We start from the raw sequence: 61,278 nt of genomic DNA on the forward strand, positions 1-61,278 counted from the left end.
CGCCACTTGGGAGCAAATCTGTAGAATAAGATAATAATCTGTGGAAGATAGCCTACTTCAGACTGACCTCTCGTGGACAGATCTGGTACCGTAGGATCTGTCAGGACTAAACTGGGTGCGTAGGATAATGAGCAGCAGTAGTTCCGGTGGGGGTTATTTGGACAAATCACCATTTCTCAGTTGTGAGCATCTTTCGAATTTCGGAAGGGGAGGGGACATTTGGCCCTCAACTTGCAACCTTGTTACGGTTCTGCTCCTTGTTCTAGCATTTCTTGCTCTCTTAATTAACATGCATGGAACCCTAACTTAATCGAGCAGCTGACCAATTATGCTAGACTTTACTTCTGGGTTAACTGAGATTAACTTCCGACCAACATGGCTGCTGCTTGCTTGGCTAGATGTGAATGAAATTACATTCAAAGAGCTATCACAAAATGTACCCACAGGGACACAATGTTGCATTCTAATCTAATATTTCAAATATATTTAGTAATATAATCACTTTAATTATTAAATAGTTTATCCGGACTTTCCAATTGCATAGTGTGCACCATTAAAATGTTACAAATATGTCTGTAATGCAAAGGTACTTGAATAGACTTTCCCCAGAATTAAATGTGCATGATAGAAGAAGGCAGAGTTTAGTAACTTGTTCAATATTACCATCAACAAAGAAGAAATATGATAACAGTCTGGTCTCAATTTCAACAATGTGGAGGAAACATATATTACAAAGCAACGGAAACTGGCATTGACACCAAAATGTGTAATGAAAAAGTTGCATATATTGTTTTGGGATCTGCATTTACAGTGGTGAGAGAAAGTTAGTGAACTCTAGGATTTTCTGAATTTCAGAATACATGTGACCTAAAATGTGATCAGATCTTCATCTGAGTTCTAGTAATAGATCAAATTAACCCGATTAAACAAATATCAAATCAAATCAATGTTTTATTTTTCCAAATAACACAAAAACAATTGTACTTTTCATTTCTTTATTGAGCAAATAGATCCAACATTCAATTTCTTTGTCGGAAACAGTACGTGAACATCTAGATTAATCTAAAGTAGACCAAACGTTTAATATTCGTATTCCTTGTACTCAATGACTACTGATCAATTTTTTAAATAAAACTTATGCAGAAGTACAGAAAATCTTAAAGGGTTCACAAACTTTATCTCACCACTTTATCTCACCACTGTAATTTTGAAGATTTGGGGAAGTTAGAGCCATTCTGTTCATGTAGGCTAATGCATAACGTTTCTCTGTGCCATGGGCCACTAGATCCAGATGGCAATCTGTATAGAAGTCACTGTAAGCCAAATGAATAAATATTTTTGTCTTGTAAATGCCATAGAAAGGAATAAACATTGCGATCTGAGTAATCTGAGTCTGATCGTGTTAAGATTTGAGAAAGCTTGACTTTGCATCCATCTGGGTCTAATTGCATTATGGCCAACGATGTACAGTTGGGTCCGAAATGATTGACACCCTTGAGCAAAAATGTATGTTTAAAAAAATAATACTGAGCTACTGTATATTGTATGCAAACAAATTGGGTAAATTATATTATTTTAAACTAACACAATTGCACAATTTTGTTTAACAAGTAATAAAAACAATTCTCAAAATGATATGGGTCAAAATTATTGACACCCCTGTTTCAATTCCTTTCAATACCCCACCTTGCAAGGATAACGACACTGGTCATTCCAGATCCAAAAATATCCTTCATCTGCGCTTATGGTCTGCCCTCTTCAATTCAAACTACAGGTTTTCAATGGGTTTCAAGTCCGGAGACTGAGATTGCAAAATTTGGATTTTGTGCCCAATTCACAATTTTTTGATGTGTTGATCTGATACAATGGTTCATTGTATCAGTCTAAAACGTTGCACATACACTGCTGCCATCTAGTGGCCAAAATCTAAATTGTGCCTGGGCTAGAATAATTCTTTATAATACTTCAAGATAATACTTCAAAGATGATGGTAAAAAAAATTGCATGTTTTTTCTTTGTATTATCCTTTACCAGATCTAATGTGTTATATTCTCCTACATTAATTTCACATTTCCACAAACTTCAAAGTATTTCAAATGGTATCAAGAATATGCATATCCTTGCCTCAGGTCCTAAGCCACAGGCAGTTAGATGTGGGTATGTCATTTAAGGTGAAAATTTAAAAAAAAGGGTTGGATCCTTATCTACTGTATGTAGATAAGGTATTTCTGTTTGTTTTTTTTTATATATATATATTTGCTATAATTAATTTAATTGATTTTTTTACGTTTTTTTTTTCCTTATCGTTATCGGGTATTGTGTGTATATTGATGAGGTGGGGAAAAAACAATATACAAAATTTTAGAATAAAGCTGTAACATAACAAAATGTGGAAAGGGGTCTGAATACTTTCCGAATGCACTGTAGGTAAACATTCTTTGTATGAGCTCTGGTCCAAAGGTGTGCGTCATGCTTCACCATTCCTGGTGGACAAGGATGACACACTTTTCCCTCCAGGGATGCCATGTATGTGCCGTTTAAATTAGTCCATTACATTTTAGACAATGAAATTAAATGTTTGTGACTGATTGAATTGTAAATTAAACCTAAAATGATATATTGCCACTTATGTTACCTTTATTTTACTAGGCAAGTCAGTTAAGAACAAATTCTTATTTTCAATGATGGCCTAGGAACAGTGGGTTAACTGCCTGTTCAGGGGCAGAACAACAGATTTTGTAACTTGTCAGCTCTGGGATTTGAGCTTGCAACCTTTCGGTTACTAGTCCAATGCTCTAATCACTAGGCTACACTGCCACCCCACATTCATAAGAGCTCTGATTCAGCTGCCACCCTTAACACACAGAGAGAGGCACACATTACTGGCTTCTGATATAGACAGTTAAACCTGACTACCACTTTCTCCTCTGGGGCCATGTCACCAATGATTGCGTCCACTGAAGCAGACTTGCCCATCAACCTAATAAACTCCTTAGCCAGATCCCTACACTCCCTCTTCACACTTTGTGCTAAACATTGTTGGTCTTCTGACTCTTCGCCTCTTTCACCCCTCCCTCACCTGTTTTATATCACAAAGATCATTTGAAAGGCCCGTTGAAAAGAATTGGCATAACAAATGTAACATTAAATAATATCAATCAAAGAGTAGGCAAAACTGTGTTAGTGAAAATGGCAATTGATATGAGCACTGTATGGTAACAAAACGACTCCTAATAACATACCCTCAGGTAGTTACTGAGGGCTGAGGCTCACATGTTTTCTGGCCCATCAGTATGTATCTTTATCTCCTCCGAATTGATGCTGTACATCATTTCCCCCCTGCGTAATTCCCAGAACCCTGATCACTTGAATGGCTTCAAAAGAGAAGTAAAAGTGTTTCAATCCACAGTAACTGTGCTGCTGTCTGACATATAGCCTACATTATTAGCCCGTACTATCTGTATGAAGGAATATACGCTGACGCTCTGGACATTATCTAGAATAATGACGATCTGGTAGGGACGACGCGCCATATGTTTAAAGTATTCAAGGCCCTGCAACAGACTGGTGTCCTGTCCAGGGGGTGTACTTGTACATCAAGCTGCCTCATGCAGGTAGTGCAGGTACTGCAATATACATGGGACTACTGCACTCCTCTCTGCATCTTCTGCCAGCTGGATCATCTCCTGCTCTTCAAGGCTTATGTTCTCTGCAATTAAACACATTCCTTGTTCACCAGTAAATCAAGGTTTCATATTAATCCAGGTTTCGGGGGGATGTGTGAACATTTGTTCCAGCCAAGCAGTTACACCTGACTAAGTTTGTCCGGTGTGGCAGTGATCAGCTAGAATTAAAATGCAGCCCCCTCTCTCCACACACTCACCCTTTCTTTTCCCCACTTTCACTTTGGTAATGAAAATTTGGGCAAGATTTATGACTACACTGGTGAGAAATTCCATATTTTATATTAGCACCATAGGATATAATTTCTTGAACGCTCAATACCTGGTTGCGCAAGTCTTTTAACAAAATACCGCTTGTTCTCGCAACAGCCCGCTCTGAATGTGCCCCCCTCCCAACTCATTGAACAGTTCCTGTCTTCATGCTACTTTTCCATCATGAGAAAGGCCCATGGCCTTGAAACTTTTAACAATGTTTCAAGTCAGCTATGTTGCATAACACATACATACATCCACACAAGTCAACAGCAGATAATATTCAATCATATATATGGTAATGGCTATAGTGTAAAACACAGAAACCTCATAGTTTTTGCCAGATAAAGTCATGCTAGGATATATCAGGTATCACATAAGAGCTTTTGTTTCAAACCCACTATGGTGTTTCAGGTACTAAGCTTATGGTAATATTGCAGCCGTATGTAGGAGGGAGATTTGGAAGTGTGAGAGGTGTACAGGAGGGCATGGGACAAAGGAGTGTGCAGTTTTGGTGGGAAAAGTGGTGTGTTTCTATTCTGGGGTTGCCCATGTTGCTTGGGATCAGACATGTCCTGTGCGAGTGAGACAGGTTGAGGTTACCAGGGTTAGAGCAATGCAGAAAGTGTCATATGCTGAGGCAGATCTTACCACATAGGTCTAGGACCTGAAAAACAATTTGCATTTCTCCCAGGGAGCACTTGATGTGATGAAAACAGGACAGCAGCAAGATGGCAACTAACTGTAAGTCCACGAGAAATTACATCTATGTTAACAATGACAGGGAAACAGGGTTATCTAGAAGGCTAATCAAGGTAAAATAACATTATTGTGGATAAAATCCCAGAGTCGCCACATGAGACCTGGACGGAGTCTGTTATTTTCTTGATTTGTTCTTTTTTCTTCTTCTCAATATTATGTTCTCTCTGATAAGCTACCCAGTAAAGGGATAAAGATAGCCCATATGAATATATAGCCTTAGAAATAAGGTTAGTGAAATCAATAACTGGCTTACATCAGATAATATTTATATATTGACTATCTCTGAGATTCACTTAGATAATTCCTTTGATAATAGAGTAGTAGCAATACAGGGATATAACATCTATAGAGACAGGAATACTTGTGGGGGAGGTGTTGGTATATATATTCAGAGCCATATTCCTGTCAAGAGACGATCCCATGTCAAATGTTTTTGAAGTGCTGCGGTCGAAGGTTCACCTGCCTCATCTCAAGCCTATTCTTGTGGGGTGTTGCTATAAACCACCAAGTGCTAGCAGGCTGTATCTGGATAATATGTGTGAAATGCTTGATATGTGATGTTAACGGAGAGGTCTATTTTCTTGGTGACCTGAATATAGATTGGTCTTGAGCGGACAGCTTGATGAAAACAAGGCTTCTTACTGAACCAGTGCCTGTAATCTGGTTGAGGTTATTAATCAACCAACCAGAGTGTTTACAAACACTACAGGAAATATATAATCCACATGTATTGATCACATTTTTACTAATGCTGTAGAATGCTTTGTTCTAATGCTTTGTTCTAAAACTGTATCCACACACATCGGACATAGTGACCATACTATACTGTAGTGGGCTATATCCAGAAACGCCAAAGTTCCAAAGGCTGGGCCTAAAATAGTGTATAGGAAATCATACAAAATGTTTTGTAGTGATTTCTAAGTTGAAGATGTAAAAAAGATTTGTTGGTCTGATGTGTGTAATGAGGGGCATCCAGACTGTAATAGGTCTGGGTGTAGCTGGTGCAGAGGAGTCAGGCGCAAGATAACAGAGATGAGTAATACACGTAAATTTACTCAAGACTTTCAAATACAAGTCGATAATACCGAGCCCACAATACGAACCGTAAATACAATAAACAAACACGCACAAAAACCATGGGGAAAACAGAGGGTTAAACAATGAACATGTAATTGGGGAATTGAAACCAGGTGTGTAAAACAAAGACAACACAAATGGAAAATGAAAGTGGATCGGCGATGGCTAGAAGGCCGGTGACGTTGACCGCCACCCGAACAAGGAGAGGGACCGACTTCGGCGGAAGTCGTGACACAGTATAACGTTTTTTTTCCATTGAAGGAGAGGACCAAAATGCAGCGTGGTTAGTGTTCAACATGTTTAATAAGGACAATAAACTTGACCGTTACAAAATACAAAAAAAACAAATGTGAAAAAACCAAAACAGTCCTATCTCATGCATAATCACAAAGACAGAAGACAACCACCCACAACACCCAAAACAAAACAGGCTACCTAAATATGGTTCCCAATCAGAGACAATGACAAACACCTGCCTCTGATTGAGAACCATATCAGGCCAAACAACAAACCCAACATAGAAACACAAAACATAGAATGCCCACTCAGCTCACGTCCTGACCAGCACAAAAACAAAGAAAACACAAAAGAACTATGGTCAGAACGTGACACACAGACACAGCACTTGATGCATTTATGACATTGTTTCTTCCAGCTATTGATACGTATGCACCTGTAAAGAAACTGACTGTTAGAACTGTTAATGCTCCGTGGATTGATGAGGAATTGAAAAACTGTGTGGTTGAGAGAGATTAAGCAAAATGAGTAGGCTAATAAGTCTGGCTGCACATCTGATTGGCAAACTTACTGTAAATTGAGAAATTATGTGACTAAGCTGAAACAAAAAGAAAAAGAAAATTAATCATGAAACTAAGATAAATATTATAAAGTATGAAGGAAAAAAGGTTTTAAAGTACTTTAAATGAAATAATGGACAGAAAGACATTCAACTCCATATATCATTGAATCAGAAGGCTCATTCATCACAAAACCTTTTGATATTGCCAATTATGTTAATGACTATTTCATAGGCAAAGTGGGCAAACTCAGGCATGAAATACATAAAAGACTTAATAATGAAAGGAAAGCGTTGTCATTTTTTATTCTGTCAAGTTAGTGTGAAAATGTATTGTTGTCCATCAATAATGAGAAACCACCTGGTATTGACAATTTAGATGGAAAGCTACTGAGGATGGTAGCGAACTATATTGCCACTCCTGTTTGTCATACAGTGCATTCTGAAAGTATTCAGTAACACAGTGGCCTCCATCATTCTTAAATGGATGAAGTTTGGAACCACCAAGACTCTTCTGATAGCTGGCCGTCCGGCCTGACTGACTGAGCAATCGGGGTAGAAGAGCCTTGGTCAGGGATGTGATGGTGATGGTCACTCTGAAAGTTCTCCAGAGTTCCTCTGTGGAGATGGGAGAACGTTCAAGAAGGACAACCATCTCTGTAGCACCAAACCACCAATCAAGCCTTTATGGAAGAGTGGCCAGACGGAAGCCACTCCTCAGTAAAAGGCACATGACAGCCCTCTTGGAGTTTGCCAAAAGGCACCTAAAGACTCTCAGACCATGAGAAACAAGATTATCTGGTCTGAAGAAACCAAGATTGAACTCTTTGTCCTGAATGCCAAGCGTCACATCTGGAGGAAACCTGGCACCACCCCTACGGTGAAGCATGGTGGTGGCAGCATCATGGTGTGGGGATGTTTTTAGCGACAGGGACTGGAAGACTAGTCAGGATCGAGGCAAAGATGAACGGAGCAAAGTACAGAGAAATCCTTAGTGAAAACCTGCTCCAGAGCGCTCAGGACTTCAGACTGGGGCGAAGGTTCACATTTCAACAGGACAATGACCCTAAGAACACAGCCAAGACAACTTAAGAGTGGCTTTGGGACAAGTGTCTGAATGTCCTTGAGTGGCCCAGCCAAAGACTGGACTTGAACCCGATCGAACATCTCTGGAGAGACATGAAAATCGCTTTGCAGCGACGCTCCCCATCCAACCTGTCAGAGCTTGAGAGGATCTGCAGAGAAGAATGGGAGAAACTCCCCAAATGCAGGTGTGCCAAGCTTGTAGCGTCATACCCAAGAAGACTCAAGGATGTAATCCCTGCCTAAAGTGCTTCAACAAAGTACTGAGTAAAGCATCTGAATACTTACGTAAATGTCATATTTACGTTTTGTTTTAAGCAATGCAAAAATGTCTAAAAACCTGTTTTTGCTTTGTCATTATAGGGTATTATGTTTAGATTGATGAGGGGGAAAAAACAATTTAATCAATTTTAGAATAAGGCTGTAACGTAACAGAATGTTGAAAAGGTCAAGGGGTCTGAATAATTTCTGTATATGTACTGATGTGTGAGTAACTGTCAGTAATGTGTGTAACTGTCAGTCTGACCTTTTTTTTGTTCTATTGCTCTTATTTTAAATGTGTGTAGTTCAGTCCTTGAGCTGTTCTTGTCTATTGATGTTCTGTATTATGTAATGTTTTGTCTAGACCCCAGGAAGAGTAGCTGCCTCTTCAGCAACAGCTAATGGGGATCCTAATAAAATACCATAACAAAAAACAGTGAGGAAAGTAGAGGATGGTGAGAAAGGGTGAGGGAGCCTGAGAGGATCACTGTGAATATTGGGACAGTATAGAGTAAACCAAACAGTTTGTGCTATAGTAAGGTTGACTTCTTTGCATTTATTGCTATGGTCATTACTGTACAGATGGAAAGGAAATCCCAGAAGACTGATTTGGTGGTAGAAGCAGCAGAGACATTTTGGATGTCGAGATTTTAGCGCAGAAGAACTACAGTGGGATTTGAGAGAAGGGGTTCCAGCCTCCCAGGGTGATGGTCTGGTGTAGGATGTTAGGGCCAAAGTAGTGTGAAGGGTGGTGGGTTTGTTGGGGATAGTGGTGTATATCTAGGGGTAGATGGTGGGGCAATATATATTTTTTTAACAAAATGTGCAATTCACACTCCGACCTGTGAAAGGCAGCAATATGCCACAAAGCTTACAGTCTGCCGGAAAACAACTCTTTACGGTACTTTTCCACTTCCTTTTTCTACGGCGCTTTTAGAAGAAAATTGTGACTCGGCTGATTTGCCGAATAAAAGCTGCCGTTTGGTCGTCACAATCTCAAAGGTGAGATTCGAATAAGACATATAAAGATGTATGAACATGTCATGGTTAAAATGACGTTTAGGGTAAACATAATGTGAGATGTACTCGAGTGGATGTTACTGCCACCGCCGTTAGCTTAGCAGATGCCTATCTGCCACCTGGCAAACGATCTGGCAAGCATGCTGGTTAGCTTGCCATAGTGTCCATATGGAAACAGAACGTAGTTGCGCTCACTTGTTGATGTCCCCGATTAATGTCCCCTTACTAGATTTGGGTGTTGTGACATTTTTGGTAAGCTAAGTTATCTAACTTGGTCGCCCGTTAATATAATGCTAGCTGGCTAACGTTAGCAAGCTTAGGCTAGGGTATTGTAGATAACGACGTTAGCTATAACTTGTACATTGCATAAGAACTCATCATGCAGAGAATCCAATATTCAAATAGTCTATCGTTGGCAGTTTCTTACTAATCCAATAGTTATGTGTCCTGGGTCCGTGATGACTAGGCCACTGCGCAAACTGAAATGCCTATCTAATGTTAGTGCATTGCTGAGTGAAAACAGTGCTGTTCATTGTCTGAGACCCCGCAGCCTAGGTTACTAATCTTATCATCCACTTGCGTATATACATCAAATGTCTATATAATATACATAGTATAAGGTAACTAGATATTGTTCAAATTTGCGTTTCATTTTAAATGTTTACAACATCTGCCCTAACCTCAGACCATGGCAAAGTTCCATGCCCCTGAGATCCAGGACAATCCCTCTGGGTGGGGTCCCTGTGCTGTCCCTGAGAAGTTTAAGGACATGCCCTACCAGCCCTTTAGTAAAGGAGACCGTCTGGGAAAGGTTGGTCTTCCTCTGCTGCCTCTCACCTTTAATTATAAACAGCAGTTTGCCCTGCTTCAAGAGGAGGAACTTAGGCTGACTGATTTACTTTTCTGTCCATCTGTCCAGGTGGCTGATTGGACAGGAGCAACCTACCAGGACAAGAGATACACAAGTGTGTTAAATTGTATTGTAGGATTCACGATAATAACATGATATAGTGTAAACATAATCCAGAATATATTGCCTATTCTAAATGTCTATATTCAATATTGATTTTGAGGTATTTCAGACCATGGGATGCCACCATTTGACATTTGGTTGAATGTTTTGACAGACAAGTATTCATCTCAGTTTGGGGGTGGTAGTCAGTATGCCTACTTCCATGAGGAGGACGAGACGAGCTTCCAGCTGGTGGACACTGCCAAGACGCAGAAGACGGCCTACCAGAGGAACCGCATGAGGTTTGCACAGGTACAAGACTAACCTGCTCGACCACATACACACACAGTACCCCAAAAAGGCTTTTCTGTGTCACCTTTTCTATGACAGGATGTTTTGTTCTGTTTTTCCAGAGGAATCTGCGCAGGGACAAGGACCGCAGGAACATGACCCAGTTCAATATGCAGACCCTCCCGAAGAGTGCCAAGCAGAAGGAGAGGTGAGCTGCCTGCAGTTGTTTAGCCAATCCACTGCTAATGTGGCTTTCTAAAACACATGTTGTTCTCTGGTTCTCTCTATAACTCTGTCTAATCTCACGTGGCTCTGTCCAGGGATCGCATGCGCCTACAGAAAAAGTTCCAGAAGCAGTTTGGTGTCCGTCAGAAGTGGGACCAGAAATCCCAGGTATGGGAAGATCAACAACATCAGTGCACCTCCGGACATCTGTACCGTATTATGATACTCCTCAGATAACATCTGATGTAGTCGTATGAAGTTTCTGGCAACTGTCTTCCCAAACACCTGCTAACGCTACCATACGTGCCTGTCTCTCCTCCCTCCCCTTTCCCTTTCCCCCCTCATACCTTTCATTTCAAGGCCCAGTTGAAACCCCGGGACTCGTCGGTGGAGGTCCGGAGTGACTGGGAGGTGAAGGAGGAGATGGACTTCCCCAGGCTGATGAAGATGAGATACATGGAGGTGGAGGACCCCACTGACATGTGAGTGACTAATCAACACTGCATCTGTGCTCAATCCAGGGGAGAATGAGTGCCCCCTCGCATTGAGTTCAAGTTGATGAACAACCACGGTACTTTACTGCATGCATTGTTTCCAGAAAACAGGATCTCCCATCATAGGGGAAGGGGAAATGGTGCTCTTTGTGGTCAGTATTCGTGGATGTATATAAACAAAATATTCAAATGCAATCATGGTATCAATAATGGCTTCTATTTCACCAGATGTATGTCCTTGAACCGATTACTTTAAAATCACAGACAAAGTTATAAGAATAATCTAGATGCTAATGGCAGCCTGCAGTCCTCTAACAGCCTTCAACTTGAGATACTCCATGAGAGGGAGCAGCACTGAGCTAGCCTTCAATGTCACTTCATAGAGTAGGTTTTCAACAACTCCTCTGTATAAAAGGATGGTGACGTGCTGAGATGACACTTCCTTATCATGAAATGCGCCACTGAGCATTCTCATAGGAAACAATGGGGTGATGTCATCGATGGCTTTGTCCATATTTTTTACAGTCTGTCTCACAGTTCAGAACAAAACCCACAGTCTAAATAACATGATGTTCAAGCTGCTTTTCACCTGCAATAAGTCTGGTCTGTTTTTTCCCTTTATGTTTCTACTGGAAGACAATATCATATCCACGTAAAGTCAGTTGATTTTCTTTCTCCCTCAGTGAGTGCTGTGGTGCGTTGGAGTACTACGACAAGGCCTTCGACCGCGTCACCACTCGCAACGAGAAGCCTCTCAAGAGCATCAAGAGGATCTTTCACACAGTCACCACCACCGACGACCCTGTCATCCGCAAGGTACACCCTCTCAATTCCACACTTACAGCACTGTGCCAGGTGCAATAAGCCACAGCAACATATTATTAATTCAGTCCTTTTGTTGTTTTGTCTGAACATTCTTGTCCAGAACTAATGGTTTCACACATTTCAGAAACAAAAACATGATTATTACAATGTCTACTGCCCTGTAGAGTGTGTTCTCTGCTCTGATGTAAATCGTTACCTATACCTTCCTCTCTGCAGTTGGCTAAGACCCAGGGCAATGTGTTTGCCACCGATGCCATCCTGGCCACCCTGATGTGCTGCACGCGCTCAGTCAACTCCTGGGACATTATCGTGCAGAGAGTGGGCAACAAGCTCTTCTTTGACAAGAGAGACAACTCTGATTTTGGTGAGGCTTTCTCAAGTTAATCTATTCAGCTGTTGGTCCAACTCTGACTGGTCAAGGAAGTTTTGTTTACTAGTGAATCAGTAGTTTACCTTATATAAAACTCTCTAATATTTAAGTCTTCTTGTCATAATGCCAATGTTTAGGGGTGCGTTTGGTTTTTGTGCATTCGGCATCTAATCATCTGTAACTGTACATATCAGATCTGTTGACGGTGAGTGAGACTGCCAACGAGCCACCACAGGATGAGGGCAACTCCTTCAACTCGCCCCGTAACCTGGCCATGGAGGCTACCTACATCAACCATAACTTCAGCCAGCAGTGTCTGCGCATGGTAAGACCACTACGATTATACACCAATGTCTAGTGACATTCCTTCAATCTAAGTGTGATGTGGGAAAAGTCCAAGCATTTATGCCATTGTAAAGAATACATTTAAATTGGATGTTAATTCTTTCAGTTCTAATAGGATGCTGTGTCTTTGTTTCCCCTCAGGGCGGGGAGAGGCACAAGTTCCCTAACCCCAACCCATTTGTAGAGGAGGACATAGACAAGAGTGAGGTGGCCTCTGTTGCCTACAGGTGGGTACTGACCCGTGCTGCTCTCACTACTGCAGACCATCTAATCAGTCAGACCATCTAATCACAGTTAGTTAATTCACATCTGTAAGAAGTCTTTTACATTTGTTTGGGGACTCCTGTTTTTAAAATGATCCATGATATGTGTCCTGCTGGACTCTGGGTTAGTGTTGAGGGGTGTAGATGTGTAGCCCTGTGAACTCACCTGTTTCTGTCTCAGGTACCGCCGCTGGAAGCTGGGGGAGGACATTGACCTGATTGTACGCTGTGAGCACGATGGAGTGATGACCGGGGCCAACGGAGAGGTGTCCTTCATCAACGTCAAGACCCTCAACGAGTGGGACTCCCGGGTAAGAGGAGGAACGAGTGATGACAGAAAATACAGTATCAAATATCTAGTACTATCTCTGGGGATGAAATGCAGTGTTAACTTCCCCTCTAATGCTTAATGTTGTTGAATGTTTTGTTCTTGTCTTAAGCACTGTAATGGAGTGGACTGGCGTCAGAAGCTGGACTCTCAGAGAGGAGCTGTTCTGGCCACCGAGCTGAAGAACAACAGCTACAAACTGGCCCGCTGGACCTGCTGTGCCATGCTGGCTGGCTCAGAGTACCTCAAGCTAGGGTCAGTGCCCCCCTCCCCCCAAAAAAACACACACAGGTCAAGTGCGACTATACTGTTCACAGCAACCATTTTCCCCCTTCAAATTGTCCATAAATTCACCTGGTTATGACCTCCATCAGTTAAATCCCCTGCCCTCCCCTGTCTCTAGGTACGTGTCTCGTTATCACGCGAAGGACTCTGCGCGCCATGTGGTCCTGGGCACCCAGCAGTTCCAGCCCACTGAGTTTGCCAGCCAGATCAACTTGAGCATGGAAAACGCCTGGGGCATCCTACGCTGCGTCATCGACATCTGCCGCAAGCTGGAGGAGGGCAAGTACCTTATCCTCAAGGACCCCAACAAGGTGAGCCCGGGACTGCTGACCATGGAGCAGAGCATGCCCTTGACTGTTTCTGTAGAGCGCTGCCAATGAATTGAAAGACTAGTACTTGTCTCTGCAACTTGTAGTAGTTGATTTCCCCCATTGTCTGACAGTGTCTGCACACAGAGCCCTAGAAATGTTAGTGTTCCTTACAGAGAGTCAATATCATCATTGTGTGCTTTTGCCAACAGCAAGTGATTCGCGTGTATAGCTTGCCTGACGGAACCTTCAGCTCAGATGAAGATGAGGAAGAAGATGATGATGATGATGAAGAGGATGAGGAGGAGGAAGGTGAGGACTGCCACCATTGCACTATGCGGTACCTGTACTATGTTCACAGGGTATTTGGAAAGTATTCAGACCACTTGACTTTTTCCACATTTTGTTACGTTACAGCCTTATTCTAAAATGAACTGTTTTCCCTTCATCAATCTACACACAATACCCCATAATGACAAATCAAAATCAGGTTTTTTAGAATTATTTGCAAAAAAACAAAGCAATACCTTTTTAGGTATTCAGAGCCTTTGGTACGAGACTTGAAATTGAGCTTAGGTGCATTCTGCTTCCATTGGGGGAAAAATGAGCAGCAGGAAATAACAATAGCGGGGCTATATACAGGGAGTACTGGTGCAGGGGCACCGGTATTGAGGTAATATATACATGTAGGTAGAGTTATTACAGTGACTATGTATAGATAGTAACAGAGAGTAGAGGGGGGGGGGGGCAGCAATGCAAATAGTCTGGGTAGCCATTTGATTAACTGTTCAGGAGTCTTATGGCTTGGAGGTAGTAGCTGTTTAGAAGCCTCTTGGACCTAGACTTGGCGCTCCGGTACCGCTTGCCGTGCGGTCTCAGAGAGAACCGTCTATGAATTTTTTTTTAGGGCCTTTCTCTGACACCGCCTGGTATAGAGGTCCTGGATGGCAAGAAGCTTGACCCCAGTGATGTACTGTGCCGTACGCACTACCCTCTGTAGTGTCTTGCGGTCGGAGGCCGAGCAGTTGCCGTACCATGCAACCCATGCCACATCTTTTCAGTCTCCTGAGGGGGAATAGGTTTTGTCGTGCCTTCTTCACAACTGTCTTGGTGTGCTTGGACCATGTTAGTTTGTTGGTGATGTGAACGCCAAGGAACTTGACGCTCTCAACCTGCTCCACTACAACCCCGTCGATGAGAATGGTGGTGTGCTCGGTAGAGGTCGAGTTTGCCAAAAGGCACCTAAAGACTCTCAGACCATATAAAACAAGATTCTCTGGTCTGATTTAACTATTTAGCCTGAATGCCAAGCGTCACGTCTGGAGGAAACCAGGCACCGCTCATCAACTGGCCAGTACCATCCCTACAGTGAAGCATGGTGGTAGCAGCATCATGCTGTGGGGATGTTTTTCAGGGCAGGGACTGGGAGACTAGTCAGGATCGAGGGAAAGATGAACAGAGCAAAGTACAGAACCTGCTCCAGAGCGCTCAGACTGGGAAAAAGGTTCACCTTCCAACAGGACAGCAACTCTAAGCACACAGCCAAGACAACGCAGGAGTGACTTCGGGACAACTCTCTGAATGTCCTTGAGTGGCGCAGCCAGAGCCCGGACTTGAAGCAGATCGAAAGTCCAGAGACCTGAAAATAGCTGTGTAGTGACGCTCCCCATCCAACCTGACAGAGCTTGAGAGGATCTGCAGAGAAATGGGAGAAACTCACCAAATGCAGGTGTGCCAAGCTTGTAGCATCATACCCAAGGCTGTAATCGCTGCCAAAGGTGCTTCAACAAAGTACTGAGTAAAGGGTCACAATACTTATGTACATGTGAAATTCCAGTTTTACATTTTTTATAAATTTGCAGAAAGGTCTAAACCTGTTTTTATTTGTCATTAAGGGGTATTGTTTGTAGATTGAGAGGGGGAAATGATGTTACAGGCTTATTCTAAAATGGATTACAATGTGGAAAAGTGAAGGGGTCTGAATACTTTCCGAAAGCCCTGTATATACATTACAATGTGTGGGCAGTGGTTTCTGAACACTTTAAATTATTTATGTGATTGTATTCTAATGGTTTGTAAGTAATGTGATTAATAGTTGAGTTTTTGTACAATACATTACATTAATCTGAATTACTTATGTTTACTGGTTTTAAAGTCCTTTTCTCTCCCCCTTATTTCTCTCTACTCCCTGTCCTCTTTTTCTAGATGAACAAGAACCCTAAGGTGTGGCAATTGCACTAGTTACCAGGTGGCCTGCATCACACAGAAAATACTTCCTTGTTACATTCGAATAAAGATCTGAGAAACTGGCTCATGTTTCCATTTATTTTGTATTTTCTCCTACTGAAAGGAGAGAGATTATTTTCTTACTGAAAAATATTCACTAAGCAGGCATGAGTCATCAACATGAGTCATAATGAGGATTCCTATTCTGCTCATCTGTGAAGTGTATATATTGTTGATAGCAATTGAATATTCTGGTATATTTAGATACTTGACCTTTCTGTATAACGGTTGAGTGAATGGTTACTGGGTAGGTCAAATTTAATTATATAGCCCTTCGTACATCAGCTAATATCTTAAAGGACTGTACAGAAACCCAGCCTAAAACCCCAAACAGCAAGCAATGCAGGTGTTGAAGCACGTTGGCTAGGAAAAACTCCCTAGAAAGGCCAAAACCTAGGAAGAAACCTAGAGGAACCAGGCTATGAGGGGTGGCCAGTCCTCTTCTGGCTGTGCCGGGTGGAGATTATAACAGAACATGGCCAAGATGTTCAAATGTTTATAAATGACCAGCATGGTCAAATAATAGGTCTGGGACAGGTAGCACGTCCGGTGAACAGGTCAGGATTCCATAGCCGCAGGCAGAACAGTTGAAACGAGCAGCAGCACGGTCAGGTGGATTGGGGACAGCAAGGAGTCATCATGCCAGGTAGTCCTGAGGCATGATCATCCGAGAAAGGGAGAATTAGAGAGCGCATACTTAAATTCACACAGGACACCGGATAAAACAGAAGTACTCCAGATATAACAAACTGACCCGAGCCCCCCGACACTAACTACTGCAGCATAAATACTGGAGGCTGAGACAGGCGGGGTCAGGAGACACTGTGGCCCCATCCGATGATACCCCCGGACAGGGCCAAACAGGAAGGATATAACCCCACCCACTTCGCCAAAGCACAGCCCCCACACCACGAGTTGGTGGGCAGAGCTACATAAATCTGCCTGCTGATCTATGTCCCAGATGACTTCTGAAGGGGGTTAAACCAAGGCTTCATACCTTTTAAAGGGTTAATACATTGTGTTATGATAAACTGTAAGGTCTCCTCTTTAGGAGACCTCTGTGTGTGTGTGTGTTAACACTTGTTTTGAGTGTTGTGCCCTTCAGAAACTATCAGAAGGCGGAAACCGCCTACGCTCAGACTCCTGTCTGGACCATGGCTGATGCTCTGAGAACACAAGGCTGTCGCAGGCCTGATGAAAACAGCCACCTGTCAGAAGATGCTTAGACTCGTTCATCTTGTTATGACCCTGTACTTATGATGAAATATCAAGTTTTGGTCAAACCCACTTCTGAGCTTTTAATTGCTGACAAGATGGTTGCTGCTGTCGGGGAGGATAGATTTATTAAAACGTTGACAGGGAAAGTCACGCAAGGAGGACTGGGGAGGCTATATGAGTTACAGGATGTCTTACATAGTTTGCAGAACCTAGGAAGAGCTATTATATACTGTACTCTACCAACTTCTGCCTACAATTGTATTACTAAAGGAGAATTTAAAAAATGTTTCCTTTTTACTACCAATATACAGTTGAAGTCAGAAGTTTACATACACCTTAGCCAAATATATTTAAACTCAGTTTTTCACAATTCCCGACATTTAATCCTAGTAAAAATTCCCTGTTTTAGGTCAGTTCGGATCACCACTTTATTTTAAGAATGTGAAATGTCAGAATAATAGTAGAGATAATTATTTATTTCAGTTTTTATTTCTTTCATCACATTCCCAGTGGGTCAGAAGTTTACATACACTCAATTAGTATTTGGTAGCATTGGGTCTTGAGTCAAACATTTCGGGTAGCCTTCCCACAATAAGTTGGGTGAATTTTATCCCATTCCTCCTTACATAGCTGGTGTAACTGAGTCAGGTTTGTAGGCCTCCTTGCTCACACACACTTTTTCAATTCTGCCCACAAATTTTCTATAGGTTTGAGGTCAGGGCTTTGTGATGGCCACTCCAATACCTTGACTTTGTTGTCCTTCAGCCAATTCGCCACAACTTGTGGAAGTATGCTTGGGGTCATTGTCCATTTGGAAGCCCTATTTGCAACCAAGCTTTAACTTCCTGACTGATGTCTTGAGATGTTGCTTCAATATATCCACATAGTTTTCCATCCTCATGATGCCATCTATTTTGTGAAGTGCACCAATCCCTCCTGCAGCAAAGCACCCCCACAACATGATGTTGCCACCCCCGTGATTCACGTTTGGGAGGGTGTTCTCCGGCTTGCAAGCCCCCTCCTTTTCCCTCCAAACATAATGATGGACATTATGGCCAAACAGTTCTATTTTTGTTTCATCAGACCAGAGGACATTTCTCCAAAAAGTACGATCTTTGTCCCCATGTGCAGTTGCAAACCGTAGTCTGGCTTTTTTATGGCGGTTTTGGAGCAGTGGCTTCTTCCTTGCTGAGCGGCCTTTCAGGTTATGTCGATATAGGACTTGTTTTACTATGGATATAGATACTTTTGTACCTGTTTCCTCCAGCATCTTCACAAGGTCCTTTGCTGTTGTTCTGGGATTGATTTGCACTTTTCTCACCAAAGTACGTTCATCTCTAGGAGACAGAACGCATCTCCTTCCCGAGTGGTATGATGGCTGCGTGGTCCCATGGTGTTTATACTTGCATACCATTGTTTGTACAGATGAACGTGGTACCTTCAGGCATTTGGAAATTGCTCCCAATGATGAACCAGACTTGTGGTCTATCATTTCTTTTCTGAGGTCTTGACTGATTTCTTTTGATTTTCCCATGATGTCAAGCAAAGAGGCACTGAGTTTGAAGGTAGGCCTTGAAATACATCCACAGGTACACGTCCAATTGACTCAAATGATGTCAATTAGCCAATAAGAAGCTTCTAAAGCCATGACATAATTTTTTGGAATTTCCAAGCTGTTTTAAAGCACAGTCAACTTTGTGTTTGTCAACTTCTGACCCACTGGAACTGTGATGCAGTGAAATAATCTGTAAACAATTGTTGGAAAAATTACTTGTGTCTTGCACAAAGTAGATGTCCTAACTGATTTGCCAAGACTATAGTTTGTTAACAAGAAGTTTGTGGAGTGGTTGAAAAGCAAGTTTTATTGACTCCAACCTAACTGTATGTAAACTTCTGACTTCAACTGTATATATATCACTTGACCAACACTTCCAAGGCATGTCACCTGTCTGCTCCTCAAACACCTGGTCAAAGCTGAGCCACTGTAAAGGGGTTCTTCCAGTCGATGCATTTATCTGCCAAATAATGAATATGTAGCTGTTTGAGATGGACCTTCAACAATCAAACATAACATGACCTTCATTCTTTACTCATCTTGTTTGCCAGAGATGTGTTACTACTGATAAGTGAGTCTGTTTCGTTATTGCCAGGGCCCTGTCCAGAAACAACCCCTGTCCAAAAGTTGAGTCTTCAGGCACAATAAAGAGGCTGTTCCCATGCAGTCACAGACAGACTGTTATTTCCTGCCATGGTAGTGTTGTCAAGCTGGATGAACATTCAAGCAGTCCCACTGTGAACTTTGGATCGCTTGGATTAGTAGGGTATGGCTATAGACCGTAAGCCATTCAGACAAGACATCCCAAGATGGGAGGGGAGAGGAATGACTGGGGAAAACTGCTACTGTGTACATTCAGTTCTGATGAAAGTGGAGTATTTTTGAAGGCACTGGTTGTGTGTTGCCATATCACACAAGTATGATAAACAGTGGATTCAGATGAGGTCATGGTGGAAATGGAAGACACTGGAAGATCAGATTCTCAACCAGGTCAGTTTTTGATCAATCCTGGCAAAACTTGGGGCGGCAGGGTAGCCTAGTGGTTAGAGCGTTGGACTAGTAACCGGAAGGTTGTGAGTTCAATCCCCCGAGCTGACAAGGTACAAATCTGTCTGTCTCCCCCTGAACAGGCAGTTAACCCACTGTTCCCAGGCTGTCATTGAAAATAAGAATTTGTTCATAACTGACTTGCCTGGTAAAAAAAAAAAAAAAAAAAGGAAGTGAAAACACACACTGCAGTCAGATAAACAGTCTCTCAATACAATGATTGTAATGATCTCATGAGTGATTTTCATTCAAATCAAATTTATTTATATAGCCCTTCGTACATCAGCTAATATCTCAAAGTGCTGTACAGATACCCAGCCTAAAACCCCAAACAGCAAGCAATGCAGGTGTAGAAGCACGGTGGCTAGGAAAAACTCCCTAGAAAGGCCAAAACCTAGTAAGAAACCTAGAGAAGATCCAGGCTATGTGGGGTGGCCAGTCCTCTTCTGGCTGTGCCGGGTGGAGATTATAACAGAACATGGCCAAAATGTTAAAATGTTCATAAATGACCAGGATGGTCGAATAATAATAATGCAGAACAGTTGAAACTGGAGCAGCAGCACAGCCAGGTGGACTGGGGACAGCAAGGAGTCATCATGTCAGGTAGTCCTGGGGCATGGTCCTAGGGCTCAGGTCCTCCGAGAGAGAGAAAGAAAGAGAGAAGGAGAGAATTAGAGAACGCACACTTAGATTCACAGCTATAATACTGTGAGAAAAGGTTGGTTAGGGATATGCAATAAAATATAATTGTTATTCTCTTTGTTCATTTGGCCAAGCATTCCCTCTCTCTGTGGTCTCAGGGTTGTGAATAATCCTTATCTGAGAGAGGCGGGGAAGAGTGCTGTGGGCAACACCATCCTGGGCAGAGGGGGTGTTTGACACGGTGTGGGTAAGGACCAGGAAGGCGGTGGGAAGGGTAAGGTTGCCAAGAGGCAGGTGAACATGCCTGGTTGGGAGGTGTTCCCCTCCAAGGGCTTCTCTCTCGGGGTCTGGAGGGAGATTGTCCGCAGCAATCCTGGAGGAGGTCAGGGAGAAGTAGGAGGAAAGGAGGCACCAGGAGGAGGACAGGGACAGAGAGGAGGGGCTGAGGAGGGTCAGCTGGAGATGGAGGAGACAGGGGAGGGAGAGAAGGCCACAGAGGAGTCCATGAGATGGCAGAAAGGGAGATACACAGATGAGAAATCAGACAGTGAGTAAAACACTATACTATACCTAAAGTACTCACTGAATAAGTTGTTTTATGTGATGCCTAAATATGCCCATCAGTTGTCAAATGAGATAAACAATATATACTGTATGTCTGCCAGTATTTCCTCAATGTGTGAACATTATAAAGAATGGAATGTAAAAATACATTGTACTTACACATCTTGTGGTTCAACAGCAGGTGTGGAAAGCAGACCTTGCTGACTTCCTGATTACCTTTATACCTACTACAGTCCAAAAGACATTCATATTTTCCACTATTTATTTTTAATATGGACTGCCAATATAATTGTCCATGTCCATCAGGGCCACATCCAGGCATAAGTCTCTTAGGGTGCCCCCGACCCAAAAATTGTGCTGAGAGTTAGAATAGAAGAATACACTAGATGCAATTTTGAAATTTGGTTGTGCATCAGCTGCGGTTTTCATATGTCAGTCACTATCAATCAAATTAGCCATGTCAGCGAACAATTTTTAGATTGGTAAGTTAGGCTAGCTAGCTGTCTAAACTTGTGGTAATCATGGCTGAATACCAACCGGGCATGCAATGCATGTGCCCAGGGGCCCTGACCTCCTTGATTTAGTTAATCACGCTCATTCAGATATCATTAACATGGCATAAATCTTGGCATAATGTGTAGAATTACAGGAGATTAGCTTTCAAATGGAAAACATTTCTCTCCACCCCATGGATAATTGGATAGAATTGAAGGAAAGTTGCTGTAAAACTTCACATTTGTTCTCTCTGCCCCATGGCAAAATTTGTAGAATTGCATGAAATTTGTTATAAAATTGCTAAACTTCTCTTCGCCCCATGGCAAAATGTTTAGAATTGCATAAAGCTTGCATTAAAAATGCAATAATGAATTTACTTTAAAACTTACCTTTTTCCCCCAGCCGCAAGAGGGGGACCACTAAAATGTTTCTGCGAGGTGGGGGGTGGGGCCCAACAAAATCTTAAGGCCCCCAAAAGGGCCGGTCCCGATGTCCATGGACAAATACTGTATCATCAGTTTTAGGTATCTCTGAACTGAACTGGATGGAAATGTATCATTACTGGCTTGTTACTGTTTGATAGAACCTTGTTACTGTTTGATAGAACTTATCTGCATGAATACAACACAGTATTCACATGATTTGTTTTTAATGTATGATCAATTTGCATGATTTTCTGTTATTAATGTGAAAATAATCATTATAGCCGCAATCCCTACTACTTCTGAAAATAGCTGATTATCACAAGGTACAGTGTGTGTGTGTGTGTGTGTGTATATATATAGCTGCCATTGATTACCACACTTGACTGTTGCCAAGGCTACACTGGGGCAAAACACTGGCTGTTAAAAGCTATTGCTTCTCAGGCTGTCCTGTGTGTGTCCTCCTGCTTTTGTTTCCTTGTATGCAACATTTTGAAAAGTGATTCCTTTTCCAGGACAAAGTCCAGAGATGAATGACATGGTCAAGGGATTTAACACTTTCTGTATATATAGGATTACAGACAGGGAACTCATGTTTTAGGATTATTTATGATCACCATTACAATAAGTTGTGTGGAAGCAGAACATATCAGGTGAAACATATGGAGTGTTGTTATTGTGTTCTGTTGTACAACATAATGCCCTTGTCTTGCTGTACACATGACTACAGACTGCTTCACTCTGACATCCCGTATTAAAATGTTATGATGAAAATGAGAAAAGACCAATTAAAAAAGGATTTATTAAATAATTGTTTTACAAAGGTATTTCAGAACACCAGAAACTAGGCCTATTATTATTGACACAAATAAGGCCAGACATAATCAGTCCCTTTCCAATTCATAAAGTCTCATATAATCATTTTCACAAGTCAACATCAGAATAAATTGCATGAACATGTTTCATTGCCTATTAGCAAGACGTCTTCAACTACTGGTGAAGAGAGGAAGATAAGTCTTCTGTGCATGTACATGTCAGCAGCACAATCATACAAACATTACATTTAATAAATACGGAGAATCAAGTAAAATGCATAATCAAAATGACTGACAGATAGGCAATGTACAGTATGTTTGACAGTCCCTAACTTCAAACTGGTCATTGATGTTGTCCTACATCAATTTTTTCTCTTTCAGATTCCCCTCCAGGAGGGTAAAAAGGCTGTGCCAGGATTCTCTGGCACTTCCTGAACTTCCAAATTCCTCTACACAGCGAGTCGTAGATCCTCTGCCAGGAGTCTAGCTCTGTGCGCCACAATGCCGCTCTGGCACGGATGAGCTGGGAGAACTCACTCTTGCTGCCTTTGGCCAGGCACACACTGTCTTTACAGATGAAGAAAACATCCAGGCCAATGAAGAGGACGTTGAGAGTGATAAAACCAGCCCGCGCCGAGCTGGAGAGGGCTAGCGGGGTGCCTTTGGCCACCTGTCCAATATCTGGGATGTCCCCTGCTAGCTTGGGTAGGTTTCGTGCTGCTTTGCCTTCCTGGAGCGCCAACTTACCAGCGCTTACAATCAAATCTTCCTTAGCAAGGGCCTTAACACTCAGAGCCGAGGCACAGTCCACTATGGAGTCGATGCCTTTTCCAATGGCCCCGGCTGTGGCAATCACCTTCCCTGCCCCCAGCACGCCGTCCACCCTGCTCTGCCCCAGGATGGGCTCCATATTAGTGGCCACATTCTCCAGAGACTCCTGGAGACTCTCCACATCCTCCATGAAACTCTGGAAGACTTTACTGGCTTTCTTCTCATGGATGCTATTAACCTTCATCTCTGTGATACCAGTGGCTAAACTGTTGACCCCACTGGTGACCCCCAGGCTGACCCCTGTAATGGTGAGAGCCAGTGACACCCCAGCAGTGACAGGGGATAGAGCTAAGCCCACGATGGATAGGATCCCTCCAGCTACCCCCACTGAGCTGCCTGCCACACTGGAGATCTTAGCCCCCAGCTTCATCCTGTCCAGCTGCACAGCATTCTCCTCCAGATCGGTCAGAAACTGCTCCATTCTGGGTCGGCGCTGGCTGAACCGGCCAATGAAGCGCTGAGCAGCCTCTTGGAACAGGAATGTTAGTCTGAGGTGCTGGTCCATCCTGACAGAGGGGAGACAGATTCAACATCTATTTACTGTCTACCAATAAAATACAAATATCAACAGAAGTTTAAAGACAACAACCAAACTAACCTTACCTGATATCATTCAGCTGATTCAAATGGTCCATCATCTTTTCTATGGACTTTTCACTCACATCACCAAGGTTGACCACAGGGATGTCATTCTTCTTTTTCCAAAACAGCATTTGACTGATGGAGCTACTGTAACAATGCATATTAATTTCAACATTACATTATATTCATTACATTTATATGTGGATTTTGAATCACATAAGTCAAAGAACCTTGTCAAATGACATCTGAGAAGGACAAAAATGAAGGAAAATAGTACAACTATGCTAATATAAATTATGATATTAAAACAGTGTTTTAAGATTACTCCCAAGCTGTTGTCTGATCTGTAATCTAGAAGGAAAAAAATGGACATCAAGTGTTTGTAAAATGGCAATAAAGAACATTACATAAGTTAATGTTGAAGCAATTGTGATGGTAGCTCCACTTACACTATGTCCATCCTCTTACAGAGCTGCTGGCTGATTTGTATGTATCTGTCCAGCTGGAGGGTCAGTACCTCTACATTGTGGAGGCTGGGCATAAAGAAGGCCTTAGCATCCCTCTTAAAGTAGATGAGGAGAGGGCAGGATATTCTGGCAGCAGTGATGACAGCCTGAACACTGGCAGGGCTCATCCCCTGAGGCAGACAGAGGAATCTGTTCTCCTCAAACACCAACAGACAGGTGACCGCCAGACACTCCACAGTATTCAGGAAGTAATCCAGCTTCTCCAGGCCTCCCAGAGTGTCCTTTAGTACAGCCCCCAGCTCCTTCTCCAGCTCCTCACGCCTACTGTCTGCAGTCCCCTGGGTCAGACCGCTCCATACGAACTCCCCAAACGCCTTGGCCTTGGTCTCGGAGTTACGGACATGGTCGAACTTAAGGTCAATTCTGTCTGTCCTCTGCTTGATGTCCCTCATCATTTCCAGTTCTGTCTCCCTCTGAAGGACCCATTTGGAATGCCTGTCACAGAACTCCCTCACTGTGTGAATGTTGCTGAGGGTGTCAGAGATGTACTGGCCCAAGAGCTCCCTTGTTAACTCTGATCTGGAAGAAAAGTAGGCTTCAGTCAGGATCTTCACTATTGAATTCAGGATAATCAGTATATAAAATTACAAAGTTGTAGATACAGAGTGCCTATCCACCAACTTTACCCTTTTATTGAACTACCTTTATTGAATACCTTGGATTCTTTGTCAACATTGCCCATTGCTGTCAATTTAAAGTAGCCCAGCAACACTCTCCTTTCTGCCCCAGTTATTAAATATCTTAGATGTAAGGTCCCCTGTTTAGGTTCTAGTTCTGGTACTGGTTCTGACCGACAATTTTGCTTATAAATCGATCTGTGGACACTGTAGATTGAAATGGCTTGCATTGAGCAACAGCCCTGGTTCCCACGGACACAGTAGTATTTCTTCTGAGCCTGTGTGATGTAGGATGAGAAAACTGAAACCACTTGAAGCTAGGATGTCCCTCCTACCATTTCATTCGCTCTTCCGACTGTCCATCAACCCCTAAACCCTACATCACAGCCACTGACAAAGCACATGCCTGCAATAGTTAAATCGTAGTGAAGCAAGAGAGAGTTGTTTCATCATGGTAGCACATTCAGAGATCAAATAATAGCCGTAAATCTAAAATAATGTATAGATTAAAAATAAAATAAAAACTTTAAAATAACACGTTCTGTTTGTCTTAGAGGGCCAGGATTGATATGATATGAAAGGGGAATTCCTAACAAGTTCAGGAAGCCAAGCTACAGCAGACAGTTTGATCAAGAGAGACCTTGGAAAAATATGCATTTTCTCTAACACTAAACATACAAATATGTAATTTACAGTTATAAGGAAGGTGAAATCTTATAGTTAGTCATTTTTTAATATGATTATGCTATATTTAGAGAGCATATGTAACTTCAAGCCATATTCATACGATTTTGTTGAACAGGAAATACATCATAAAAATATGAAATATTTGTACTGTGAACTTGAGCTTGTGTCCTGAAAATGCAGCATTACTAGTTATTTTTTTTATGGCCCTCATAATACATAATTACATTTGGGGATAAAGTTGACGTTTTCGATTACATTTCGTTACAATGAACTGGTTAATAGTCTCACCGTGACATGACGCTCTCCCTGTGTTTGGACATTTCCTGGTTTGGTTGATATCGTTACTGACCAGTGTTGCCTTGTCCCCAAGGCATGTCCAATGGAGCTGTGGATAATTCAAAAGAAAAATCACAGCCATTACATTTCTATGCTGATATACATTTAGAAACAGGATTCACATACATCACATAGCTACATGGGCAAACACAGTGATTAATTTGTACATCGGGAGGTCCCGCGAACACAGTGAGCGCGAGAGCCTAACTTTTTGCATGTTGTACAGCCCAAATTTGAATTATGCACGACAAGCCAGGTGTTATACGTTTGCTTGTTCTTGCACTGCAAATTGCACCTGCTCCGAGCACTTCTATGGTGGATTTATAAAGTAACGATAACCTTATGTACCCATTATCTCTTGAAGAATATAACTTACTGCCTCATTAGCTTAGTTCAACTCTTGTACCCCATCAAAACCCAAAATATAAGCTTGTTTTACTCTAATGTTTACAAACAAAGTAAACGTAAACAAACACTATACCTTTAATACATAGTGAAAACTATAATTTTGATATCATGGATGGTCAGTCCTTGCATCCATAGGTCTGTCTGTGAATTTAAGAGTGATTACAATCTCCAATTCCGTCCCTCAGTTTTAACCTTGAAACAGGGGCGGGTAAAACGTTTTGTTATTGTTTCAACGGTTTCATTTGTGTAAAGAAATATGGATGTATAAAGCTCACTCACCTTGACAAAGATGGTGAATGCTGTTCAGTCTCCCTACACCGGAATGTTGTCTTCTCAGTTTCGTTTCCCTTACTTCACCAAACTCAACATTGAGCTATGATAAGAACGCTTGGACACGTCACCACCACTCCTTTGAATGGCAAGAAAGAAACGCCCAAAACAGAGCAAATCCTTTAGTAAACAAATCTGTTGCGTGGAACAATCTTATGGATTATTTACTTACATGTAAACTAATTTTTAAGTTTTATTTGGAAGGATGGCGAGACTAAATGAAATGTTCTGTAAAATCCTAGCGACTTCAGAGGGCATCTGACACATGTAGTAACCATTTCAGACATATGTTGTATGTTACCTGTAAAATAAATATAAGGTAATGTTTATATCCCATGTAAAGCAAGTGAACAGCAAACCTGGTTTAAAAAAAACAATTAAAGCAACATCTCATGACACAACGCCTCTCACTCATGTGGCCTACTTTAGTGTGTATGTACTAACATGTATAGGTAACTGATAGATGAACACACGTGCGGACTACATGTTGATGTTTTACATGTATGTCAATTGTAAAGTCTTTCGTCTGTAATGTCTTTTTCGTTATGTGCCAGACCCCAGTACGACTAGCTGTCACCACTGACATTGGCTAATGGGGATCTTAGAAAAGTCCTAAATATGACCCTTTCTAACAGTGCCTTATTTACCACTTATTTTACGAGGTGTAACCCTTTTATACTGGGTGTAACCCTTTTATATCAGTGGGTAACTGGCAAATTGGGAGGGGTGGGGAGTGGGGGGGTGTTGCATGGGGACTGTTTGCAGTTCAAATGAGTTAATCAATGGAAAAGTGAATGAATTTACCTGTAAAAAAAACTGAGAACTTTTCACACAGACCTGATACCTGCATTTTAGTGATAGGGTCCGTTGAAATGCAGGAATCAGGACTAGGTCTGTAGGTGGCTTTTGTTTTTCCATGTTTAAAAAAATCTGAAATACGAAAAAAGCTAGGATAAAACTGCAGGCATGGTAATTAGTGGGATTTTGGTCTGTTTTTGAAAGAGAGATAAGACTGTCATGCTAAAAGTTACTGCAGTATCTTTGCCCTGCAACAAGAGGGGGCATGGCAACAACCTGAGTGACTGGAGCAAAGCATATGATCCTAGAGGTTGGTGTGTTGTGATCATATACCTCTGTGCTTGTTTGTGATGAACACGTGGCCTTCATTAATATGCATAGAATCATCCATAAAGAATCAAATGAGTCTGATGATGAGTGTCAAAGAATATTTCAAATGTGCTTCTTGTTTCATGTTTTATGTGTAAGTCAAAGTGAAATTTGTTCTCTGTTTGAGCCGATAATAACCATTAACTCCCTCGTGGATTCACTTTTATGCATGTTGGATGTTTTTATTATTATACCTGCAACCAAGTTGGCCAGCAATGGGTCAAAGAGTTTCTGATTTGATAGTTTCTTTCCATTTATCCCACCTCAATCAAATCAAATCAAATTGTATAGGTTGGGTACACATATTTTGCATATTTTATCGCAGGTGCAGTGAAATGCTTATATGCTTGTTTCTAGCGCCAACAGTGCAGTAATACCAAACAATACAAAACAATGCACACAAACCCCAAAAAAGAAAAAGGAATTATAAATATCAGAATGAGCAATGTCAGAGTCCAGAATATAAATATCTATGTATATGATGGTGTGTCTAGACAGTATGGACTGCATATGAATATAAAATGTGTGTACAGCAGTAGTTATATGGGATGAGCCTTGACTAGATTACAGTATATGCACTGTGTATGAAGCATTAGGACCACTTTCCTAATATTCAGTTGCACCCCCTTTTGCCCTCAGAGCAGCCTCAATTCAGCGGGACAGGGTGTCGAAAGCATTCCACATGGATGCAGACTCCAATGCTTCCCATAGTTGTGTCAAGTTGGTTGGATGTCCTTTGGGTGGTGGACCATGTTGATACACATGAGAAACTGGAGAGTGTAAAAAACCCAGCAGAGGTGCAGTTCTTGGCACACTCAAACAGGTGTGCCTGGCACCTACTACCATACCCTGTTCAAAGGTACTTAGATCTTTTGTCTTATTCATTCACCCTCTGCAGTACACAATCCATGTCTCAATTGTCTCAAGGCTTGAAAATCCTTCTTTAACCTGTCTCCTCTCCTTTATCTACACTGATTGAATTTAATTTAACTGATGACATCAACATATATTTTTATTTTATTTAACTAGGCAAGTATGTTAAGAACAAATTCTTATTTACAATGACAGCCTACCCCAGCCAAACCCAGATAACTTTGGGCCAATTGTGCACTGCTCTATGGGACTCACAATCACATGTGATGCAGCCTGGATTCGAACCAGGGACTGTAGTAACGCCTCTTTCACTGAGACGTAGTTAGTGCCTTTGACCGCTGCGCCACTCGAGAGCCCAAGGGAGCATGGCTTGCACCTGGATTCACCTGGTCAGTCTAGAGAGTGAGGTTCAATATTCCCCTGTAAATACTGCATATTTCCCTGTGTCTCTAAGTCACGTGTCTCTGTGCTTCATCTTTCCTCCACAAGGCACTGGGTTTAGGGAGATTAAATATGGGCCCTGCTTTCACATTGGAATTCCCCAGCATGTTCGCACCACACTGCTTTGGTGGTGACACATTGCTAAACAAAATGGATTGGATTGAAAAAGCAGTTTGACTGGGAAATCTTCCAATACCACAATCTGATTCAGCTCCCCTGCTTTAAGCTGGTGCTGGGCTGGCAAACCACCCCCCAACTCCTACTCTCTTCCTACTAATACCATAAAGCTGGGTTCTCTGTGTACCAACACCCAGACATACTGAACAGATACGCCCCTTTTATGTAATAATGTGTAATAAGAAAGTCAAAACGGATGGATGAAATTACAACAATACTATAACTCATTGGTTTTGTAGGTTGGTGTAGGGTGGCCTAGCCCCCCAAATTACTCATGAAATATGAAGAAATGTTCTGTGTATTGTCTTAGGAATTCAGCATTCTATGTGATTCTCTTGCCAATCCCCCATTTTGTAACACTTCTACGATGCAGAGGTTCTGTTGTCTTTACATCATGTAGGTCTCATATCTGGTTGGAAGTTAACTTGACAGTAATGCTATTTCAAGGAGTGGGACTCTAACCCGGAAGCTATAAGAAATCCCGCTATGCCCTCCGACGAACCATCAAATAGGCAAATCGCCAATACAGGAATAAGATCGAAGGCCGCAGGGCTAGACGGATTATCAGGACGTGTACTGCGAGCATTCGCTGACCAACTGGCAAGCGTCTTCACTGACATTTTCAACTTCTCCCTGTCCGAATCTGTAATAGCAACATGTTTTAAGCAGACCACCATAGTCTCTGTGCCCAAGAACACTAAGGTAACCTGCCTAAAGGACTAGCGACCTGTAGCACTCACGTCTGTAGCCATGAAGTGCTTTGAAAGGCTGGTTATGGCTCACATCAACACCATTATCCCAGAAACACTAGGCCCTCTCCAATTTGCAAACCGCCCTAACAGATCCACAGATGATGCAATCTCTGTTGCACTCCACACTGCCCTTTCTCACCCAATATCACAGGAAGGCCAAAAAGATCATCAAGGACAATAACCACCCAAGCCACTGCCTGTTCACTCCACTTTCATCCAGAATGTGAGGTCAGTACAGGTGCATCAACGCTGGGACCGAGAGACTGAAAAACAGCTTCTATCTCAAGGCCATCAGACTGTTAAACAGCCATCACTAACATAGAGAGGCTGCTGCCAACATTCAGACTCAAATCTCTGGCCACTTTAATAAATGGACTTAATAAAGGTATCACTAGTCACTTTAAATAACGCCACTTTAATAATGTTTACATATCCTACATTACTCATCTCATATGTATATACTGTATTATATACCATCTACTGCATCATGCCTATGCCGCATGCCACCGCTCATCCATATATTTTTATGGTCATATTCTATACATCCCTTTACATTTGTGTGTATTTGTGTGTATAAGGTAGTTGTTGTGAATTTAGATTACTGTTAAATACTACTGCAAAGTAGGAACTAGAAGCACAAGCATTTCGCTACACCCGCATCAACATCTGCCAACCATGTGTATGTGACCAAGATATATATACTGTATATATAAAATATTAACCCACTACATTTTCATAACATGTGGTCTATTATAATAAGAAAATTATGGTCACATATGATATACACTTCGGAATGCATTTAACTGTGAAAATTACATAGTTTTTCTAAAAAATTATTTTATCTGCCAAAGATTAAACATACATTTACAGCCTTAATTCAAAATGTATTAAATGTATTTTTTCTCACCCATCTACACACAATACCCCATAATTACAAAGTGAAAACATGTTTTAAGATACTCTGCAAATGTCTTGAAAATGTAATACAGAAATATCTAGTACTCACACCCCTGAGTCAATACTTTGTAGACACACCTTTGGCAGCGATTACAGCTGTGTCTTTCTGGGTAAGTCCCTAAGAGCTTTCCACACCTGGATTGTGCAACATTTGCCCATTATTCTTTTCCAAATTATTCAGCTCTGTCAAATTGGTTGTTGATCATTGCTAAGCAACCATTTTCAGTTTTTGCCATAGATTTTCAAGTAAATTTAAGCCAAACTGTAACTGTGTTTTCGGTCATTGTCCTGCTGAAAAGTGAATTCATCTCCCAGTGTCTGGTGGAAAGCAGATTGAACCTGGTTTTCCTCTAAGGTTTTGCCTGTACTTTGCTCCATTCCGTTTCTTTTTTTATCCTGAGAACCTCCCCAGTCCTTAACGATTACAAGCATACCCATAACATGATGCAGCCATCTCTATGCTTGAAAATATGGAGAGTGGTAGTTCAGGAGTAAAACAGTAATGTGTTATATTGGATTTTCCCCAAACGTAACACAATGTATTCACAACAAAATGTGAATTGCTTTGCCACATGTTTTTTTGCAGTGTTACTTTAGTGCCTTGTTGCAAACAGGATGCAAGTATTCTGTACAGACTTCCTTCTTTTCACTCTGTCAATTAGGTTAGTATTGTGGAGTAACTACAATGTTGTTGATCCATCCTCAGTTTTCTCCTATCACAGCCATTAAACTCTAACTGTTTTAAAGTCACCATTGGCCTCATGGTGAAATCCCTGAGCGGTTTCCTTCCTCTCTGGCAACAAAATTCATTACTAAGGAGGGGCTCTCACATTTAATCAGATTTGCCAGTGATATGTGTGGTACTACTGATAACTGAGTCTGTTCAATATCTCCAGGGCCCTGTCCAGAAACAACTCCTAACTCATTAGAACCATTTCCCTTATCTCCAAAAGTGTCCAAAAGTTTCAAGTATTCGTCAGACACAATAAAGAAGCTGTGGTCCCATACAGTATCGCTTGGGGCAAGGTCAAAGCAAGACCGTTGATTCCTGCGAAGGTAGTGTTATCAAGCTGTGCGAACATGCAGGCAGTCCCACTGTGAACTTTGGATCCCTGGGACAGTAAAAGGGGCTGTAAAGAATGATTAGCAGAGGGTGACTATAGACCGTAAGCCATTCTGACAACAAAGTGTCCCGGGAGGGGAGAGGAGTGGAGAAGATATTCTTCCTTTAACAAAATAGCTACTGTATACTTTAAGATCTGATGAAAGTGGACAAGCATGAAGTAGCATTTTAGAAGGCACTGGTTGTGTTATCATACAACAGTGATAAACAGTGGTTTCAACATGGATTCAGAGGAGGTCATGGTGGAAATGAAAGAAACTGGAAAGTCGTCTGATTCTCAACCAGGTCAGTTTTGGATCTATCCTGGCGTATGGGAAACAGGAAGAGAAAATTCAATGCAATTCATTTGTGTTATTCTGTACATTAATTTAGCTTGATGTGATACTTGTTACAGGCCAAGCAGTCCCTCTTTCTGTGGTCTCAGGGTTGCGAATAATCCTGATCGGAGAGCGAGAGGCAGGGAAGAGTGCTGTGGGCAACGCCATCCTGGGCAGTGAGGTGTTTGACGCGGTGGGGGTGAGAACAAGGGAGGCGGTAAAGCGACAAAGAGAGGTGGCTGAGAGGCAGGTGACGGTGGTGGACACGCCTGGTTGGGAGTGGTTCCCCTCCAGGGGCTCCTCTCTGGGGGTCCGGAGGGAGATCGTCCGGGGCGTGTCGCTGTGCCAGCCTGGCCCCCACGCGGTGCTCCTGGTGGTGCCCCTCTCCTTCTCCTTTACCAAACGGGAGCGGCAGGCGGCCGAGGAGCATGTGGAGCTGTTGGGGGAGCGGGCTTGGGGGCATACCGTGGTGCTGTTCACGGTGAAGGGTGGGCGGCTGAAGGATGCCACCTTAGAGGAGGAGGTGGAGGAGAGCGAGGAGCTCCAGGGCCTGGTGGAGCGATGTGGGGGCCGCTATCATGCCCTGTATGGCAGGTCCAGGAAGGGCCACGATGCCGTGGCGGAGCTACTGGAGAAGCTGGAAAACATGGTGGCCAAGAACAGAGGGGAGTTGCTCTCCAGCGAGGAGGTACTGGAGGAGGCCAGGGAGAAGGAGGAGGAGGAGGAGAGGAGGCACCAGGAGGAGGACAGGGAGAGAGAGGAGGATCTGAGGAGGGCCAAGGAGGCTTTGAGAGAGCTGGAGATGGAGGAGGAGAAAGAGGAGGTGCAAGGGGAGGGAGGGAAGGCCACAGAGGAGTCCACAAGACAGCAGAAAGGGAGGAGGAGATACACAGATGAAAAATTAGACAGTGAGTAAAACACTATACTATACCTACAGTACTTAATGAGAAAGTTGTTTTATGTGATGCCTAAATATGCCCAGCAGTTGTCAAATGAGACAAACAAAATATTCTGTATGTCTGCCAGTATTTCCTCAATGTATGAACATTATAAAGAAAGGAATGTGAAAATACATTGTACTTAGACATCTTGTGGTTCAACAGCAGGTGTGGAAAGCAGCTCAGCAGATCCTACATCAGCCCCACCACACCTCACCTGGTCTGACCTCAGGGCCATTAGAGATCAGAGATGTAAGACACAATAAAATTGGGGAGAAGACAAAGAAAGACGAAGAACTTGCTGACTTCCTGATGGTCTATAACATTATACTGACTACAGTCCAAAAGACATTCATATCTTCCACTATTGATTTTGGATATGGACTGCAATTATACACTGAGTATACAAAATAATGACTACCTTTCCATGACAGACTGACCAGGTGAATCCAGGTGAAAGCTATATTCCCTTATTGATGTCACTCATTAAATCAGTGTATATGAAGGGTTAAATAATGATTTTTAAGCCTTGGACTGTGTATGAGTGTCATTCAGATGATGAATGGGCTAGAAAAATATTGAAGTGCCTTTGAACGAGTTATGGGAGTAGGTGCCAGGCCCACTGGTTCATGACAAGAACTGAAATTCTTCTGTGTTTTTTGTGCTCAGCAGTTTCCTGTGTGTATCAAGAATGGTCCACCAACCAAGAAAGGGGGGGTCCTAATGTTTGGTATACTCAGTGTAATTGTCCATGGACAAATATCATCAGTTTTGAGAGTCTTAAGGTATCTCTGAAATGGACTGAAATGTGTCATCGCATGTTCGTTAACTATTTGATATAACTCATCTTCATGCATACAACACTGTGTGAAGGATTTCCCATCAATCTGCATGTTCAAATCAAATCAAATTTTATTGGTCACATACACGTGTTTGGCAGATGTTATCGCGGGTGTAGCATAATGCTTGTGCTTCTAGTTCTGACAGTGCAGCAATATCTAACATGTAATATCAATATAACAATTTCACAACAAATACCTAATACACATACATCTAAGTAACAAGGAATGGAATTAAGAATATATAAATATATGGACGAGCAATGTCAGAGCGGTATAGATTAAGATACAGTAGATAGTATAGAATACAGTATATACATATGAGATGAGTAATGCAAGATATGTAAACATTATTAAAGTGACATTATTAAAAGTGACTAGTGTTTCATTTGTTAAAGTGGCCAATGATTTAAAGTATGTATGTAGGCTACTGCCTCTCTGTGCTAGTGATGGTTATTTAACAGTCTGATGGCCTTGAGATAGAAGCTGTTTTTCTGTTTTTCTGTTCCAGCTTTGATGCACCTGTACTGACCTCGTCTTCTGGATGATAGTGGGGTGAACAGGCAGTGGCTCGGGTGGCTGTTGTCCTTGATGATATTTTTGGCCTTCCTGTGACATCTGGTGGTGTAGGTGTCCTGGAGGGCAGGTTGTTTGCTCCCGGTGATGCGTTGTGCAGACCGCACCATACCAGGCGGTGATGCAGCCCGACAGGATGCTCTCAATTGTGCATCAGTAAAAGTTTGTGAGAGTTTTAGGTGACAAGCCAAATTTCTTCAGCCTCCTGAGGTTGAAGAGGTGCTCTGGAGCCTTCTTCACCACACTGTCTGTGTTGGTGGACCATTGCAGTTTTTCAGTGATATGTACACCGAGGAACATTCCACCTTCTCCACCTCTGTCCCGTCAATGTGGATAGGGGGATGCTCCCTCTGCTGTTTCCTGAAGTCCACGACCATCCCTTTCGTTTTGTTGACGTTGAGTGAGAGGTTATTTTCCTGACAACACACTCCCAGAGCCCTCACCTCCTCACTGTAGGCTGTCCCATTGCTGTTGGTAATCAAGCCTACTGCTGTTGTGTCGTCTGGAGGCATGCATGGCCACACAGTCATGGGTGAACAGGGAGACACAGATTTACCATGCTTGTTGAGTATTATAGGCAAGTTGTTCAATTCGCAGTAACCGGCTCTTGTCCACATGCTGTCGCTGGTGGAGAACAGCAGGCAGGGGAAGCAGTAGAGTTGGCTCCTAGTAGCGCAGCCACAGAGCGTCTTTTCATTGATACCACTCAGATTGAAAGGATCTTGTTATTTTCTGTCCCTTCCTTTTATGTAGGTCCCTAAGTTCAGGTGTTGGTCAACTATCCTTCATCGCTAGAAAATACAACTTTGAAGCCATCCTGATCAGCTTACTTTAACTAGAAGTAAAACGAACTTCACCGCCTGGCAGATGACGTGGAAAGTCCATAGGCATGAGCGAGCTCAGCCTATCCTCCTGCCTATCCCAATACTTTTTCACCCCAATATGTATTCACATTTATTATTTTAACATTATAACATTAAAATGTTATCATGCATAAAAAAATCATGAAGAGGACAAAATTATTATTGATAAAAATGTTATTTATTTATCATTACAGGTATGTTTTCATTCATTTTCACAGGCACTGCCAACCCTGCCTAACCTGACCGCACGTCATGGATGTCCTCTATAAGGGGCTTATTGGAGCTGTCATTTGTTACTGAGACTTGTAAAAGTGTGCTTTAAACATAGTAGGCTGCATTTGTTGATTGCTTTGCATAGCCTAAAAAGAAGATTATTTGAAAACAAAGGTCTTGTTGTGGCAGTAGCAAAGCCATAAATTCGTTGGTGAGCCTCCAGAAATGTGTGTGGGCCCCAAAAAACATTTAAAAAAAATAAAAGACAAAAGCTAACTTCATGCAATTCAACACATTTGGCCATTGGGGCAAATAGAAAAATGTGCTGTTTTGAAGCACATTTCCTACAATTCACACATTTTGCCATGGGGCAGAGAGGAAAATGTGAAGTCTTGTAGCTAATCTCATGCTATTCTACACATTCTAATTAAAGGTAAATTATACATGTGTTGACTGTGATAAAGGCACTGGATTATGAGCTGTCTTGTTTGATAAATGAACAATATAAGTAGTCAGTGGCATGGTGCATATAGCCATAGTGACATTTGCCTCAATACTGTCATATTTGTTGTTTATTGCGTCTTATTGGGTGTGTGGCTTTCATCCACCCATCCCATGAGAGTGAATGTCATTCCAGTTGATCTAAATGTCATTCCAGTGCACTGCTTGCTATGAATTGTCTCTGATGGTGATTCCATATTTAGGTTAAAAGACAAATAATGTACCGTTTGGAACACTGACAAGTAGAGAGCAACATTTTCTATTTATTTTTTGCTCAATCCACACTTTTTTGAAAGACGTTAATCAAATACAACAACCGACTGTTTCCTTATTGAGATTCAATTTGTACATGAACATTTGCGCTGAGTTGCCATCTTAGAGCAACAAAAATGAGCAAACAGTCAGTGGTTGTAATTGATTAATGTTTTTCAAAAAAGTGTGGATTTCAGCAATCAAAGAAAGGTACGAAACTACAGAGGACAAACAGGTACAAGGTTGACATTTCATAATTAAAAAAAACTTTTTTATATTGTCATTTTGCAAATTGATGTAGTCATAGCTAGGTTCCACAAAGTCTGGTCTTTACTCATCTCAGTTAATGAAATTCATCAGAAACTTCCTTCACCGTGGAGTTTAGCCTGCTAAGGAACAATCAACTAATCTTATATCGAGGCGTAGTTGAGTTTTGATAACTGGTCACTCGATTTGCTAGCAACAACATTGAGTCAGGCTTACCTGTACCTGTTTGTCCTGTACAACTTTTCCTAATTTGTGTTGCTCAAGCGGAGACATATCAGCCTTGACATAAACCTACTAACAACTGAGATGATAGTGGCACATGTGCATTCACGCTGAGTTGAATAACACAAATGAGGGAAAAACTTGGTTGTAATCAATCAAATCTCAGCACCCCATTGAAGGACCCCTGTTGTACAAGCCAAACATAGGTACAGGTAAGCATTTTCAGAATTTACATTTTTACAAGTATTGATTTACTTACTGTGACTCAATCTTGATGCTAGCAAATCGCACGGCCAGTTATCAAAACTCCACTCCACCCTGATATAAGAGAACAGTTGAGCATTCTTCAGCAAAATTGGGTAAGGGTTATGGTTCAGGTTGGGTTAGGTTAGGTAAGATTTAGGTAGTGATGTCCCAGGGATGAACGGAGGAACATGGAGGAACATGTGAAGGACTGTGTAGGACTCAATTGCGGCCAGCAGATAAACAAACAACTCACTTAGAAAAACAAATCCTGACTTTTGAGTCATTAAATAGTCGTTCAAAAATAACAAGTCGTTCAAATAACAAATATAGAGCTTCCGAATAAACTCTTAAAGACCTAGCAATCTTTTACATCTGTAGCAGTCAATATTTAATCATCACTTTATTCAGTCTCATCTGAAAGTTGTAAATTCTTGGTTATCTTCATGAACACTGGCTAACAAGTTGAATCAGCAATACAAAATGTGGTTTAATTATTTATTTACTAAATACCTAAACAATCACACAGAATTACATCTACACAGAATGGATCATACATTGATTACAAATTATGTCATAAAGGAAAACGTCCCTAGTGGACGGAACAGATATGACGGCTGGTTACACAAAGAAACGGGGTTGGGTTTTGAATGAAAGAGCGGGAAAACTGAGGAACAAAAAGACTTTGTGTCTCTATCTTGCCGTAGGCAGCTATGCTATCGTAAATACAGTATCTCATGCATTCTAAATAACCGCCCATTTGAAAAAGGAAAATGTAATAAATATTTACTCCGAACTCCACTTCAGTAGATTGGTCGTAGATAGAAGGCGGGGTGGCCATTCGATTAGTCAGTCGACCTCTAGTGGACACGCCTTCAAATTAGTGGATTCTGCTATTTCAGCCACACCCGTTGCTGACCGGTGTATAAAATTGTTAGTCGGGAGATCATTAAACGGGATTCCATGGTCGAGCAGCCGGACACAAGCCTAAGATCTTCATGCACAATGCCAAGAGTCGGCTGGAGTGATGTAAAGCTTGCCGCCATTGGACTCTGGAACAGTGGAAACGTGTTCTCTGGAGTGACGAATCACGCTTTGCCATCTGGCAGGTCGACGGACAAATCTGGGTTTGGCGGATGCCAGGAGAACGCTACCTGCCACAATGCATAGTGCCAATGGTAAAGTTTGGTGGAGAAGGAATGATGGTTTGGGGCTGTTTTTCATGGTTCATGTCCCCTTGGTTCCAGTGAAGGGAAATTTTAACGCTACAGCATACAATGACTTTTCAGATAATTTTGTGCTTCCACCTTTGTGGCAACAGTTTTGGGAAGGCCCTTTCCTGTTTCAGCATAACAATATACTTTTGCACAAAGCGAGCTCCACACAGAAATGGTTTGTCGAGATCAGTGTAGAAGAACTTGACTGGCCTGCACAGAGCCCTGACCTCAACCCAATCGAACACCTTTGGGATGAATTGGAACTCCAACTGCGAGCCAGGTGTAATTGCCCAACATAATTGCCCAACCTCACTAATGCTCTGAAGTCCCTGCAGCAATGTTCCAACATCTAGTGGAAAGCCTTCCCATAAGAGTGGAGGCTGCTTTGGCAGCAAAGGGGGAACACATACTTTTGGCGTCCACATACCTTTGTCCATGTAGTGTGAGGTCCAGGAACACTGTGCTCCTGACATTGACAAAACTGTCAAACAAACATGTATTGCAATGAATGAAATTCTTAAATAAAACATTATTTTATGAACTGATATGGAAAAAGTCCTTGAGTCTGTGTTGCCATCAATAGCCCAAACTGGTACACTCATTAGTGCAACGGCAATATAGTTTATAGAAATGTAAATGTTTCTAGGCTACTTGGCACTTGTGGTAAATGAAGAAAGGTAGTTTGACGTGACAAGAGAGCAGCAGAGAAATCGCACCATGTAAGGGATTTCCTCCTCTTCGTCTGAAGAGGTGAGGCGAGAAGGATCGGAGGACCAATATGCGGCGTGGTAAGTGTCCATGGTTCTTTTAATAAGAAATACTTAACATGAACACAACTGAATACAAAAACGATAAACGTGGAACGAACTAAACCCAAAACAGTACCGTGTGGTGAAAAACACAGACACGGAAACAAACACCCACAAACAAACAGTGAAACACAGGCTACCAAAGTATGATTCTCAATCAGAGACAACTAATGACACCTGCCTCTGATTGAGAACCATACTAGGCCGAAACATAGAAATCCCAAAATCATAGAAAAATAAACATAGACTGCCCACCCCAACTCACGCCCTGACCATACTAAATAATGACAAAACAAAGGAAATAAAGGTCAGAACGTAGAACGTGACAGTACCCCCCCCCCCCAAAGGTGCGGACTCCGTCCGCAAAACCTTCACCTGTAGGGGAGGGTCTGGGTGGGCGCTGGCGCTGGACATGGACCCCACTTCACTACAGTCTTTCTCCGCCTCATTGTCCACGTCTGTGGCCTCCTAAACACGGCGACCCTGCTAAATGGCCCCACTGGACTGAGGGGCAGCTCCGAACTGAGGGGCAGCTCGGGACTGAAGGGCAGATGCTGGCTGACTGACGGCTTTGGCAGATCCTGGCTGACTGGCGGCTCTGGAAGATCCTGGCTGACTGGCGGCACTGGCGGCTCCATGCAGACACGCTGAGCAGGCACCATACGCCCTGGCTGGATGCCCGCACTCGCATGACACTTTCGGGGGGCTGCCCTAAAGCGCACCGGGCTATGGGCACGTACTGGCAACACCGTGCGCTTAACCGCATAACACGGTGCCTGACCAGTAACGCGCTGCTTATAATAAGCACGAGGAGTGAGCTCAGGTCTGCTACCTGGCTTAGCCCCACACCTCGTGTGCCCCCTCCAAAACATTTTTGGGGGGGCTGCCTCTCGTACCTGTCGCGCTGCCGTGCTGCCTCCTCACATCGCCGCCGCTCAGCTTTAGCTGCCTCCAGCTCTGCTTTGGGGCGGCGATATTCCCCAGCCTGTGCCCAGGGTCCCTCTCCGTTCAATATCTCCTCCCATGTCCAGGAGTCCTGTGATGCTGGCCGCTGTTGTTGCTGCTGCTGCTGTCGCTGTCTGTTACCACGTCGCTTGGTCCTTGGTTGGTGGGTGGTTCTGTAAGGGATTTCCTCCTCTTCGTCTGAAGAGGAGAGGCGAGAAGGATCGGAGGACCAATGTGCGGCGTGGTAAGTGTCCATGGTTCTTTTAATAAGAAATACTTAACATGAACACAACTGAATACAAAAACAATAAACTTGGAACAAACGAAACCCAAAACAGTACCGTGTGGTAAAAAACACAGACCCGGAAACAAACAGTGAAACCCAGGCTACCTAAATATGATTCTCAATCAGAGACAACTAATGACACCTGCCTCTGATTGAGAACCATACTAGGCCGAAACATAGAAATCCCAAAATCATAGAATCATAGGAAAACAAACATAGACTGCCCACCCCAACTCACGCCCTGACCATACTAAATAATGACAAAACAAAGGAAATAAAGGTCAGAACGTGACACACCATCACAAATACCAGCACCCTCAGCCACATTCACACAGTGAATGAATTCTCTGACGGGCATTTCAAATGGGCACTTCAGAGAGAGACAGAAGCAAAAATGATGAAAGACATCAAGAAAGAGGCCAACAGAATCAACCTGAAGTTCTACCATGTCACCATGTATGGAGCAGCCTGAGCCAGGTGACTGCAGACAGTAAGATTGAGGAGCAGGAGAATGACCTGGGGGCTGTAATGAAGGATACTGGGGGATGGAGAAGCTGGACTATTTCGTAGATGCTGTGGAGTGTCTGGCGGTCACCTGTCTGTGTTTGAGGAGAACAGGTTCCTCTGTCTGCCTCAGGGGACGGGCCCTGCCAGTGTTCAGGCTGTTATCATCTTTCTTCAGAGCTCGTGCTGCTAGGTGACCTAAACTGGGATATGCTTAACACCCCGGCCATCCTACAATCGAAGCTTGATGCCCTCAATCTCACACAAATTATCAATGAACCAACCAGGTACAATCCCAAATCTGTAAACACGGCATTCTCATAGATATCATCCTAACCAACTTGCCCTCCAAAATACACCTCTGCTGTTTTCAACCAAGATCTCTATCACTGCCTCATTGCCTGAATCCGTAATGGGTCTGCGGTCAAACAACCACCCCTCATCACTGTCAAACACTCTCTAAAACAATTCAGCGAGCAGACCTTTCTAATCGACCTGGCCCGGGTATCCTGGAAGGATATTAACCTCATCCTGTAAGTAGAGGATGCCTGGTCATTTTTTTAAAGTGCATTCCTCATCATCTTAAATAAGCATGCCCCTTTCAAAGAATTTAGAACCAGGAACAGATACAGCCCTTGGTTCTCTCCAGACCTGACCGCCCTTGACCAACACAAAAAGATCCTGTGGTGTTCTGCATTAGAATCGAATAGCCCCCGTGATATGCACCTTTTCATGGAAGTCAGGAACCAATTTACACAGGCAGTTCGGAAAGCTAAGCAGAAATTTGCCAAAACTGTTGCAACCCCTATTACTACAACCGCTATGTCTCAGCCTCCAGTATTTATGCTGCAGTAGTTTATGTGTCGGGGGAGCTAGGGTCCGTTTGTTATATCTGGAGTACTTCTCCTGTCTTATCCGGTGTCCTGTGTGAATTTAAGTATGCTCTCTCTAATTTTCTCTTTCTTTCTCTCTCTCGGAGGACCTGAGCCCTAGGACCATGCCCCAGGACTACCTGACATGATGACTCCTTGCTGTCCCCAGTCCACCTGGCCGTGCTGCTGCTCCAGTTTCAACTGTTCTGCCTGTGATTATTATTATTTGACCATGCTGGTCATTTATGAACATTTGAACATCTTGGCCATGTTCTGTTATAATCTCCACCCGGCACAGCCAGAAGAGGACTGGCCACCCCTCATAGCCTGGTTCCTCTCTAGGTTTCTTCCTAGGTTTTGGCCTTTTTAGGGAGTTTTTCCTAGCCACCGTGCTTCTACACCTGCATTGCTTGCTGTTTGGGGTTTTAGGCTGGGTTTCTGTACAGCACTTTGAGATATCAACTGATGTACGAAGGGCTATATAAATGAATTTGATTTGATTCAACCGATCACTGCCCGCACCTGCCCGCCCGTCCACCATCACTACTCTGGAAGGTTCTGACTTAGAATATGTGGACAACTACAAATACCTAGGTGTCTGGTTAGACTTTAAACTCTCCTTCCAGACTCACATTAAGCATCTCTATATCCAAAATTAAATCTAGAATCGTCTTCTTATTCCGCAACAAAGCATCCTTCACTCATGCTGCCAAACATACCCTCGTAAAACTGATATATCTCACTGCGGCCAATTCCTCCTTTTGCCGCCTTTCCTTCCAGTTCTCTGCTGCTAATGACTGGAACGAACTGCAAAAATCACTGAAGCTGGAGACTCATATCTCCCTCACTAGCTTTAAGCACCAGCTGTCAGAGCAGCTCACAGATCACTGCACCTGTACATAGCCCATCTGTAAATAGCCCTTCCAACTACCTCATCCCCATACTGTATTTATTTATTTATCTTGCTCCTTGGCACCCCAGTATCTCTACTTGCACATTCCTCTTCTGCACAATCTACCATTCCAGTGTTTAATAATAATAATAATAATATTTGTAATTATTTCGCCACCATGGTCTATTTATTGCCTTACCTCCCTTATTTTACCTAATTTGCACTCACTGTATATATACTTTATTTTTTTTTTCTACTGTATTATTGACTGTATGTTTGTTTATACCATGTGTAACTCTGTGTTGTTGTATGTGTCAAACTGCTGTGCTTTATCTTGGCCAGGTCGCAGTTGTAAATGAGAAGTTGTTCTCAACTAGCCTACCTGGTTAAATAAAGGTGAAATAAAAATAATACAATTGCTGCCAGAATGACCTGCCCTCCGCTCATCTATTTTAAGACGGATGCGAAGCCCTTCTTTATAACCAGTCTCCTCAATGTAGAAGTACTGGTCTTCTAGGTGAACAGTTGCATACAGATCAGCCAGCAGCTTTGTGGCAGGATAGAGGAAAGGTAAGTGGAATGCCCATCACAATCCACCTCTGTAGCTTGCCTAGTAGGCTATAGAGTGGCGAGGAGGAGTCTACTGTGTCTGGAAGCAACTTCGCTATTCATTTTCTGGATTCAGGCAAACGCAAAACATAGTTTTAAGCTTTGTTTTGACTATTTGCAGTCACCGCTGATTTTCGGGATTGTATGTTGATTCGCTCTCCTTGCATATTTGTCATCTGATGTATTTGTTTCAGTCTCTGAATTGTTTAGTCAAACTTTTCGCCACCAGCTCCTGATATCAGGGCATATATACTACAATCTGTGTCCTGAAATAGCCAAGTGTGCATGTGCACCCAGCTATATCCTGTCCCAAGCCTGTTGTCCCTGTTTTTCCCTGGCTAAACTAGCTGGTTAGCTCATCTATGCTAGTTTCGTCCTCATTGCCAAACTTCATAAATACTGCACCCTCAACTTCAAATGTTCTTTGGTACAATCATGTAACTAAGAAATTCGAGAAAATTGAAAAAAAATTGTTGAATAGCCATGACTGGTTTGAGCAATCTGTCGTGTCATAAGACAACGGTGACGAAGGATATCATTGCTACTTAACGCAGATCCAAGTTCTGTTTTGAGATCCATCAGCATCATTGACGTAGACGTTTTTGACTGGTCTCGGAACTGTGACAACAGGCAGCCTCTCCCTGCTTGGCTCAATGGGATATGTAGTGATTTTGCCAACACAGCCAGATATGTACACATAGTCAGTTTAAAAATGTTAAAGGTACAAGACTAGCTTATTTGTTGATTTAAATCATGCTTTATTAATATAATGAGTGACTTTCCTCGATTACAACTTAACTGACACGAAAAACTGGAAAAAATAGCAACTCTACAGAGCGCCAATGGCTACAATGAATGTCAATTACTTCCTGAAACGAAGGGTCTGCAGAGCTCTATTAGTATTAAAGTAGTACTTTCAATGTTCTTCAGTATCATTATACAAACATTTAAAAAAAGATGCTACGACAGCCTGAAAGTAAATTTGAGGAAGATCCCCACAATTCTATTTGTTTATTTAAAATGCCTGTAAAAAAAAAACACTTGGTCCTACCTAGTAAATACACACGATACAGTATATTCTCTTTAATACTGTTTCTTTGGGCTAACAGTGTGTTCAGTAGTGTGTTCAGATTTCTATCACCTGAAGCATGCATACTTGCCAAGTTCATGCACCTGCTTACATGGTTCTGCACCTGCTTCAGGTGTGATTAATGTGTGTCCAGGGATCCCTGAGTCTTTGGGAACCAGGGCTATCACTCAATGCAAGCCATTTCGATCTACGGTGTCCACAGATTGATTTAAATGGGGGCACTACAGTGTAGATAACAAAAAATGGAGGGGAGTGTACAGTAGGTCTATTTGTGTACAGTAAATAAATGTTGAATCTCTCCCCTCTGTCAGGAAGGACCAGCACCTCAGAATGGCAATCCTGTTCCAAGAGGCTGCTCTGTGATTCATTGGGCTGTACAGCCAGCCCAGGATGGGGTGGTTTCTAACAGAGCTGGAGGAGAATGCTGTGCAGCTGGCCAGGATGAAGCTGGGGGCTAAGATCTTGCAGGCAGCTCAGTGGGGGCAGCTGGAGGGATCCTTTCAATTGCGGGCATAGCTCTGTCCCTTGTCACTGTTGGGGTGTCACTGGGTCTCACCATTATAGGGGTCAGCCTGGGGTTCACCAGAAGTGTCAACAGTTTAACCACTGGTATCACAGAGATGAAGGTCAATAGCATCCATGAGAAGAAAGCCAGTAAAGTCTTCCAGAGTTTCATGGAGGATGTGGCTAGAAGGAGGCGCTCCTGGGGCAGAGAGGGTTGAACGTCTTGGTTGGAACAGGGAAGGCTATTGGCACTTCTGGGGCCATCTGAAAAGGTATCGACTCCATAGTGGACTGTGGCTCTGGTTTGAAGGCAGTGAAGGCCTTAACAAATGAAGATCTGATCACCAGCACTGGTAAGTTGGCGTGCCAGGACGGCAAAGCTCTTTCTATCCCCGCCAAATGTCTTATCCATTGGCCTGGATGTCGTCTTTATCTGTAAAGACAGAATTAGCCTGGCAAAAGGCAGCAAGAGTGAGAGATCCTAGCTCATCCTTGCACTGTGAAGCACAGAGCTGGACTCCTGGCAGAGGATCCATGACTCGCTGTGTAGAGGTCTATTAATGTTAAAGAAGAGTCAGAGAATCCTGGTATACCCATTTTACCATCTGGACCAGCCTTTACATTTCAATCACGCTGTAACGCTGAACCTCCGCGATACGGATTGAATAGAGCCCTAGGATGAGTATAACATAGCAGGGTGACGCAATGATTTGCCAGTCTTTGAGGTCTTTGAAGAGGGGAGTTTGTGCCCCTGCAGAAGCAGTTTTCATCAATAATGCAGTATATTAAAGCAGTTCATTTAAAATCAATTATACAATTTGATGTAAAGCAACAATTTAAAAAATGTATTGATTTATCAGATTGGTCTGTAATTCATTTAGGAAGATAATCCACTGGTTATTGGAAGTAAACTAATTCTCAATCCAACATTAAACAATAACAGTGATTGCATTATCCACAGCATAGTCATCCTATTGAATTATGATCCCTTGTAGTGATTTCCTTTTTATGTACTACTGGAAATGGTCTGCATGTCATCTTTAAGCCATCTCTGGGATTTACTTTTGAAATGCTATATGTATCAGTAGAAACTGAAAGCTTTGTTTGGTGTTACAGGTATGATTTCAAGGCCACTCAGTGACAATATACTGTATGTTATGGTGGACCACCAGGTAAAGGTAACACTTATTACCACTTCTCAGACTTAGCAGGGTATCTTCTAGTTCTCTATATTTCAGAAAATGTTCTTGGGAATTGTGTATTAATCCTGCCTTTTGATAATAAAGACAATTTGATCTACAACCTATTTTCAGTCTCTCATAGAGAGGGAAAGGGAGTAGAGTAACCAAAGCTGAGGAGGATCTGAAAAGCTTTGAGGGGACGCTAGCTCCCATATGAAGGATAGGGTAGCCTAGTGGTTAGAACGTTGGATTAGTAACCGGAAGGTTGCAAGTTCAAATCACGGAGCTGACAAGGTACAAATCTGTCGTTCTGCCCCTGAGCAGGCAGTTAACCCACTGTTCCTAGGCTGTCATTGAAAATAAGAATTTGTTCTTAACTGACTTGCCTGGTTAAATAAAGGTTAAAAATATGGAGGAAGAGACAGCTAGAGTCAGGAGGCCAGAAGAGAGATCACATATCCTCTAGATTGAGAGATGTTTATCATTAAAACCTATCAGCTCTCCACCAGACCATGTAATGAGCCAACACTAACTGACACATTTCAGTGAATATTTCCTCATAGTATCTTCTCACCATTAAAGGATCCAATTGCATTCTCATGTTTCCTAAATAGTTGTTTGTTGTTGTCTAGAAACCGTGTAAATACACTGCACTTAAACAACATTGTTTAAGTGCAGTGTATTTACATAATGTTTTTAAACTGTACATATTTATCAACAATTGATAATGTACTCAATTAAATGTAAATGTACAAATGTAGCTAGCTACATGCTCTATGTGTGTGTTTCAACAGCATGTGTGGTGAACAGTTCAGATCCTACATCAGCCCCACCACACGTCACCTGGTCTGACCTCGGGATCATTGTCAGTCAGAGCTGTAAGACACAATAGAAGAGAAGAGGGAGATTAAGACTTTGCTGACTTCCTGATGACACATACATAATGTGTATACTTACTGACATGTACTGTTTGTGAATGTGAATCATTATAATTGCTATTACCAAGCATTCCTGAAAACAGACATAGAATCAATCACAAACGGGCTCTGATTATCACAGGTACAATATGTGTATATAGCTGCCTCTGATTACCATGCCTGTTGACTGTTTCCAAGGCAACAGGGCATGACACTGGCTGTAAAAAGCTATTGCTTCTCAGGCTGTCCTATGTGTGTGTCCTCCTGCTTTTGTTTCCTTGTATGCAACATTTTGAAAAGTAATTCCTTTTCCAGGACAAAGTCCAGAGATGAATGACATGGTCAAGGGATTTAACACTTTCTGTACATATAGGATTACAGACAGGGAACTCATGTTTTAGGATTATTTATAATCACCATTACAATAAATTGTGTGGAAGCAGAACATATCAGGTGAAATATAGGGAGTGTTGTTATTGTGTTCTGTTGTAGAACATAATGCCTTTGTCTTCAAATCAAATCCATTTTACTGGTCACATACACATGGTTAGCAGATGTTAATGCGAGTGTAGCGAAATGCTTGTGCTTCTAGTTCAGACTACGCAGTAATAGCTAACAAGTAATCTAACAAATTCAGAACAACTACCTTATACACACAAATGTAAAGCGATGAATAAGAATATGTACATATAAATATATGGATGAGCGATGGCCGTGCGGCATAAGCAAGATGCAGTAGATGGTGTAGAATACAGTATATACATATGAGATGAGTAATGTAGGATATGTAAACATTATTAAAGTGCCGTTATTTAAAGTGACTAGTGATACCTTTATTAAGTCCATTTATTAAAGTGGCCAGAGATTTGAGTCTGTATGTTGGCAGCAGCCTCTCTATGTTAGTGATGGCTGTTTAACAGTCCGATGGCCTTGAAATAGAAGCTGTTTTTCAGTCTCTCAGTCCCAGCTTTGATGCACCTGTACTGATCTCGCCTTCTAGATGATAGTGGTGTGAACAGGCAGTGGCTCGGGTGGTTGTTGTCCTTGATGATCTTTTTGGCCTTCCTGTGACATCAGGTGCTGTAGGTGTCCTGGAGGGCAGGTAGATGTGTTTTGCAGACAACATTACCCTCTGGAGAGCCTTGCATTGAAGGCTGTGCAGTTGCCGTACCAAGCGGTGATACAGCCCAACATTTCTTGCTGTACACATGACTACAGGCTCCATCACTGTGACGTCCGGTATTAAATTGTGTCATGATAAAAATGAGAACTCAGTACAAACGACCAATTGCAAAATAGGATTTATTCTATCATTTTTTTACAAGGGTATTTCAGAACACCAGCAACTAGGCCGATTATTGTTAACACAAATGAGACCAGACATGAACCATCCATTTTCATTTAACATCTCCTAGAAACTTTTTCACACAAGTCAGCATCAGAGTAATTTGCAGTAACATGTTTTGTTGCCTTTTTGGGACTGATCTAAATTTACTGGGGGGTTGTCAACCTTTATTTTTGCTTTGGGGAGGATTGTATGTTTTTGGGGGGCACACGGGGAGGGTAGTGTGTTTTTTACCTGGTTTACATTTGCTCTTCTGCTCGTATTTTTCCTATAAACAATGGCTTGACATACTTTTGATATTACCCTAATAAAGTTTAGAAACATTTGGTATGGTGTGGCTGTTATTAAGGCCTATCGGAGTTAATCCTATAATCTAAAATATAATGCTTATCTTTATACAAAATATTTGGATCGAAAATGTACAAATTACCCTCATTCTGTAAGTCTATATCTGTATAGCAGACGCAATAGCTATCTGACATGAAGAAATGCATGCCGGTATTTTAACATGCCACCGGAATATATATATATATACAGTGCCTTGCGAAAGTATTCGGCCCCCTTGAACTTTGTGACCTTTTGCCACATTTCATGCTTCAAACATAAAGATATAAACTGTATTTTTTTGTGAAGAATCAACCACAAGTGGGACACAATCATGAAGTGGAACGACATTTATTGGATATTTCAAACTTTTTTAACAAATCAAAACCTGAAAAATTGGGCGTGCAAAATTATTCAGCCCCCATAAGTTAATACTTTGTAGCGCCACCTTTTGCTGCGATTACAGCTGTAAGTCGCTTGGGGTATGTCTCTATCAGTTTTGCACATCGAGAGACTGAATTATTTTCCCATTCCTCCTTGCAAAACAGCTCGAGCTCAGTGAGGTTGGATGGAGAGCATTTGTGAACAGCAGTTTTCAGTTCTTTCCACAGATTCTCGATTGGATTCAGGTCTGGACTTTGCCATTCTAACACCTGGATATGTTTATTTTTTAACCATTCCATTGTATATTTTGCTTTATGTTTTGGATCATTGTCTTGTTGGAAGACAAATCTCCGTCCCAGTCTCAGGTCTTTTGCAGACTCCATCAAGTTTTCTTCCAGAATGGTCCTGTATTTGGCTCCATCCATCTTCCCATCAATTTTAACCATCTTCCCTGTCCCTGCTGAAGAAAAGCAGGCCCAAACCATGATGATGCCACCACCATGTTTGACAGTGGGTATGGTGTGTTCAGGGTGATGAGCTGTGTTGCTTTTATGCCAAACATAACGTTTTGCATTGTGCCAAAAAGTTCAATTTTGGTTTCATCTGACCAGAGCACCTTCTTCCACATGTTTGGTGTGTCTCCCAGGTGGCTTGTGGCAAACTTTAAACAACACTTTTTATGGATATCTTTAAGAAATGGCTTTCTTCTTGCCACTCTTCCATAAAGGCCAGATTTGTGCAATATACGACTGATTGTTGTCCTATGGACAGAGTCCCCCACCTCAGCTGTAGATCTCTGCAGTTCATCCAGAGTGATGATGGGCCTCTTGGCTGCATCTCTGATCAGTCTTCTCCTTGTATGAGCTGAAAGTTTAGAGGGACGGCCAGGTCTTGGTAGATTTGCAGTGGACTGATACTCCTTCTATTTCAATATTATCGCTTGCACAGTGCTCCTTGGGATGTTTAAAGCTTGGGAAATGCTTTTCCAGCAGTCTTGAAGGAGTTCCCACATATGCTGAGCACTTGCTGGCTACTTTTCCTTCACTTCGACCTCATGCTTGGTTTTTGCTCTGACATGCACTGTCAACTGTGGGTTCTTATATAGACAGGTGTATCTTTCCAAATAATGTCCAATCAATTGAATTTACTGCAGGTGGACTCCAATCAAGTTGTAGAAACATCTCAAGGATGATCAATGGAAAGTTGATTTCTTCAAACCAAGCTGCTTACCTATTGCAGATTCAGTCTTCCCAGCCTGGTGCAGGTCTACAATTTTGTTTCTGGTGTCCTTTGACAGCTCTTTGGTCTTGGCCATAGTGGAGTTTGGAGTGTGACTGTTTGAGGTTGTGGACAGGTGTATTTTATACTGATAACAAGTTAAAACAGGTGCCATTAATACAGGTAATGAGTGGAGGATTGAGGAGCCTCTTAAAGAAGAAGTTACAGGTCTGTGAGAGCCAGAAATCTTGCTTGTTTGTAGGTGACCAAATACTTATTTTCCACCATAATTTGCAAATAAATTCATTAAAAATCCTCAATGTGATTTTCTGGATTTTTTTCCCTTATTTTGTCTGTCATAGTTGAAGTGTACCTATGATGAAAATTACAGGCCTCTCTCATCTTTTTTAAGTGGGAGAACTTGCACAATTGGTGGCTGACTAAATACTTTTTTGCCCCACTGTATTTCTTTAACTGACAAATAAAATCAATCAATCTGAATTGTGCAGTGGCCATTTGATGAATGGAGCGCCAACTTACCAGCGCTTGAGATCAGATCTTTGTTTCTAAGAACTTCTGCTGACTTAACCTGAGGAAAAGTCACCTAGCTCAATGCATTTTTCGATGGTCCAATCACCTTCCCTGCTCCAACCATGTCCACTCTGCTCTGCCCCAGGTTGGGCTCAATGTTCCTGGCCACATCCTCCAGACACTCCTGGAGACTCTCCACATCCTCCATGAAACTCTGGAAGATTTTACTGGCTTTCTTCACATGGATGCTATTAACCTTCATCTCTGTGATACCAGTGGTTAAACTGTTGACTCCACTGGTGACCCACAGTCTGAACCCTGCAATGGTGAGAGCCAGTGACACCCCAGCAGTGACAGGGGACAGAGCTAAGCCCACGATGAATAGGATCCCTCCAGCTACCCCCACTGAGCTGCCTGCCACACTGGAGATCTTAGCCCCCAGCTTCATCCTGTCCAGCTACACAGAATTTGCACCCATCTCCATCAGAGCTGGCTGAACCTACCAATGAAGCGCTGAGCAGCCTCTTGGAACAGGAACGTTAGTCTGAGGTGCTGGTCCATCCTGACGGAGGGGAAAGATATCTATTTACTGTTTTCCAATAGACTAGTTCTTGAATCTTGTTAAAAAATGTCAACATAAGTTTTAAGAGAAGAACCAAACCATGGTAGAATAACCTACCTGATCTCACTCAGCTGATTCAAATGTTGGAGCATATTTTGTATGGACTCTTCACTCACATCACCAAGTTGACCACAGGGATGTCATTCCTCCTTTTCCAAAACATAATTTGACTGACTGAGCTACTGTAATAATTCATATTAATTTCAACATTAAATTATATTCATTACATTATTTTGTGGCATTTGAATTATATCACATAAGCCAAAGAACCTTGTCAAATGAGAAAATTTAAGGAAAATAATACAACTATGCTAATATAATATAAATGCTGATATTAAAACTGTGTGAGGGATCTTACCCAAGTTTACTCTCAGGCTGTTGTCTGAACTGTAATCTAGAAGGAAAGAATGGACATCAAGTGTTTGTAAAATGGCATTGAAGAACATGACATAAGTTAATGTTGAAGAAATTGTGATAGGAGCTTCACTTACCCCTTCTCCATTATTTTACATAGGCTGATTTGTATGTATCTATCCAGCTGGAAGGCCAGCACCTCTACATTGAGGAGGCTGGGCATAAAGAAGGCCTTAGCATCCCTCTTAAAGTAGATGAGAAGAGGGCAGGATATTCTGGCAGCAGTGATGACAGCCTGAACACTGGCAGGGCTCGTCCCCTGAGGCAGACAGAGGAATCTGTTCTCCTCAAACACCAACAGACAGGTGACCGCCAGACACTCCACAGCATCTAGGAAGTAATCCAGCTTCTCCAGGCCTCCCAGAGTGTCCTTTAGTACAGCCCCCAGCTCCTTCTCCAGCTCCTCACGCCTACTGTCTGCAGTCCCCTGGGTCAGACCGCTCCATACAAACTCCCCAAACACCTTGGCCTTGGTCTCTGAGTTACGGACATGGTCGAACTTAAGGTCAATTCTGTCTGCCCTCTGCTTGATGTCCCTCCTCACTTCCAGTTCTGTCTCCATCTGAAGGGCCCATTTGGAATGCCTGTCACAGAACTCCCTCACTGTGTGAATGTTGCTGAGGGTGTCAGAGATGTACTGGCCCAAGAGCTCCCTTGTTAACGCTGATCTGTATCAAAAGAGGGCCTCAGTTAGGAACTTTACTATTGAATGCAGGATATTTAGTATATTAGTATCAAATTACAAAGTTGTAGATTTAGAGTGCCTATCCAACTTGACACTTTTATTGAATGGCCTTTATTGAATACCTTTGATTCTTTGTCAACACTGCCCTCTGTTGTCTATGTAAAGTAATCCAACAACACTCCTTTTTTGCCACAGTAATTTATTGCCCCAGTTATTAATAGTCTCACCGTGACATGGCGCTCTCCCTGCGTTTTGACATTTCCCAGTTTGGTTGATATTGTTACTGAACTGAATTCTAATTGCCTTGGTCATGTCCATTAACTGTGGATCAAATAGTCAACAATCATGAAAAATTGAAGTATACGTTTCTCTTCTGAAATCATTTAGAATCAGGATTCATAGACATGGCATGGCTTACGTGGGCAAACATGTTTAGATACTTTTTGAAGTACAACATTTCATTTGTGTAAAAAAAAAATGGATTTATTAAACCTCACTCACCTTGACAAAGACCCTACTGCATGCAGATAAAACTGAAATGTAGTCTCTTTAAATGGGTCAACATGCTTCGATTCGACTGGGGAATAGCCAAGTACCAAATGAGCAGGGTTGCCAGGTCCGATTAAATAACTAGATCAATGACCAGTCTAAACCTGCCCACAGCTCCTGAAAATTAACCCACATGTTGCAGCAAGAGAGGAGTTGCCACATTTATACAATAAAGCTTTTTTTTCATAACATTATGGTGCGAATTAAGAAGGAATATCGACCTAGGCTAAGAAGCAACATTCGGTTTTCCATCAAAATAATAATTCTTCCAAGTTTAAGAATATGTCGCCATATACCACAAACCTCTGTGATGACTTATTGCTGTTATATAATCATGTTACCAATGTAATTAGAACAGTAAAAAGTCATTTATTGTCATACCCGTTGTACACGGTCTGATATACCACAAAGTTCAACCAATCAGCATTTAGGGCTCAAACCACCTAGTTTATAATTGTACAGTAAATAAATCCAGTTTGCGCATGTGCATAGCTATAGATAAATCCAACAGGAGAGTTTGAGGAGAGTTTGAGTGATGTAAATTGGACAGAGGATCTCAAAATCTCTGTGCAAGAAACGCTTGGACAAACTTCAAAAATATTATATTAGGCTATTTTCTGGCAATTGTGCCATTATTATGTGCCAGATGTTAAGATTACAAAACAATCCGTGGTGATTTTAGCATGTAAATCTATTGGTGGGGCAACAACAACAAAAAGTGGGATGCATGCCAGCAACACAACACAACACTAAACAATACATTAACTGCACTATACCACTGCTACACCTGGCTGTCAGCGGAGACTTGTCTGGCAGCGAAACAGTTCATTCAGCCTAATTTACTGCCTTTAAAAAATATATAGCTGATGTGGCTGTCTTGCTTAAAATAATGTGGTTTCTACCGACAATTAAGATGTACAAGCTATGGCATAAGGGGACGACAAGCGGATAAGAGGCAATCTATAAATTCGATTAAGACATTAATGAGCGAGCTAGGACGGAAGTTCAGCACTTTTGAAATGTACTGTGACAGAATTCAGAACATGCACCGTTCTTACAGTGTTCTCCCTGTACACCAAGTCAGAACCGTAGGATAAGTAAAGGGGGAATATAAGCTGACAATGAAAGCTCTTACAATATTCAATGATTACGTTTCTCAAAAACAGGTCATAGGCTACATGTGCACCACCAAGTCAGAACTGTAGGTGAAATTAAGAGGTGAAAATAGACTAATTTATTAGGGTGAGGCACATGGGCTACTAACAGCTCACTACACAACACACACTTAGTATTACTTTCTTAGTTACAGTATACATATCTCCTTGGCATATTACATCATTTATGCAGCAGCATAGTAAACCTTTTTGGACTCACCTTGTTGTGCTGTGCTCACTTGAACATGAAGGAGCGCGGCGGTCCTTTGTGGCCAATTTGTTTTAAATCAAACTTAAAGTCTGGAATTCTCTTGATTCATGGTGCTTTTAAGACAACTGGGAACTCTAAGAAGAAGAAAAAAGGTTGAATCATGGTGATGTCAGTAATCTTCAGGTCGTAGCTCTAGAAAGAGGCCCAAGTTCCCGATTTACAATTCAGAGTTGAATGAATGTTCAAAACCTATTTTCCCAGGCGTAGCTCATTTTCCCGAGTTTCCAATTGTCTTGAACTCATTAAAGTCCGAATTTGCAGTTTCGAGTTAACAGTTGTTTTGAGCGCGGCACAAATGATGCATCATTGACATCATGGTCAATTTTGGTCAGTTAGGAACAAATTCTTATTTCCAATGACAGCCTAGGAACTGTTCATGGGCAGAACGACAGATTTATACCTTGTCAGCTCAGGGATTCAATCTAGCAACATTTCAGTTACTGGCCCAACTCTCTAACCACTAGGTTACCTGCCGCCCCATATGACAAGGATGAAAAAGGATTTGCCAGTAGATTGTCGACTTGATTTATGATGATTACTGCTAGCTAAGATTTTGAAAGTCCAATCAAAGCTACTGTAGACATAACATTATTTGATGTAATTTTATCTGTGGCCAATGACCTTGAGCCTTCTTGGATGGGCACTTCTAATGTAAATCTATGGCAGCACCCAAGGGGCTCGAATTTTTTAGATCTACCCTTAGACTTGGCAGTGACGTAGTGTCCCCATGAGTGACAGAACACTGAGCCAATCACGGTGCAACGCTCTGTATTTTCTGCTGGCTTGCCCCACCACCACAGAAAGCACTGAGCGAGGCTGAAACACCTGCATTTTGGAGCTGCCTTACTCAAGAAAACAAAAAAGAGACCATGTTTGTATGCAGCTTTATTAACGCAATGATATATATTTACAAACTGATATGTGACACATATTAATGCCAAAATAACATGCAAAACAGGCAAATCCCCCCCAAAACATATTTATTGTATTATAATTTTTTTGCTAAAAATGTAGGGCTCAAAACAGGTGGGGCTCTGACCCCCCTGCCATGAATGACGGGTTGCCACTGCAAACAATTATATATTGCCTATTTACGAGATTGACTTGTTAAGTCAATAGGCATAGACTACTGACTAAAATCTGGGTAATTGCAATTCAACTTTGCCATGGTTTGTTGAGCTAGATGCAGATGGCCTAGCCCCTGATAGGCCAACATCTCCTTTCAGGGAAAGTCCATAATGAAACTGACATTAAATGTGGAGAATGATACATTTGCGATAGAACTGTGACCATGAACACAACTGATAACTTCCAATTTAATCAACTAAACATGGCTGAAGTAATAGACAATTTATTAAACCTGTTTGCCAGCTCCAGGTAGGCTACACAAGTTGCACAAATGTATTTACAATGACTCCAGTAATATCGTCATTTCAACATATTTATTGTATTAAATGGTAGGCTACAGTAGTCTACAATGGCATATAAATTAATAGCCTACTTGATGGCCAACAGATGCAAATGTATCATTCTACACATTTAATGTCAGTAGCATGCGAGTGAGTTTCAACCTGAACAGCACTTGAGACCCAAGAACTGAGCATGAGTAAAACCCTTCCCATGATACTGTTTTCTATAAGAAAAGTCCACAATGATCAAATGTATCTAAAGCGCTCTAGTGCGACTAAAGTCGTTTTCCAGTGCTTTGCTGCCATTATATCAGTTCTGGCAGGTTTATATGTCTTATGAATAAGGGTTGGAAATAGGTATCCCCATAATGACCAATCTAATTATCCTACCTACAATTATCCTACCTACAATTATCCTACCAACAAGTTGTCGCACTCTCTCAGCCAGTGCTCTGAACACACACACACCGCTCCGGCCCTCCCCTCCACACCACTGCCTCAGTCAGCAACAGCCGGCTTGCTTACTGCCTGATAGTCAGTAGCAGCAGGTCACAGTAAAATCTACTTTATATATTGTTTTTTTTTTTTTAAATGCCATGGCGGCCGCGGTGCAATTTAGAAGCAACCCAAAAACCCACAACCCGTGACCAATACATTTTCACCCGCAACATTGTTTTCATAGTAGCCCAATTGTCAGAAAACTGTGGACATGGCAACCATGCGAACGAGTGTGCTCGCAGATTTCCCGAGATGTTCGATTGAAAAATGAAAAAAGGGGAAAACCGGCAATATTACCCCGGGACAGTAGAGGGCGATGAGCTGGTAATAGTCATCTACGGCCAAACAAGGAAGTGACGGCACACCCAAACAAGGAAGAGACATGCAAGAGAAGAAAATCAAAGATAGTACAGGCAGAAACTGCTTCTCCAATAGAAAACCCTGATCACACTTGTAGGTGATGTCAAGGCAATGTTGGCTAGTAAGATCATGTGCAGAAACACATCATCGGGTCCAACTATCATCTCCTTCCGAACTGCGCAGGCCGTCGAATCAAAGGCACTCGTTCGATGTGAAGTTGTTTTTGGCTAAAATTAAAACTTATCAGTTTGTCACTTTCACAAGGTTGGAGTAATAACAAGTTGGCTCAAATCTAGATTGTGCCTTTAGATTTAGAGAAAATGAACAACTAAGGAAGAATTTTTCACTTCTCTCGTTAACTTCTCAAACTCCAAACCGGTCTGTTTGACCTGTTTCGCAAGTGTTCCCAAAAGTCTCTCAATGTTGCGCCTATAGGTTTAGAAACTGTGATGAAGTCGTGTACACAGATCATTTTGGAGGAGATGGGAAACGAAGGTTACGTATGTAACCACGGTTATGTGTGCTATTGGTTCACTTCAATATGGTATTCTTCCTCATAAGTTCTGAGTAAGAATTTCAGATCTGTCCCGTGTACCGCGCCTGACCCCCTTAAATAGCTGCCACTGCACTACTTCCACCTTGTGTCCCTTTCGAGGCACTGTTGATCACCGACAAAGAGGATATGGTATCACAATACCAAATGAATCTATGAACTAGGTAAGGGCCAGACATAGAGCAAAGTGCTGTAGGACTGAGCTCAGGGCAGTCATACTCATGTCCCTCTTTCCCCACTCAGGGAAGGTGCTAGACGATGTAGCTACTGCTCTCGTAGAATGCGCCACTACTACACACGGCAGAGGATGGCTGGCCAGCCGATATGCTGTAGTAATAGTGTCCACAATCCAATGTGAGAGTCTATGTATCGATAGGCTCTGAACTCTCTCACCATAGCAAATGAATAGCCAATCAGACTGTCGTATTGCCTGTGTCTGTGTAAGTGTCCAAGGCCCTGACCCGAAAAGAGCACACTTGGGGAAAAACACACCCAGCTCACCCGCAGCTGCGGGAGGAGCATATGCTGACAATTGTCAAATCAAATTTGATTGGTCACATACACATGGTTAGTAGATGTTAATGCGAGTGTAGTGAAATGCTTGTGCTTCTAGTTCCGATAGTGTAGTAATATTTAACAAGTAATCTAACAATTCCCCAATATCTACCTAATACACACAAATCTAAAGGGGTGGAATAAGAATATGTACATATAAATATATGGATGAGCGATGGTCGAGTTCAAACTTGATGATTGTAAGGGCCGGTTCACATGTCTGTCAAACAGGACCTTCAGCAAGAATGAGGGGTTAAGATGGAGGGTGACACTCCTCTTGTCTGGACCCATTCTGAAAAACATTCAGTGCATCACTGAAAAGGCATGAAGTTCACTCACCCTCTTAGTGGAGGTAACAGGAATGCAACCTTCACGAATAGGTGCTTCAAAGTAATCAACTCTTGGAGTTTGAGAGTGGCTTAGCAAGCGCTGACATCACCACGCCAACGTTCCAGTTTGGCACCGAGGGGGCCACCGCTGGATACAGACGTCAAAGTCCCTTCATAAATTTGGAGAGCAATGGGTAGTCAGCCATGGGTCCCTCTTGGCATCCGTCTCTGCATGAAATACACTCTCAATGTGGATGGCACTCGACCCGCATCGAGCAGTGACTGTGAAAAACGTAAAACCGTTTGCACATATGGCTTTCAAACCAGGTACAGAATATGCCCCACCACATTTGATATGATGCATTGGTGAAAGAAACCATGGCTCCCTGCAACGTGTTCACCACATTGAAGAGAAGGTCAGGCCTCAGCGGTAGCTGCCATGTGGTCCCGAGAGGAGAGACAACAGAAGACTGAACCACGGTGGCCTCGGCCAGCATGAAGCTGTCAAGAACAGCTGGTGGCCAATCAAGATGACCCTGTAGCTGTAATCAGGAGAAATGGTGGAAAAGTGTAAAGTGGCATTGCGGGCCAATCGTGAGTGAGGGCATCGAGAACTAGCTGGGGCAATAAGTGTTCTCTTGAAATGCAAACCGGTCCACCTGTGCTCTCCCGAACCTGTCCCAAAGCTATAGCACAGGTCGTGTGCACCCATCACCAACAGTTGACGGTGTCTTTGTTATTTTGGGTGCCGACCGTGGGAGTTGAACCATCGCTGGACTGGCCTGATATAGAATGCCAAGCGGAACCAACAGTGAAGCCACCGACATGGCTTGTACGAGACGGAAACGGTTGAGGTAGGATAGGATTTTGTTACTCTCACCTGAGGGAGACGTGACCTTATGAGAGTCTATGGGCATCCCGAGGTAGATCACCTTCCGTGAGGGGGTCAGGTGACTCTTCTCCTTGTTTAAGGTGAGGCCCAGAACTCTAATGTGGTTCAAGAGGGTCCTCGTGTCTGTTGTGGCCTGTTCCCTGGATGGGGCAGACTATCCAATCGTTCAGGTAAGGCACTTACTCCTCCAGTAGAATGTGCCACCACATCAAAAGACAAAGGCTGGTGGACCAGCTGAAATACTGCAGTAACAGTGTCCAACATGCAATGTGAGAGTTCGGTCGGATAGGAACTGGCCCAAAACTCTCTAACCATAATTAACAAAAACTGACAAAGCTTTCGTATTGCCTGCGTCTGTGAAAAGTGTTCATTGCCCAAGCCTGGCACAACACACTGGGGGAAGCCCCTAGTTCACCCGCAACAGCGAGAGGAGCGTGTGGACAACTGTAATGGCCAGTTAACGTGTCTGTCAAACAGAACCCTTGGCCAGAATGAGGGGTTTGGGTGTAGGTTGACTCCTTCATCTGAACCCATTTGGAAACATTCAGTCAACCAGGGCTTCAACATTAGAAGACCCTGAGACATTATTATAGTGGTGGCCAGCATCAGAATTAGAGTCCGCAGCCTTCCATCACTGTGTTCCGTGCCCATGGGGATTCCACTTGCCTCTCTCACCTGTGAGAAGCTGCCAATGCCAGCGGCAAGCACCTCAGGGTGACAGCAGAGTGCCAACCATCTTAGATGCAGTCCGCTGCCCGTGGGAAGCGACACCTCGCATTTCTCAAGGCCAAAAGCCATACTGGACATGGTAGTTTCTCACTGTGGGAAAAAGAGATGGATAATGTATACCCTGCAGTATAACAATATACTATGGCAACCCCATCTATACACTGTGTAAGACCAGCAGTGTATTCTAGCTGTTATGTGAGTTTCTAAGGGAAACTAGGATAGTTACTGTCTGTACTGTAAACTAATGTAACAAAAATATAGTCAACTCAGCTATATATTGAAACCCTCAGTGTAATAGATCTGAGATGTGAGTTTCCAGGGGAAACTAGGATAGTTACTGTCTTAACTCTAAGTACAACAGAAAACTAGTAACACCTGCAGTGTAATAGCTGAAAAATTAGTTTCCGAGTGAAACTAGGGTAGTCACTAGAAACTAGCATAGTTACTGTATGTAGTCTACTGTAGTAGTGCAACAGAAAAACTACAGTAACCCCAGCTACACACTGTGTGAAAAAACAGTATTGTAATAGAGCTGTCAGTTTCCAATTAAGGGATAGTTACTGTCTGTACTGTGAAGTAGTGCAACAGAACTATAGTAAACACAACTGCACACTGAAACCCGCAGTGTAATAGAGCTGTGATGTGAGATTCCAATGGAAACTATGAAACTATGATAGTTACTGTCTGTACTGTAAAATAGTGTAACGAAAAAAACACCAGTGTAATCTCACTATGGTTGGGCTGACATAAAATTAAGGCAACGGTGTGATATTACCTACAGATATACCTACAGTATCAGCCTTAGTCTCATAGACCATCTGAAGGAGAGGAGACGTGAATGGGTGTACCTTTTCTTTGTGGAAAAATAATCAAGCCAACAGTGTAAACTGCCTGACCATGAAGGGGCAGATTATTTTACCTCACACA

General features: G+C 42.4%; 2 protein-coding genes and 3 pseudogenes across 5 annotated transcripts; 3 read left to right on the forward strand and 2 right to left on the reverse strand.

Moving 5' to 3' along the window:
• The first annotated feature begins 8,809 nt into the window (after positions 1 to 8,809).
• Positions 8,810 to 15,930, forward strand: LOC135554389 (eukaryotic translation initiation factor 3 subunit D). Of its 2 annotated transcripts, none has more exons than XM_064986676.1 (16): positions 8,810 to 8,916; positions 9,620 to 9,745; positions 9,854 to 9,899; positions 10,062 to 10,198; positions 10,300 to 10,385; positions 10,498 to 10,570; positions 10,763 to 10,884; positions 11,580 to 11,712; positions 11,938 to 12,085; positions 12,286 to 12,416; positions 12,578 to 12,663; positions 12,881 to 13,010; positions 13,140 to 13,282; positions 13,431 to 13,623; positions 13,833 to 13,932; positions 15,826 to 15,930. In XM_064986676.1, the coding sequence occupies exons 2-16, from the start codon at positions 9,623 to 9,625 to the stop codon at positions 15,840 to 15,842; spliced, it is 1,668 nt and encodes a 555-aa protein (XP_064842748.1). In that variant the 5' UTR covers positions 8,810 to 8,916; positions 9,620 to 9,622; the 3' UTR covers positions 15,843 to 15,930. The 2 variants fall into 2 exon arrangements, with proteins under 2 accessions (XP_064842748.1, XP_064842749.1); XM_064986677.1 differs by having other exon boundaries at positions 10,769 to 10,884.
• A 3,690-nt stretch (positions 15,931 to 19,620) lies between these two features.
• LOC135554394 (GTPase IMAP family member 4-like) lies at positions 19,621 to 36,696 on the forward strand. Of its 3 annotated transcripts, none has more exons than XM_064986687.1 (3): positions 19,621 to 19,669; positions 32,867 to 33,697; positions 33,893 to 36,696. In XM_064986687.1, the coding sequence occupies exons 1-3, from the start codon at positions 19,627 to 19,629 to the stop codon at positions 33,991 to 33,993; spliced, it is 975 nt and encodes a 324-aa protein (XP_064842759.1). In that variant the 5' UTR covers positions 19,621 to 19,626; the 3' UTR covers positions 33,994 to 36,696. The 3 variants fall into 3 exon arrangements, with proteins under 3 accessions (XP_064842759.1, XP_064842757.1, XP_064842758.1); XM_064986685.1 differs by lacking the exon at positions 19,621 to 19,669 and adding an exon at positions 32,511 to 32,757; XM_064986686.1 differs by lacking the exon at positions 19,621 to 19,669 and adding an exon at positions 32,511 to 32,757 and having other exon boundaries at positions 33,896 to 36,696.
• LOC135554388 (uncharacterized) lies at positions 22,634 to 27,026 on the reverse strand (annotated as a pseudogene).
• Positions 36,697 to 39,698: 3,002 nt separating the features above from the next.
• LOC135553815 (uncharacterized) lies at positions 39,699 to 47,016 on the forward strand (annotated as a pseudogene).
• A 466-nt stretch (positions 47,017 to 47,482) lies between these two features.
• Positions 47,483 to 53,311, reverse strand: LOC135553816 (uncharacterized; annotated as a pseudogene).
• Positions 53,312 to 61,278: the final 7,967 nt, after the last annotated feature.

The sequence above is a fragment of the Oncorhynchus masou genome, chromosome 14 (genome assembly GCF_036934945.1).
Source record: "Oncorhynchus masou masou isolate Uvic2021 chromosome 14, UVic_Omas_1.1, whole genome shotgun sequence".
NCBI classification, from domain to species: Eukaryota; Metazoa; Chordata; class Actinopteri; order Salmoniformes; family Salmonidae; genus Oncorhynchus; species Oncorhynchus masou.

Excerpts from the sequence above, each read along its gene's own strand:
- LOC135554394 (XM_064986685.1), top strand. The coding sequence starts at position 32,694 with ATGGATTCAGAGGAGGTCATGGTGGAAATGAAAGAAACTGGAAAGTCG. Across the intron at positions 32,758-32,866 it reads GTCGTCTGATTCTCAACCAG|GCCAAGCAGTCCCTCTTTCT; the intron begins GTCAGTTTTGGA and ends TACTTGTTACAG. Across the intron at positions 33,698-33,892 it reads CACAGATGAAAAATTAGACA|CAGGTGTGGAAAGCAGCTCA; the intron begins GTGAGTAAAACA and ends GTGGTTCAACAG.
- LOC135554389 (XM_064986676.1), top strand. The coding sequence starts at position 9,623 with ATGGCAAAGTTCCATGCCCCTGAGATCCAGGACAATCCCTCTGGGTGG. Across the intron at positions 9,900-10,061 it reads CCAGGACAAGAGATACACAA|ACAAGTATTCATCTCAGTTT; the intron begins GTGTGTTAAATT and ends ATGTTTTGACAG. Across the intron at positions 12,664-12,880 it reads GTGGCCTCTGTTGCCTACAG|GTACCGCCGCTGGAAGCTGG; the intron begins GTGGGTACTGAC and ends TTTCTGTCTCAG.